The sequence below is a fragment of the Phragmites australis genome, chromosome 8 (genome assembly GCF_958298935.1).
Source record: "Phragmites australis chromosome 8, lpPhrAust1.1, whole genome shotgun sequence".
In the NCBI taxonomy this organism is placed as follows: domain Eukaryota; kingdom Viridiplantae; phylum Streptophyta; class Magnoliopsida; order Poales; family Poaceae; genus Phragmites; species Phragmites australis.
Window position 1 is genome coordinate 18363050 of NC_084928.1, and position 72089 is coordinate 18435138.

Consider the following 72089-nt stretch of genomic DNA (forward strand, 5'->3'; position numbering starts at 1 on the left):
ATCTTCATGGAACGGTGGCAATTCCAACTCTTCACCGCCAGCATCTCCACCTTCCGAATCTTCTCGAAACAGCGGCAATTCCAATTCCTCCCCACTGGCTGGAAGGTCATCGTCGCCTCCGCAACGGTCGGAAGGCTCCCCGCTTTCTCCTGTACCTCCACCGTCCCCATCCTCCACTCAGGCCCCTCCCACAGCGTCAGGTGGGTCATTATCGTCATCGAGAGCATCTCCTCCTCACTCATCTCCATCACCTCCACCGCCGTCTTCTGCTCCATCACCTCCACCGCCGACGAACCAATCTGTGGTCTTAATTCCTGTCGCTGTCTCGTCCAATAGTCCGCCGGGAGCACTGCCACCGCCTGGTTTAATGGCCATCTCACCTGGTGCCGCCATTGGTACCATGACGTCTACTACCTTTCCTGGTTTTACACCGTCAGTCAATACTGCCACTGGCGGCAGCCAGGTGCCTGGTTCGTCGGGCACATCCAACGGTGGTGGTGGGACGTCTTCATCAATAAACACCGGCACTTCATCGCAGTCATCTTTAGCCTCATCAACAGCAGGCATTAGCCATGTAGCTGCGGCCATTGGTGGCGCAGCCATCATGGGTTTGATGTTTGCTATGCTAGCCGTTTTCTTCATCATGTCGAAGAGGAAGAAGAAGAGGTCGACGGACGGTCTGGTTTATCACAACGGTAAACTTAACTCAGTAATCACATCGTATGCCACAATTCATGACTACGTGTTCATTATTCATTAAAAGTGCACCACTAACTCAAGACATGCCATGCCGGCTGCAGATGGCAACTACTACATGAACTCGGCTCAATTCGGTGGCTCCAACCCATCGGGCACCCTCTATCCTCAACCACCAGGAGCATCAGTTGGCTGCTCCTACGGTCCCCCACCGACATCGGGCGCGGACAATGCTGGGGGAGGGTACTACCAGTCGGGTAGCATGGAGCCGCCGGGTTCCAAGTCGTTCTTCAGCTACGAGGAGCTGACGAGCATCACGAGCAGCTTCTCCCGGGACAACGTGATCGGCGAGGGCGGGTTCGGGTGCGTCTTCAAGGGGTGGCTTGCCGACGGCAAGTGCGTGGCCGTGAAGCAGCTCAAGGCCGGCAGCGGGCAGGGTGAGCGCGAGTTCCAGGCGGAGGTGGAGATCATCAGCCGCGTGCACCACCGCCACCTCGTCTCGCTCGTCGGATACTGCATCGCGCAACACCACAGGATGCTCATATACGAGTTCGTCCCTAACGGCACCCTGGAGCATCATCTCCACGGTAGTAGACAAAATCCAGTATATATATGTTGCGAAAATGCATGAACTCTTGTAGATATCTTGCTGCAAATCCAAGGGGCCGGGTTTAATGTCTTCCCATGGAAATGAATGGAACCTTTGCTTGTTGTAGCTCACAGCATGCCGGTGATGGACTGGCCGACGAGGCTCAGGATCGCCATTGGCGCGGCAAAGGGATTGGCGTATCTCCATGAAGATTGTATGTTCGTTCCAGGAGCTTAATTATGACCAATACTGATGGTTTACCTTGTGTTTCCACTAATGTGCATTTGCACATGGGACACTCATGTTTTCTCTTTTTCTGACGCTGTACTTTCCAGGTCACCCAAGGATCATCCACAGGGACATCAAGTCGGCCAACATTCTGCTGGATTACTCGTTTGAAGCACAGGCAAGATTCGACGGATTCAACATCTTTTATTCCAAACTTTTTATCTGACCGTGTCACGCATGCCGTTCAGGTTGCAGATTTCGGGCTCGCCAAGCTCTCCAACGACACGCGCTCCCATGTTTCCACTCGCATCATGGGGACATTTGGGTATGTTGACGCGTTCATTCAGTTTCATTTCTTTTTCCCTCTCTATATATGGAATTAAGCTGCTCCGTTTGAGCTCTATCCTTTTTCTCATGCCCAACGTACGTAGGTACCTTGCTCCGGAGTACGCGTCGAGTGGGAAGCTGACGGACCGGTCTGACGTGTTCTCCTTCGGCGTCGTGCTGCTGGAGCTCATCACGGGGCGGAAGCCTGTCGACCAGAAGCGGCCGCTGGGGCAGGAGAGCCTCGTCGAATGGGTGGGTACACGACAGACAAAAGAGCGTAACGGCTCGCAACTCCCAAAGAACCTCGTAGCCCACTGACGCTTGCTTGCCAATGCCAGGCACGGCCGGTCCTCGTGGACGCCGTCGAGACGGGCGACCTCGACGCGCTGGTCGACGCCCGGCTCGATGGTGCTTACAACAGGGCGGAAATGATCGTGATGGTGGAGGCCGCGGCGGCGTGCGTCCGCCACTCGGCTCCCAAGCGGCCCCGCATGGTGCAGGTGATGAGGGCGCTGGACGACGAGGCAGGGGGCATGTCAGACCTAAGCAACGGGGTGAAGGTGGGGCAGAGCCGGGTGTACAGCTCCGGGAAGCACGCGGCAGCCATCCAGCAGCTCCGCCTCACGGCCTTCGCCTCTGAGGAGTACACCGGGGAGTTTGAGCAGTCCAGAGAGCACGGCAAGGGCACCGACTCCGAGACGCAGCCGATAAACCCGAAAGCGGGGTGACACGACGACAGTCCTGCCACGCAGGTTGTTTCTGTTTTCGGGGAGGCGAACGGTCAGTTATTTCGAGCAGGAATTAACTCTTTAATCACCCTGTCTTACAGTTTTAGAAGGGCGTAGCAGCATTGTTGTAGGTCACAGGACGAAGTAGGGGTCAACTGAATAACGAACGAAAAGAAAATTAACTAGGGCCTCTGTGGATACAAGGGATAAGCCAAATCTGGAGGCCCCTAGCATTAAATTTTATTGAGAAGAGAAGGCAGACTACAAAATTTGATGTATTTGGCAAAAATTCAGTCTCTCCACCGGGAAAAATCGATGAACCCGCATTTTCTCGTGGCAAGGCTGACCAATGGTCACCAATAGTTCGGTTCTCCTTGTGCACCACTGATGCCGTTGACATAGCTAACCAAAGGTCAACAATGATTCGGTTCCTTCATGTTATGTGTCGAATATTATGTACAGTTACGTTAGGACTTAGAGTTGTAATTGATGTATGGGTAGAGTTCGTGTTGGACTCTTGTAATCTGGCCTCCTATATGAGAGAACCACTGCTGTATCTAGTATGACGATATAGCGACAGGCTCGTATAGGGGCAGTGGTGGTTCTATCAGAACCCCGTAACGGCAGTTGTTGCAACCACGGGGAGGAGTACCCGTAGTCATATCTAGTGATGTAAGCTTTAACTAAACCTCGTAGTAAACATCGTGCCTCTACTGTCGTTTATGCTTTCGCATGTATCGTCTCGGTATATCAATCTATCACTTCGACAGGTTAAATTTTCTAACAAGTGGTACCAGAGCTATAGTTGGATTAGATCTAGATATGGTGGGTGGAAGATCACGTAAAGACGTGAGGATTATGAATCTACAAGGTGTCGTGCAACACACATGCAGCGTAGTGTGGACATGGTGCAAGTGGATCATGGTGGTGGCCTTTGCACATAGGTGATGTGCGTGCGGCTATGGCGAGTCGACGCAGGCATACGAATAGCACAAGTTGGATGGGAGCATCAGTGGTGGCTGGGGTTTCTAGCCTGACATCATTGTGGATAGTGGCATGGATGTCGTCCAAGGTGTTGCATTCAAGCTCATGCTTCTTTGTGACATGGGCGGATGGTGATGTCATCTAGGGTGTCACGGTGGAGCTTGTGCATGCATAGGCAGTAGTGGTGTGACTTCGATTGCAGGAGTGGGATGCTATGCGTCTTGTTTCCTTGTGTTAATGTTAATTATTCATTATATGGGTTGGAAACTCACATAACTGAGCAAAGTGGTGAGCCTTCAGAACTCAGGTGTGATCCGAAGGCTTAGTGGAAAACACACACAAGCTGGGGAACTGTGCACCATAATTAATGTCACCCACCTTTTCGATTACAATGTCACCCTATTTATAAGCCGTACCCGGCTGTTCTCTATTACAATTTATAATAATACCCCTCTAACTATCACATTATTAGCATATTTGTGGGTATTTTGGTACTATCCTAAGCACGCCTGTCCTATTTACAATCATGTCCTTCTTGGTCTTTAGTTACCAGTGACGGTCCTCCCTTCGCCTGTGAGGACACCTTCGGTGTTCCTTGGGCCATTCCCCCCCCCCCCCATGTAACCCAACGAAAGCCTTCGATCACCTTCTGAAGGCTAGACACAATCTTCGCCAATCCTAGCACCCGTACATGCTCCGGCGACGCCAAGCGTCTGCAAGGTACCTTCGGCATGTCCAAAAGGGTTCCTATAACATTACAAATCCACGATAGTAGTACACTTTGTCAGTAAGCAGTGCCGCAAAGACCTTCGACCCTACATCTGAACGGCCTATGAGACATCCCTCAATAGCAGCCCCCCACAGGCAAGGCTCTTCTTCGATGGGCCGAACCCGTAAACTAGATGGTACCACCGAACGTCATCCCCTTCGACCCGTTGAAGAACTCACGCCCTACGGTTTACCTTCAGCCAAGGAGCCCCCTTGCACACCCGAAGGGTCTAACTTTTTTGTAACGGTTCAAATCTCGAGGCATCAGTTACGATTCTTGTCTTAACTGCCATAAAGGAGATGGTTTGGATCCCGAATCGATGTCTCTTCAACTGACTTTAAAGTTTTTTTTAGGCAGTTACGACTCTTGTCTTAACTGCCATAAAGGAGACTATTTAAATCTTGAACCAACGTCTCTTCAACTAGCTTTAAAGTTTTTACTGCTATATATATCACCCCATGGGTCATTTTCACCGTAAACTCTCTTGCTTCAAGCTTGTATGCATGGGTTTTAACGCTCCGTCGAAGGCATCCTTAACCCTTCATAGTCTTGACCCTTTGGGACAAAACCCAGGCAACCTAACCTAAAGGCTCCAAAGAGCAAGTCTGGCAAGTCAAAGACATACTGGATTGGGAAGTCGAAGGTTGATGAAGAATTTTTGGCCGGTTTAAAGCGAGAAGTCCTGATAAGTGACGTGTCAAAGGTTAGGCTTCCCGAAGATCAAGAGACTTCGAAGCCAGAAGATGATGAGGCAATTGTCTTCGTAGATTTTTTTCAGAGCTAGACGTCGCCTACCATGCGATGAGATGGTGGAGAAGGTCCTCAAAATTTTTGAGGTTTTTCTCCATCAACTAACACCAAATGCCATCGTTTGGCTCAGTCTCTTTTCCTAGGTAGCGAAGCCGTAAGGAGCGAAGGCAACGGCAAGGGACTTCGTTGCTACTCACTAGGTTCACCATCAACTGAAGCCTATCCTTGTTGACAACGTGCAGTTCAAAGCTCATTAGGGCTACGTGAACTTTACCTATCGATGAGGTCTGGCCATGCCTACTGTAGCTTATAAGAACAAATGGCCGAAGGATTAGATGTAGTGATGGTTCTACCATGGTTCTATCACAAAGAAGATAACAAGGACCTCCTTGTGTCAAAGTGTCAGGTGCTCAAGGTAAACCGCACCTCGAATGTGGTGATTAAAGGTGCCCAGAGGGAGGCCTTCGAAGCCTTCACAAGGTGTTCAAAGCTGTAGCATCTAGACCCCTAGGTAAGTGGTAAATATTTTGATAGTTAATGCTAACTATACCATTATAACTATGATTGGGTATTCTTGGTTCCTAAGACGATTATATGGACGATCAAAAGATATACGCATCAAGATCAGGGATCTTCTAGTAGTATAAGTTATATTTTCTTAGTCTTTTGATTGTACTATAAAGAGAGGCTAATAGTACTAGCTTGACCTAGGTTAGTCTAGACTTAGTTGTATGCACACTTGTAAAATTCTAGCACTAGGTAGCTTAGTGAAGCCCATGGATGACTTGTCAAGAAAATTATAACTCAATGATGATTGAATTGGACGAGTTCAAAAAAATTGCATACGCTGGATAGTCTAGCGCCCACCAGTTTGAACTCAATGGAGTGTTTTGATTCAGAAGCGAAATCTCAAGTCAACACGCCGGATGGTCCGGCGTTAAGGATAAATACGCTGGAGTGTTCTTAGAAGATGTGAATTTTCTAAAGAAGATGAAGTACAATGCGACGGATGGTCTGCTATTCTTTTAAAGACTTCGTTGGAGCATATCTTGCAGAGAAGGTGTCGAAGCAAGAGATCGTCTTGCTCTAACAAGTACGGCGAGAGTTTCTTCTAAGGAGGAGACTTAAGCTTAGAGACGAGGTTTGAGAGGAAAGGATATAAAAATGTATTGATAGTAGAAAAGATTGGTCCTTAGCCTGATAGCCATGGCCCTGTATTTATAGGGCTACCCCTGGCGTAGCATACAAGTTATCACTAAAAACAAAGATCTAGGACCGGCTGAATTACATGTTGTAGGTCCAGCTAAAACTACTTTTTACCTTAGTCAGGAGATAATATCTACCATGGCAAATACAGGGGTTGAACCAACCTCGGTGTCGGTGCAGGACCGGTAGCCAAATGCAGCCCAGCGTCGCGCTGTCCCCTGTGTTAGGCGTCCTCCACTTGCGTCATCATGTCAGGATGGCATCCACTAGCCTTGGTATGGAATGCCGATCACATCCTTGCAAGGGAAGGATGACTGGCATTCCCTCTCTGGTAGATCTTTCTTGAGACCTGATGACTCACCCCGTAACCTTCAGGAAGTGTGCCTAAGCTCCGGAGGCTGGAGCTCCGGGAGGCATGACTTCAGGACGCTGAGGCTTCCCTGAAGCCCGGAGGTACGAAAGTGACCTTCAGGGGCTTAGGTCCATAGGCATAGGCTAGCTAAGCCAAGGGGCCATCAGGGGTCCTTAACAACAACCCCTAACAATGGCCCCTCGTGAGGGCGGCCAGCAGAGCAGTTGGGCCCATGGTTCTTTCAGAGCAGGGCCTCCAGCGCTCCCTTACTTTGTTGCTGATGGCTTATGGCCTATAGTATTGCTTGGCTTGCCTTGGAAGATTCAGCCCGCTTGATTGAATCGACCGTTGGGTAACGCTGGTGACAAGGGGCATTGAATGTGCCCTGTGAAAAAGGCATGATTACACCTTGTCAGGCGGACGTGGGACACATGGCATCTTGTCGTTGGGGGTCATGGGGGTGGTTCTACTCCCCCATGACCATAGCATGGCAGGCGAAGGGACAGGGCGTGCGCTCATTTTCTTAGGGGAAGTAATCTCTCCCTTATCTTTATAAGGAGAGGGATTATTCCGAGCGGTGATCTCACTTTGTGCCTCGTTCTAATCTGCCTTTTTTTCCAGTCGTTCTTGCCATTGCCCATGCGTTCATCGATCGCTGTTATTCCTTCTTTCTTGTCATCCAGCGCCTTTCACCGCCTTCCTGCGATCCGCATGGCTAGCTCAAGTGCCCCAGGTGGAGTCGGAACTCAAGCGGTGAGTGAAGCCGCCGATACAGCTGTGGCGGTGGGCCTTCAGATGGCGCCGATTCCTCTGCCATCGGTGGGGCCGCCACCACGCCAATAGGACGCATCCCCAACAGACCATCATGCTAGGTGTATCTGCCATTGACGATGAGGAGCTCGACCAGAGGTTAGGGAGGGGAAGATTCCCAAGCCATCGCCTGGTCTCCGCTGGAAGAGGAGGTCTCGGAGCCTCTAGCCCATAAGGTCACAGTGTTCGAGGCCTTCTTTGAAGCAGGCTTGGGCCTCCCGTTGGTGATGTTGCTCGAGGAGGTGCTATGCCACTTCTATGTGGAGCTTTCGCAACTCCATGTCAATGCCATCGCCCACCTAGCCACTTTCGAGTGGGCCATGTGAGCAAAGGGGTGCGAAGAGAGGGCTGATTTCTTCGTAGCCCTCCACTTCGCCAGCTGCCGGCTGAAGATGTTCAAGGAGGACAGGGTGAAAAAGGCCCTCAGTTTTGGCAGTGTTAATTTTCAGATACAACCACAGTACCGTGATGCCTTTCTGGCGAAGGCCATTAACAGCCGGTGGTACACCGACTAGTCGCAGCAATGGTTTTACTATAACATCGGCCTCAGATCCCCCCTTCACTCCACAAATCAGGATATCGTGTATGTCCAGGAGCTGGAACCAGACATCACATACGACCAGTTTACTTCGTGGCTGGCCCTCCTCTAGAAGGTGGCTAGAAAGATGAGCATGTATGATCTCGTGGAGGAGTTCATCATGTTGTGCATTTGGCCCCTTCAAGTGGGCTGGGACTGTATCTTCGAGCAAGGTGCGAAAGGGTGGCCAAAGGTGTACTCTGGGCCCCCCATCAGCTTTGGTGAGTCCTTTTTGTTGTCTAGTTTTGGATCCGCAGATGCAAGCCGTCTTTTCCTTTTAGAGAGCTGCCTTCCGCAGGAACGAGCGGCTGAGATTGTGGAGGTGATCCTAGGCCCGCCTACTGACATGAAGCGGAAGCAGTGGGTGGCCTTGATAGGGAGCTGGGAGCGTACAACCGCGTCTACTATCATCTTGGAGTGGTGGATCTGGCGTGGCGGGATCCGCCAGAGCCTAAGGTCATTGGGAAATGAGCGTGCGTGGCTCCTACGATCCATGCAAAACCACTCCAGGCTCGGCGGCCTTCTATCTTCTAAAGCTCGCATATCGGTTCAACAGTCGAGTCGTACGAGGTGCCAATGCTCCGCGGGAAGCACCAGAGTCGAAAGCGCATGCGGCCTGTCTGAAGGTGAGGGTCAGCTCGGAGGTGGTGACCAGGGGAAGGGCCTGGCCCCTCCGAATATTGCCGACCACAGCCAGAGCTAAAGAGGAGGTGTGGCCTCCGTGCAATATGACTTTGGGTTTGCTGGTTCGGATGTCGATGACATCACATGACCTTCTGTGAGAGGGGTTGAGGGACTTAGTGAGACATTGTTACTTCGTTAGTTATATCTTGTTTTAGTCACGCACCAGGATCTTGATTTGTGCTTCTTGGGATCTTCCAGTGACCACCGAGGTGGATGTGTCCTCGACCCCTCCTCTAGACATTTTGGATCCCCGGCAGGGGTCAAGGACCCCTCCGGAGGTGTCCTTGAAGGCTGCTTTGGGGAAAGTGGCTTCACCGCTGCGGAGCACCGAACCGGTTTATGACTTGACCCTGGCGGCCTGTGCTGGGGGCACTGGACCCTCCGCAGGGGCTCCCTTCGCCACGGCTGAGGGGGACCCTTCACATTGCACCCGAAGGCGTTAAGGGCTTTCGTCGCGGCCTCATCTCTCCTCCAGAGTGGATAGGTCGAGCGATCAATGGCTCGGCATCCTCTGGAGGAAGTGGAGGCACGCCTGGCAGTGGCGGCCCTGCAGGTCGGTATTTAGCCATGATCTACCAGATCCGACATCTGATTCTAAGTGGTTTATCTTGTTTTTTTCTTTTTGTGATGTGCTTCGTAGCAAGTGATTTTGATGATGGCACTGGGAGATAGGGCCCCAGGCCCTCACCGCGGCCCACGACAAGGTGGCAGGCTTTCGTCAGGCCTTTGAGGAGGCTCGGAAGCAGGTGGAGTTTGCGGAGGGTCGTCTACAGGAGGAGATGATGCTCCGCGAGCGTGAGAAGGGTTTTCGGTGGGAGGAGGTATCGAAATGGGAGCGCGCGGAGGCTGAAGCATGAAAGGCTGCCGAACATCTCCGGGAGGCGAGGGAGTTCACTGACACGACAAATGCAGCTCGTGTGTCGACCGAAGGTGAAATTAAGACCCTTCAAACTGCGGTGGTTGAGGCACAGTGAGAGCTGGAGGAGACTCACGCATCGGAAGGGGCACTACATTCGGAGTGCCAGGAGCTAGCTACACGTGCGTCGGAGGTGGCCCGAATCACCTTTGATTCTATGAGCAAGCTTGGAGCTAGGTGTCCGCTACTACCCTCCGACTTAGAGGCGTCGATTATGCCGTGCTTTTAGCTTCAGTCTGCAGCGATGGTGATGGTTAAAACTACGGAGACCTACGCAAGGTCCAGCGCACGTGTGGCCGCAGTGCTCCAGCTGACCCTATTGTACCAAGAGGGGGTTGGGCCATTTGAAGTATTGGAGCAGCAAGTGCCAGACTCCGTGATTGTTGGATTCCAGCTAGAAGCACCTCCGGTGGAGATTCACATGGCTCTGGAGAACTTCTGCCATAATTTGTGGGTGAGGCATGGCCGGAACGTGACGATGCGCTACATGGCTGGTCAAGTGACTCCAGACGCCACGGTGGGTCTTCGACCAAGTTTGTAGGATCGAATATTCATAAAATACCCAGTCAGAGAGGGGGTGAATGATTGCGAAAACCAAATTCAAAGATTAACTCACCCAAATCAAAACTCGATTAAACTCGGTATCCCACTCGAAATAGAATGCACAAGCTCTAGTAAAAATAATATAGAGAAAGATCTTGTGGTCAGATTGCTCTTAAATTTGGTTAGCAAAAACTAGATTCAAATACACAAGTAACACAACAAGTATCGAGTAAATAGGATATGTGGATCAAAAGTTATTCAAAACTTGATTTTCATTGCATAAATAAGTTTACAAGATGCCTCTCCAAAGTATCTAACAGGAATTTCTATGAAATCCCAAAACAGCTCTCTGTCGAGTTTCTTTACCTCTCGGTTGCGTTGTTGTACACCCCTTTACTACCCAATACAACAGATGATGAGCTCATAGCTCCCTCGGATACACACAAGGTGAATTTGTTCCTTATTGTTCATATTTTCTTCATAGAGAATAAAATACTACTAAGTTTTATATTGTTTTCATCACTTGGGAATATGGGAGAAGCAACACAACCTTACACGGATGTCACCCCTCGAAGGCCAAGTTTACTCGTCGAGGCTGAGCTCTAATCGTGGTCGAAATCGTGGTCGTGGTCGAGTCCCAGAACAATACGTCAGTAAAACGGGCATAATTCTCTCATTCGAAATCCGTTTTAGGCAATCATGGACATTCTGGAAAGCTTACAATGAGGCCTTTCCAATGGATAAGTGCTAGACCAAAATTATTTATATTTTTTTATCATTTCATGTGAATAGAGCATTACAAAGGAACTCACTTTTTCACCATATAGCCTAGGGGTAGAAATAATTTTAGAAATTGGTCCATCACATAAGATGAATATTGGTGAATTTTTCCAGATTTTTAGAAATTTATTTTAACCCTAAAAATTGTTAAAATTTATAAAAGTAGTCTTTTTTCAGAATTTTACTTTAAATTCTACACATGTTTTTTTAGTGAATCCAATTAAAATATGTTGCACATGAATTATGAAACACGTACAAAACATTTTAGGACTTTTGGAGAAACAAAAGACCATACTTTTATATAAAGAAGATCAGAGGGAAAAATATTACTGTGAATAGTGATTTCGACGAAACACTGCCGCGCAGCGCATCGGACTTCTTACGATAAGGCCCTAACCGCCCTATTCAAACACGGTAGACGTCTCTTTCCATTAAGGGTCTATTTATTTAAATATTAATGTTAAAACATATAAAAATAAAAAAACTCCAAAACTGCCCCCACCCCTTGCTGCCAGTGCAGCCCACCGCGGTCAAGAATCACCAATCACTATGGACAACCGAAGCGACCTGGCCTAGTGCCAGTTGGGCCGGTTGAGGAGCTGTGTTGGGCTAGGATGTATAATAGCACATGTGTATATATTATTGTACACCTATTTTCTTGTTTTGAAAATGAGATTTTCCGATTATAGGCTGATTTAATGAGATTGGGTTGACTGGTATATATATATATAATTTTTACGACTATTGTGCAACCAGCTGAATTGTTGGTTTCGCGAACCTGCAAAGATACTGAATAGCATCACTGAATACTACTGAATCAAGAATGTCGCTTTCAATATTAAATATTTTAGTATTATTGTTACTATTCAAAATAGTATTTTAATATTATTAAATTAAGTTTTATGGTTCACACGATGTGCAAACAGTACTAAATAGTATCTGAATAATACCAAATTGTATCTAAATAGTAATCTTTGAATATAAAATTGCATGCAGGAAGTGGACGAGTTGTTAAAGTATATTATAATATTATATCCTTACACCGTCGCACGCTAACAATAAATATTGTTAGTCATTCTGTTAATATTGAATAGTAACTCAAATTTAAATAGTAAAATTTATATATTTATATCTGGACAAGGTTATGCTTTGAGAGAATAATATTAGATAAGGTTATGGACAAGGTTCTGAATAATATTAGCAAAATTTGGGCATAGAAGACCCATGCAGAAGAAAAAGACAGAAAATCTGCATACTCACATGTTCAGAATATTGTATGCTCACATGCTCTAAAAAGGCCAAAGTACGCGTTCTATCATCAAAAGAAGGCAATCAGCAAATGGTTTCACATGGCTTCATGTTCCGTCGATAGAGAATATATTATGTACCTTGAGATACCAAACTACTATCCAAGTACCTAGACCAGATGAAATAAAGGAGAAAAGGAGCTCCTCTCGCGGATATAAAAGGAGGCTTCAGGTAGCAGAAGGGAAGGCACCACCAGACACTAGCCACCAGCCATCGAGCAGCATCTAGAGAAGAGCGAGAGCGTCCTTAGCACTCCCTATCTCACTCCTAGTATTAAATCCACCTTGTAAAATAGTTATATTGAAGGAACGATTTACGCTACTACCGCTGTAAGGTAATCATCCGTGTGTATAAGTATTTGAGGTTTCCGAAAGAGAAAACCATTTGTAAGCTATGCTTGTGGAAATGAAATAGTATGGTCTTTGAAAATCCCTTGATCTTCTAGTTTTTCTATATAAGACGAGTTTTTAAGCTATGTATCCTATAGGAGAAACCTCTTCAATAGTTCTCAGGTAATCCCTGCATCTGGTATAATCAGAATAGGGTAAGAAGAACTTTGTGTCCGTAAAGAAGTGTTTCCTTTGGGTGGAACTGCCTAGTATCATGATAAAAACTTATCACATACGTTCATGACTAGCGATATCCAGGAAAACCTTTGCTACTACTGAAATAAGCTAGCGATAAGAATGGTGAGTACCAAATAGGATTTTTACGACTATTGGGCAACCGTCTAAATTGTTGGTTTCGCCAACCTATAAAGATCCTGAATAGCAACACTAAATACTACTGAATAAAAAAAAAGGTCGTTTTCAATATTGAATATTTTAGTATTGTTGTTACTATTTAAAATAGTATTTTGATAATATTAAATTAAGTTTTTACTATTTACACGGTGTGCAAATAGTACTAAATAGTATCTGGATAATACCAAATAGTATTCAAATAGTAATTCTTGAATATAAAATTACACGCATGAAGTGGACGAGTTTTTGCATGCACGAAGTGTGTGTCCGTAGAGAAGTGTTCCATTTGAGTGGAATTGTCTATTTTTTAGTGTTACGTTCCACCACGTTTTCGTACTTCTGAGATATATGAGATATTATCTTGATATAAAATAAATGTAATTCCTTGTTCATGTATAATTGTGGTTTGTAAAGAATATTCTGAAAACCTTAATCTAATTATCATGTCATCGTTTATCATAGATAGGTCTCGTATTATAATTTTATCTATTATGTATTTTGTGTCTTTTATTAATACCTCAATATTGTATGCTAACTGGCTATGGATCTTACTTATTCTGACATATCAGTGGATGTCTCTGTTTTATTATCATCTATCGTATGTACTATTTCATAACATTTTATAAAGTATTTATCATAAATAATATTTTTTTGCATCATGTATCTACTAATATCAATATTTTATAGGTAATACTTGGTCTTAGTTTTAACTTTACTAGAATTCTTATTCATAATATTTGTTTAAATGGTAACTTATTTTTAAAGTTTATTATAGCATCTTTTAACTGGATTATCTTATCACCTCTACTATCTTTTAATGTTATAGTTTGATCCTAACATTCAATATTTCCTATAAATTCATTTTCTTTCAAATCTGTATTATCAATTTTTGTTTTCAGGTCCTCTAATTCTTTCATCTAGTGAGTCTATAAAATCACTATATTATTCCGATGCATCATAAGTGTTATTTTCTATATATATTTTATTAACTACTTTATCTTCCTCTTCGTAACTTTCTAGTAATAAATTATCATTTATATCCCACTGCTCATCTTCACTTGTAATTTTACTATCAATTATTTGTTTATCTTTATCATCGGCATATTCTATTTTCTCTTCAGTAGGTTTATTTATCAGGAATTACGATTTAGATACTATTTGGTATTATTCAAATATTATTTAGTATTGTTCGCACGTAATAACAATCTCACTTAGGTGGTCAGGTGAATTGCACATGAAATATTTACATCTGTTATCATAATTTTTCTGAGCATAATAACATCTTACATTCCTCTTATGAAGAATAAGAAAAAATATTAATAATAGATAGTATAAATAAAAATATATTAGTTTACGATAAAAAAATCAAAAACGATGAGTCAATATATTCAATCATAAAAACTGATTTGATTAAAAACAATAAAGCTGACTACTAGTGTGTATATATATATGTGTGTGTGTTGGCATTGTTGTAGGAAAACTGGGTCGTTTATTAGGACAACCTGACATTAGAACAAACACTTCCAAGCATAAAGTAGTCAGTGAAAGTGCTTGGCCATGGAGCAATACAGATAATTGCTTATATATAATTTATTATGTGTACACAACTGCAAGCATAATGTCAAGTATACAATATTTGCATCACAATCACCTGTAGGACCTGCAAGCAATACATATTCAGTAGGACCTGAAGCTGGCTGGATTTCAGGAAAATGATCATTATCAACAGAGTATTAGAACTACGGATTCCTGAATAATTTGGATTGGCCACAGTCGATTGGATCTAATCAATTTGAAGTCAACAGTTCTCCAGTGGCAAATAATCATAGTTCTCCGTGAGCAAATAACAAATATCAACAGTTATTCAGGAAAGTTCTTAATTCATGCTTGCTAACTGGGAGAACACATACAGTAGCAAACCGAAAAGACAATTCAAGAGAAATATCCAGATTTGACATGCCTCAATACATGGAGAAAGTGGATCGTATTTATAGATATACAGTATTCCATTCTAGATCTAGTTAAGAAAACTAAATCATATACTTCTATAGATGCAGGAGGAAATACCTCAATCCTTTCGGCCAGTGATAGTCATCTTTGCGCTGCTCTCGACTCAATCAGAGTGATAGCCTGATAGGCCTCCTTCGCCGTCATGACGATGGCATCGTCATCGTCACCGGAGGATTAAGAGAGCAACCGGGAATGATGGCGCAGCCAAATCTCCGATGCGCCGCTTCTCCGATGTGACACGGCGAGTGTGCTTAACCGATGAGCTCTGGGGAAAGGAACCGAATCTCTGCCGCCGGGGGGATTGGGCTGAGGCGACTTGGACGGGACCGTCGTGAAAGGAACCGGATGGCGAGAAATCCGGGGGGAGTGGTGGGGGGGGGGGGGGGGTTGTCGGAAGCTACGATTTGAGCTGACGCATGCGCCATCGCGTTAAATCCCCAGGGGGCTGAGCCAGGAGATAGGTTAATTGAGTCAGAAGGCCTGCCTATACAATATGCTATTCTATAGTTATACATACATGTATACATAAATACATGCATATATACACATATTATATATATATATAGGGTGTGACTTTTACACATGCAGAATAAAAAAGCAAGCCCAAACAGTGTCCTAAATAATGGCAAGATTTCAGTGCCACAAGTAAAAACTGATGGCCACTGGCGACGGCGAATGATCCAAAACACATAAAATTGATCTCGCTACATGGCGTCGACCTTTGGGTGGATTATTGGCATCACACGGCGTGAGGTGTCTCTAGATGGTAAGGTAACTCTGGTTACGTTTGCGCCAGTGACCTGGGGCCACGCACTGCTCTCTTTGACCGACGCAGCGCATGTGGTCTCCGATTGAAGCTGATCAGAAACCTACTCAAGCACGTGTTTAGTAGAGTTATTTTTATCTAAATTTTTTATTGTTAAAGAAATAATTTTATGGTTAAAAGTGATTCTCTATTGATTATTTAAGATAAATTTTATGAAGAAAATAATTCTATAAGGGAGGTGAATCAAGAGAGTTAGTTTTTTAGCTTCTAGCAACTAGTTTATTTTAAAAAAAGAACAAATCTATTTTACTCTTCTGAACTATATCAGTGGTCTAGATAAGTCTCTAAACTTTAAAACCGTTCATTTACCCCCTCCCTCGAAATTTCAATACCGGATCACATAACTCCTAAGCCGATTTCAATGGTAGTTCTCGCCACCGTAGCTGCCACATCACCAAATTTTTGCCACTATGGCTGCCATGTCAGCTTCTTTGTCCTCTAACCATCCCTTCACCTCTCTCCTTCCCACACCACACCCCTCCGCTGGCCACCAACATGGCCCACCGCTGGCCGCCATCGACAGTGCTCTAACCATCTGTCCCCCCTCCCCCCGTCATTCCCGACCCAAGCTCCACTACCACCGCCGTGAAATCCATCGCGATTGAGCCCTCTCCACCACAGCCGAGCTAAGGGGAGCTCGAAGGAGCTTCTCCTCCACCTCCTCCTATGATTCCACAGCCAAGCCCATCGCTCAACTGCTGGAATCCATCTCATCGCGTCGTCTTCCCCACCTCCGACCATCGCCTTTGCGCCTCACCGACACCACGACACGCTGCCGCCCCTCCAAGCTAACGAGCACCATGGTCGAGCCCGTCGTCCTCCTCCCCCGCTACATCGAGCTCCACCAATGCCCTCGCCCTCTCCCTGTGCACTCCCCCTCTCTGTGCGGTACTCTGCCGCCTCTGGTCGCCGCTAGCCGCCGCTTGAGCCACCACCGCGCCTCGCAAAGGGCACCATTAGCTCTGTCGTGCTCTGCTCGCCCTTGCCATCGCCTCCTCAAAGCCAAGCACTGCCGGAGCTCTCTCTCTCTCTCTCTCTCTCTCTCTCTCTCTCTCTCTCTCTCTCTCTCTCTCTCTCTCTGTGAGAGCGCGGTTAGGTAACCTAACCGACCCTTGAGAGGGCGGTAGGCCTAACCGCCCCGTGAGAGGACGGCAAGGGGGAGGAAGGGGGCGGTTAGGGCCTTTTTTCCCTTAAAATGTAATTTTTTTTTGTAATTCAAGAAATAAAAAGGGCTTTAAGAAAATTTGAAATTTAAATTTGGAGTAGGTTATGTAATAGTCGAAGAATAAAAAATCAGTAATTAGCACTCGCAGCATTTTACGTGAGTATGGGGTGCGAACGACAATAAACATAGTATTAAACATATGATGAAAACAGTATAATACACTGTAACCGCGATGACACGATGAGGAAACAAAGATGGCATGTACGGTTCGCACTAAGACCTATTTATTAGTGCGCTGATCCTAATCATAACATGCCTTTGGGAGGGAAAGTATGTCGGGTTACATTAGATACTCTCTACTGAGTCCATCTAGGATACTTTCCCTTTCGGAGGGCATCGGGACTTGCCGCCTTAGCACGGCAGGCTCTCTCCCGCTTTCTTTCCCTCTCAGCCTCCCGAGCCTGAGCTACGGGTACGGTCGTGCGCCGCCTTCCTCATGCGCTCTTCTTCCTCCCACTTGAGGCGAAGTTCCTCTTGCTGTTGCTCGTACTCCCGATGTGCGTACGCTTCCCTTCTCCACCTCATGTTCATGTCGACCCACTGCTTCTGTGCATCATTTTGCTCATTATCGAGCCATTGAATAAAATCACAGATCGATGGAGGAGACTGAATAAATGGTTAAAGCTGGATAGTTGTGTCATTGATCATGGTCAGAGATTCCACATTTATTGTTTGGAAAAGCTGGATAGTGTTGTCACTTCTTATTTAAAGCCTGCACAAGGAGGCATGTGTTGGCAAGTCATGGTTAAAGTTCAGTAGTATGGTCACTTCTTCATTAAAGTAACACTCCCAACAGAGGAAGCGAGGTTTTTGTAAGATATAATGACGACGACATAATGTAGCTTGTGATCGTGTCGGATTAAGAAATGCAACTAGGATGCCATCGTTTTGGAATACGAAATGCAGTTACGACATGCTAAGTGGACCATAAAGAGTAAACGTGTCTGAATACGTAGGAGTACATCACGAAGTGAATATGCATATGTAAGTTACATAAAATCTAAAATTCTACGGTTGCCTCCTTCGTTGCTGTCGCCCGTGTGCCCCATCGTGGTCCCGATGCCGCTGGTTAACCCTCACGTGACCCCTGGAGTAGGTGAGGGGGTCGGGTGGACTGACGTGTCTGGTAGGCCTAGTAGAGAGCACTAGTGTAGAGGCATCGTCCTGCGTGGACTGTGTCCGAAGGGGAGCACTGAGTACCTGGGACCGCTGGAGGACGTCGTAGTCAGGTGTGCCCCCGAAGAAGTCATGAACGAGGTCGTATGCGGCGTCCAGGCCAGCCTCATCCTCCTGACTAGGGTAGGACGACTGTGAAGGCTCTGCTGGCGTCCATGTGTACTGACTGGAGGGGCCTACAAACAAATAATTATGTTAGATACGAACAATGTGGTATTGGAAGTAGTAGTAAAAATTATATAATTGTACCTACGTGGTATGCCGGTGCAGCAGAAGAAGGCTAGGCTGTCTTGCCGTAGTATGGCTCGAACGTTGCGGGTGGGGTCGGGTGTGGGGCCGCCAAAGACGGACCGGTCTTGTCACCAAAGTAACCTGACCACAAGATTAACTTAATTTGTTGAAAGTATTAAAAACTGGGATGAAGGGTGCCGCCAGTACCTGAGGGTGGATGCATATGGCTCGATCTACGAGGCTGCGTCGAGGCTTGTGTAGGTGCACCTAATGAAAGTTTAATAATCAATGCAGTAGTAAGTAACGAATATTGTTGAATGTCGTTCAAAATTAAAATTCGTACCAAGTTGCTTCAAGCCTCCATGACGTGGTAAAAGGGGTCGTGTGGGTGCCGACACGGATGAACGACGGTGTACATCTGACCGCCGAGACGACTCGGCGTGGACACCACTGGACCACCACTGTCATACAACAGAGCCCATTTTTCATTTGGCTCATTACGTATCCACTGTGAGAAGCTCCGAATAGATGAGCCTGATCTCCTTACAATCTACGGAGTATCGGTTGGAAGAGGTCCGAGAGCTATTGGTTCATCACCGTTAGGTGCAGCCTCCACAGTTTATTTTAGAGTCAGTTCATCAAGTCTTGCCTATAGTGCATTGAACTTCTGTTGCTGGTTTTGACTGCACAACTTTTTGAAAAGCTTCATCAACTCTTTATTTTTAAACTGTCTGTAGAAGTTCGCACCCATATGGCGCATGCACCACCTGCTTTTGAGGTCGGGCCACTGTGCTGCTACACCTCATCGAACGCTACCATGTTGCATATCCAACAAAGCCTGCAACAATCCTGCATGTCTATTATGAATGAGACACACATCTGGTCGGTCAAGAACAATTACATGTTTGACTCACTCTAAGAACCAATACCAGCTGTCCCCATTCTCACTCTCCATGAAATCAAACCCTAGTAGCAGGACTTGGTTGTTACCATCGACCCCAATTGCAGACAATATCTGCCATTTGTACTGCCCAATCAGGAATGTTCCATCTAGGCATATGATGGGTCAGCAATATCGAAATGCTTTGAAAGTTGCGACGAATGCAAAGAAAGCACGCTGCAACACTCTTTTCCCGCTGTACTCCACATCAGTAGAGGGGTAATACTTGATATCATAGTAGCTGCCTGAGTTCCTTCCACAAATTGTGGCTAATTGACGAGGTAGATTGTGATATGAATCTTTATATGTTCCGAACCTCATCTCAATAACCTTTTGTTTCGCCCTCCATGCCTTCACATAGTTTATTGTGTACTGGAACATTTGCTCAATAGCACAGATTATTGATCATGGCTCATACCTTAGGTTGTCCATAATCTCCCCGTACATAACATTTGCAATGAAGGCAGATGACAGGTTCCGGTGGGTGAATTCTATTTCCTCAATGTGACAATTATGTTCCTTAACTATTGAACACTGCCAGTAGTATACCCATTTCCCTCTGAATGCGTGCACCCGCCAAGGACACTGCGGCACCAAACACTTCACATCGTACACCCTTTTTACTGGATTTAACAACCTTGAATTGCCTCCGAAGAGATAACGACCAGAATTTCACTGCATCAATAACTGCCTCCTTTGTAGGGTACATAGCACCATGTGACACCTCGTTCTCATGGTACTGCCACGGTGTCCGGTCAGCCTCGCTAACCACCAGCTTCGAAAATTCATGATCCCTCCACTCTGCAGGAATTGGAGCATTACCCTCCTCGTCAGATGAATCCCCATCGGCAAGGCCTTCCTCCAACTCTTCATCCTCCAAATCCATATATTCAATGATGCTAGGGATGTGCTCCCCTTCATCAGCTACACCCATCGGTTGCAGCTCTGGAATATCACCAACATCCTCCCTGGACCCGACATTAGCCGCCTCTAATTCATCTTCCACTGCCTCACTTGATCCTGCTACTGTTTCCGCAGAGTTCACCTCAGTTTGATCTTTCAGGTACGCCTCAGCTAACAAAACCAGTGGCAGGACACGTTCACAACATATATCTATATACTGCCTCTAAGTTGATGTGGCTTCGATGGGAACAAGCTCACCAAAGTATCCATGACTAGCACGGCTGAGGACAGCTTTCAACTTCAGCTCATGTTGCTACGGATCCAGTTGGAAAAACCGCATGAGCCATTTGCACACACCCACAATGGTCCTCTCATTAGCTTTACTAAGACCCTTCATGACATGACGAAATCCAGACAGATCTACACCGTTAGGACCGTACCTAATTTCACTCTCACCATAATATATCTGAAAAATTAATTTATCTACCATACCTGAAAACACCCGCAAATATAATCAATGTTAAGACCAATAAACTATATTTCTAATTATTGGATAAAATAATTTCTAAATGCTACATCCTAGGTTCGCAAATTATCATATATTACAACCTCCTATGTCGCACATTACAACCCTAATATAGGAAAAATAATATACTAAAAATAATATTCTATATTTCACTGCTATTGTACAATTTTTTAAGTAAATTTAACTATTTTCTAAACCCAAGGTCATACATGTCTAAAACCTATGTCATATAATACTACTGCACTAATTAACAACAATAAAAGAAAAAAAGACTTACCCGAAAATAATCTTCAAATCCGCGGCTCAAAGGCAGCAGGGCTTCGCCGGGCTCTCTTCCTCCCCTCTCCTCTCCTCTCTTCTCCTCCCTCTTCTCAACATTTTCTTTTTTCTGAATAAAATGACATTTTAGGCTAATTTTAGCCCATTTTATAGAAGAGGCCGGGTGGGGGGGCAGCCGAGCGGCGCAGGCGGGAATGCCCCTTACCACCCCTGAGAGAGCAGTAAGGACCCCTACCCGTCCCCTCAGGGGGTGGTAAGGGAGGCGGCTCGGGCGGGCAGGCCGTACCCGCCCTCTGAGGGGCGGTTAGGCCTCCCGCTCTCTCAGGGAGCGGTTAGGTGGCCTAACCGCCCTCTCAGATGTTGGAAGGAATCCTACGTCGAAATTGTATCTGCATTTAGCGTGTTTTCCGTTCTTCGTTGTTTGCATGAGCATGTCTGCATGTCGCGGCATGCGCGTCGAGCTCTGGTGTTTCCGGAGCGAGTCAGTAGGAGTAGAACGCGCGGCAAGCTTGGACGTGGGGGATGGCGCACGTCGCACGGAGCTCTGGCGCACGATTAAGTTGTAAGCTTTCCTATTTAAGCGGAGATGAAACAAGAAAATGTCGCAAGATTCACCGCGGCACAAAAACTCTCTCGTGTTTATCTCTGGAGTGATCGGGTAGCAGCTGACATTTGGTACCAGAGCTTCATGTCGGCCCCGCGTCCCGTTCTTCCGTGACCCCACGCCGACACGGTCGACATTATTCACCGTCGCCACCACGGTAGCGCGGGCGATAGATGGTCGTCTAGAAGGTCATCAAGGAAAGGGGCGTCGTCACCTACCCCACACTTTGCTGGGATTTTTCAGACAGTGACTTTGTCGGAGACGTAGATGATCGGAAGAGCACCTTTGGGATTGTGTTCTTCCTCGGATCAAGTCCAATCGCCTGGCAAACCCAGAAACAAAGGGTGGTTTCGCTTTCTTCCTGTGAAGCAGAATACATCGCTGCCACTAGCGCGCCATGTCTGGGTGTTTGGCTAGCACGGTTGCTGGCCGAAGTCCAGGGAAATGATCCAAGTGTGACCGTACTCAAGGTCGACAACAAATCAGCGATCTCTCTATGCAAGAACCCGGTGTTTCATGATCAAAGCAAACATATAGACACCAAATTTCACTACATCAGGCAATGCATAGAAGAGAGATAGATTGAAGTGGAGTTCATCCCTTCGGACGAACAGGTTGCAGACATCTTGATGAAGCCACTAGGGCGTGTGAAGTTTTGTGACTTTCGCAGCAAAGCAGGCGTAGTTGAGATCATTGGTCGATGACAGGATTAGGGGGAGATTGTTGGAAGGAATCCTGCGTCGAAATTGTATTTTCATTTAGCGTGTTTTTTGTTCTTCGTTGTTTGCATGAGCATGTCTGCAAGTCGTGGCATGCGCGTCGAGCTCTGGTGTTTTCGGAGCGAGTCAGTAGGAGTAGAACGCGTGACAAGCTTTGACGTGGGGGATGACGCACATCGCACGGAGCTCTGGCGCACGATTAAGTTGTAAGCTTTCCTATTTAAGCGGAGATGAAACAAGAAAACGTCGCAAGATTCACCGCGGCACAAAAACTCTCTCGCGTTTATCTCTGGAGTGATCGGGTAGCAGCTAACATTTGGTATCAGAGCTTCATGTCGGCCCCCGCGTCCCGTTCTTCCGCGACCCCACGCCGACATGGTCAGTGGCATTCACCTTTGCCACCATGGCAGCGCGAGCGGCAGATGGTCGTCCAGAAGGTCATCAAGGAAGGGGGCGTCGTCACCTACCCCACGCTCACCCGCTCAAATTATTCCGATTGGGCGGTGTTGATGCGCGTGAACCTGCAGGCCCAGGGTCTATGGGATGCCGTCGACACCGGTGATATGCCGTTCCACAAGGACCGGCAGGCCCTCTCGGCCATTTTGAGAGCCGTCCGGCCGGAGATGCTTCGGCCACTCGCCGAGAAGGACAATGCCAAGGATGCATGGGATGCCCTCAAGTCCATGCGAGTGGGAGCTGATCGCGTGCGGGAATCGCGAGCACAGAAGCTTCGCCAAACATTCGAGTCCATGCAATTCAAGAACGGCGAGCTCGTAGAGGATTTCAGCCTCCGCCTTCAAGGGGTGGTGAGCGATCTCCACCTCCTAGGTGAGGAAATTTTCGAGGAAAAGGTTGTTAGCAAACTTCTTCGCGTAGTCCCTCGTAGGTACCGTCAAATTGCAATGTCAATTGAAACACTCGTCGACCTCCGCACCCTCTCGATCGAAGACCTCACCGATCGGCTGCACACTGTCGAGGACCGAGGGGATTCGGATGATGAGGATGGCGGCCAAGCCCTACTCATGGAGAAGGTGTGGACGATCAGGTCCAGCAAACACAATGTAGACTCTTCCTCGCGCGGCGCCGCGGCCAGAGTCAACACGACGCACTCCCGCTCACGCGGTCGTCGCGATCGCGGGGAAGACAGAGGAGGAAGCGGTGTGAGGAATGTGCCATCACAGGCCACGGGCCGTGATGTCACCAGAGACAAATGCTGCTATTGTGGCAAACTGGGCCACTGGGCAAAAGACTGCCGGAAGGCCAAGCGCGATTGCGAGAAGCTGGCCCAAGCAAACTTGCTCGTGGCCGAACCACAACAGGCCGACGGCTATGACGAGCCCACCTTGCTGATGGCCCAGGTCTGTCAACTGGACCCCTCTGTCGAGCTTATGGCCTCCAACGGTCCTCTCCATCTCAACAAAGAACTAGCACTCACCACGCTCCGAGAGAACGACGACGAGCCGACCGATCCAGAATGGATCCTGGACACAGGGGCGTCAAATCACATGACCGGAGCTCGCGGTGTCTTCTCCGAGCTCGACACCTCCATCCATGGCACCGTCAAGTTCGGCAATGCGTCGCGCGTTCGCATTGAGGGCCACGGGACAGTGCTGCTTGCGTGCCAGAACGGCGACCATTGCGCACTCACCGGCGTCTACTACATCTCGAAGCTATGAAGCAATATGGTGAGCCTCAGTCAACTCGACGAGGCACATTGTAAGATGGAAATCGAGGACGGGGTCCTTACCCTGCGCGACCCCCAGCGGCATCTCCTCTGTCGAGTCCGTCGGGGGGCTGGGCATCTGTATGTGCTGAACGTCGACATTGCACAACCTGTCTTCCTCGCCGCGCACGGCTCTGAGGAAGCCTGGACCTGGCACGCCAGGTTTGGGCATCTCAATTTCGACTCACTCCGCGCGCTGGTCCGTCGTGGCATGGTACGCGGGATGCCGGAGTTGGAAGGCGTGAATCAAGTGTGCGACAGCTGCCTCATCGGGAAACAGAGGAGGTCGCTGTTCCCTGCAGCTGCAAGCTTCCGAGCCTCGGGGCGCCTCGATTTGGTTCACGGGGATATCTGCGGCCCCATTTCTCCGGCTACCCACGGCGGTAAAAAATATTTTCTGCTGCTAATTGACGATCTGACTCGCTACATGTGGCTATACTTGCTGGTGGCAAAAGGTGAGGCACCGGCGGTGATCAAGCGGTTCAAGGCGAGCGTTGAAGTAGAGACCAGCAGCAAGCTTCGCGTCCTCCGCACAGATCACGGTGGGGAATTCAATTCTGTGGATTTTGGTCTGTACTGTGCGGACGAGGGCGTCGCTCGGCAACTGACTGCGTCGTATTCACCACATCAGAACGGTGTCGTTGAGCGTCGAAATCAAACTGTGGTGGCAATGGCGCGGTGCATGATGAAGGCCAAGGACATGTCGGGAGAGTTCTGGGGAGAGGCAGTGACCACCGCTGTGTATATCCTCAATCGCTCACCGACGAAGTGTCCGGGACAAGACTCCCTACGAGGCGTGGCACGGTCGGACACCTGCCGTGCATCATTTCCGCACATTCGGCTGTGTCGTCTACGTCAAGGAGGTCAAGCCACACCTGAAGAAGCTTGACGACCGCAGCAGGGCGATGGTATTCCTTGGCTACGAACAGGGCTCCAAGGCCTATCGCACATATGACCCCATATCCAAGCGGGTGTGTGTCACACGCGACACGATGTTTGACGAAGCGGTGGCGTGGAATTGGGGGGAGTCCGGGGAACCCGTAGCAACTTGTCCATCAGGCTCGTTCAGCGTGCATTATGAGGTGACTGAAGCTGCCGCCCGCTCTAGTGTGGTTCCGGGCGCTCCGGCATCGCCACTACTGGGAGCGACGTCGCCAATCACCGCACCAACACCAGACCCCTTGACCGAGTTCGCAACGCCGCCTACTACCTCACTAGATGTTGACGATGACAATGGCGCACCTCGGATATTCAGGACCATCGCAAACATCCTCGACACCACGATGCCAGTGGAGCTCGAGTCGGACGAGCTGCACTTAGCCGCTACAGAGGAGCCAAACACCCTGGCCAAAGCGGAGCAGGACGAAAACTGGCGCAAGGCAATGGAGGAAGAATTAATCGCAATCAGGAAAACAACACCTGGAGCTACGCCGATCTCCCCTCTGGCAAGCGCCCGATTGGTTTGAAATGGGTCTACAAGCTGAAGAAAGACGAGACCGGCGCCGTGGTCCGACACAAAGCACGACTGGTGGCAAAGGGGTACATTCAGTGTCATGGGATTGATTTTGATGAAGTTTTCGCTCCAGTTGCAAGGATGGAGTCAGTACGACTTCTGCTCGCTGTCGCTGCTCACGCGGGCTGGGCAGTCCATCATATGGATGTGAAAACGACATTCCTAAACGGCGAACTGGAAGAGGAGGTGTTCGTCTCCCAACCGCCGGGATTCGTCGACACCGAACAACCCAACAAAGTACTCCGTCTACACCACGCGCTCTACGGTCTACGTCAAGCTCCTCGCGCTTGGAACGCCAAGCTAGACGTGAGCCTACGCGAGCTGGGATTCACACAGAGTGCCACAGAGCACGCTGTGTACACGCGTGGCGACGGCGATGCACGTCTGATCCTCGGCGTCTACGTCGACGATCTCATCATCACCAGCACTTGAGCGGAGGAGACCCAGAGATTCAAGGGTGAAATGCATACCCTATTTCGCATGAGTGACCTCGGGTTACTTAGCTACTATCTCGGCATCGAGGTCCATCAAAGAGCCGATGGCATCACCATTACCTAATCAGCCTACGCATTGAAGTTGCTCAAGATCGGTGGGCTAGAAGGATGCAATCCAGCTTGCGTCCCCATGGAACCTGGGCTGAAGCTGTCGAAGAACTCAGACAGGCCGGAGGTCGACGCTACCCTGTACTGCAGCCTGGTGGACAGTTTGCGGTACCTCGTGCACACACGTCCAGACCTCGCATTCGCCATTAGCTATGTCAGCCGTTTTATGGAATCCCCGCAAGATGATCACTACGCAGCAGTGAAGCACATTTTGCGCTACATCACGGGTACGTTGCATTTTGGTTGTCATTTCAAGAATTTAGGGGAGAAGGAATCGCCTCTGCTGGGATTTTGGGACAGTGAATTTGTCGGAGACGTAGATGATCGGAAGAGCACCTCTGGGATTCTGTTCTTCCTCGGATCAAGTCCAATCGCCTGGCAAACTCAGAAACAAAGGGTGGTTTCGCTTTCTTCCTGTGAAGCAGAATACATCGCTGCCACTAGCGCGGCATGTCTGGGTGTTTGGCTGGCACGGTTGCTGCCGAAGTCCAGGGAAATGATCCAAGGGTGACCATACTCAAGGTCGACAACAAATCAACGATCTCTCTGTGCAAGAACCCGGTGTTTCATGATCGAAGCAAACATATAGATACCAAATTTCACTATATCAGGCAATGCATAGAAGAGAGACAGATTGAAGTGGAGTTCATCCCTTCGGACGAACAGGTTGCAGACATCTTGACGAAGCCGCTGGGGCGTGTGAAGTTTTGTGACTTTTGCAGCAAAGCAGGCGTAGTTGAAATCATTGGTCGACGATAGGATTAGACGCTTAGTTTTACAATTTTTCCTACGAGGAATCTATTTATTTAATTTTTTAATAAAAAAATATATAAAAAAAACTCGCGTCATGACTCATGACGGGCCGCCGGGTCACGCACTCCTTCGGTTCCCGCGGCCGGCGAGCTGGGCCGCTCGTTTGCGCTTGGCGCCGCCTGCTCGCGCGCACGGCAGCCATCTGCAGAATTTGCCTGCCGGATCCACTCACCGTCCCGTACGAGGTTCCTAACTCCCAAGCTTCCAAGTTCCTCACTCCTTGCACCGCCGCGCCGGGGCGCTTGGAGGCGGAGGGAGGGACACGGCCACGCGGACTGAATGCGTCGTCCACCTCGCGCCCGCCGCTGCTCGCCCTCACAGGCCGCCCCTTGAGCCCGTCTCGCCGCACGCGGCCTAGCGCCCGCCCATCCGGGAGCGGTGCCTCCGATCTCGCCGCCCTGAGGACGACGTTCTTCCGAGTGCGCTAAGGTCGCCTTCCACCGGTCTACGAGCTCGCCGGCGTCCTTCCATGTCTCTCCACCGCGCCAGCATCTTTGCTTTCCTCCCCTCCCCCTGCATGCCGGACAGATCTGGCCATCTACGTAGGGTTCGAGGAAGACGGATCACCACCGCGGCTTGGCTCCATGCGAACTCAAGATCCGGCGAGGCCATCTTCCGTATCTGTCTCGGTGATGGTTGATGGACCATGGCTGCTTTGCCTGCCTCTGAGTTGTACGAGGAGAGAGATAGACGGAGTAGGTGGCAAGGGAAATAGATACTAGTAGATTAGAAGCGATCACGTGAGTGGGTCCCGGGAGCGTCTTGGAGAAGGTGTTGCGACTTGCGACCGGCCCTCTCACATGAGAGTTGTGTCAGGGAATTAAAAGAATAACCTACAAGAAAATTTAAACCATGGTGCTACTTCAAAATTAAAGGGTGAAGGAGAGAGGCATCATTAACCACTTGGAAGTAACATGAACGTTGTCGAAAGATGCAGGGAGGGCGCAGGTAAAGAGATTCAGTGGCGCACGTGACCCCCCCCCCGGCCCGGCATCCCTTCATCCCGCCCCCCGCTGAGGCAGTGCATGCCAACGGAGAAGAAGAAGACAGGTAGCTAGTGTAGTACAGTATTATTTTATGATCCACATGGCCGGCCAGGGACGGGAGCAGATCCAAAAACTTAAATTAGGCTGGCCAACGCCAACGGAATGGGATCGCTTGATTTCATCATTGGATGAAGTCAGTTGATTTTAAATTACTGTACACCGTTAGGCAGTAAATAGACGGATCATATCTTAGTGCTACAGTATATATCGCGAGCAATAAAATTAATTGCGATGCTACAGTACCGTTGCTACAGTGATTGTGGTATTGTTTGGTCTTTGGGTACTGTTTACCCTAACATATACTTACTATCCATTTGTGACTTTACACCCCCACACTAACGCATAAAACAAACACATATGAGTAGGGACAGGGAGATGCCACGCTCATTTTTACCCTAGCTAGCTAGCTCTCATTGCTGTAAGCTTAAGAAATTGAGCGTCGTATGCCAACGAGAGCGATGGGATCGCTAGCTAGCTAGTTGTGTTAATTAGGAGGCTCGGGACAATATAAAGCATGATGGTAGTTGACCTAGATCGATCTAGGATGGTAGACCATGAAGACCTACACATGCTCCTTGAACCAAAATAAGTGATATACAATTCCATCGGTTACGGTTCGCAACCCCGATGCGGGATGTTTTTTTAAACTGTCCATGGAAAAGAGTCAGATTGTATAGACGGGTTTTGAATTGTCTGTACAGAAGATTTATACACAGAGCTCATAAATAAAATTGTTCGTACTAAGGAAAATCACAGACGGCTCCAAACTTCGGGTCATCTGTGAACTAAGAATAGTACAAATGAATCGAAGTTTAGAACCGTCTGTACTAATATAAAAATACGAAAAAATAAAATTGTGCCCTACCGCATAGAGCTGCAGGTTCAGCGCCCATCGTGGCTGCTTGCTGCGCTTCTTTCGCATTAACAATCGCATGCTTAATAGTAAGAAGTAAAAACATATCAAGTAGCATAGAGCAGACATCAAATCTTGCAAGAAAAAACACAAGCAAAGCATTACAAGATAGCACTGCAAGCAATGATTCTCCCACGAGAACACCAACAAGCCTATGAGCATATCCATTCAGATCTGTGAAAATGTGAGAGAGATCCAGCAAATCTATCCCTTGAAATTGACAAAAACTTCTACCCCTTCGTAAACCATCTCATTGATCGCATCAATAGAGGCCTGGAGGTGAGCCAGGTAGAGATCTAGCCCGGAGTTCCTGGCGATGTCATTGAGCTCAGTGTTGAGCATCCGGATGATCTCCAAGCTCTCGTTGTTCACCATGGTCTTGAGATGCTTGTCCCACAGGACAAACAGTGAGATTGGCAACAAGATCTGATCAGCCTAATTATTGTAGCGGAAATGTAAAGAGGGGCTTCAGAGTTCAGACTCACAGGAATACTTGGCTTCCCAACATAATTTGTGCTGGCGATTTCGTAGAGCTCCCTGATGCTCTTGGCGTCGTCAGATGGTCATCAGTCTCCTTGGTCCTCTAAAAGATGGGCTTCATCGACTGTGATTCATACACACAGAGAACAGGCAATCGAATAAGAAATTGAAATCAATCGATGGCTGAACCCATGAAACGAGACATGAGAGGGCTTCTGATACTGTGAGTTACCATGACACCAATGACGTTGTCTAGCCCCTTGAGCTTCAGGAAGGTGAGGCATAGGGATGCCCAAGGGCACACGTAGGAGATGTAGAGGTGGTACCTCCCCGGCACAGCAGGGAACTGGGCGGAGGTGAGCTCCGGAAGGTGGACGGCGATCGATTGAAGGCACCAGTGTCGGTGACCTCATCCTTGGTCCATCGCGGTGGTTGGGGGTGACGGGGGAGGACGGGGTATGTCCTTGGCGACGAGGCCCCACTCCCTCTTGATAGCGAGGCCACCGGAGATGGGGAGGGAGGGGGTCGGATCTGAGGGGGGTGGAGAGGTGGTGGGGCGCTCAAACCTGAGTTTACAACGGTTTGGAGAAGGTTCTGGGTCTATATAGTTAAGACGTGGGTGTTGCATCGGGCGTTGCGGTGTGGGACACTACAGTTAAAGACGCATCTATACTTGTTGCGTGGGGTGTTGCAGTGCGGGACACTCCAATTAAGACGCGTCTGTACTACGTTATTAGTTCAGACGGTTCTCATTTAGAACGGTTTCTAAATGAGAACCGTTTGAACTAAAGTGTCCTATCGTGCGGAAATTACTCTCATTATTTTTTTAGACGATTCTAGTTTGAAATCGTCTGTGCTACCATTTTCACAGACAACTCCGAATAGACGTCTGTACAGAGGTATCCTACTAAATCATTTCTGTAGTAGTATTCGGTGATGAGAAATTTAATTTGCTTCAAGTATGTTTTCGAAAGAAAGAAAAAAAGAAATGCTTCAAGTATCATGACTCGTCTGTACTTCTATTATCTAAAAGTAAGGGATGCTTTTTTCACATACCTAATTTTTTTTATTTTTTTAGGTGATGACAATGAGCCGTTGGATGAGCATCTAATGGCTCACAGCCGTCTTCAACCTCATATCGCCTGCGCTCGCCTATGTCCCTCCTCTGACTGTCTCCGCCCTCCGCTCACTGCCTCGCCTCCACCCTCCTCTGATCGTCTCCGGCGGTAGCCCTGTCGCCTGATCTGAGGCCACTTTCCCTCCCTCGTTAACCTCTTGTTTCCGCTCGTCCCCACCCACTGGTCGTGCTCCGTCACCCGCGGCTGGTAGCAGGACATGCTGCCCCGCCCCGCCTCCTCCGTTAGGCTAGCCTGCTTCTCCTAGAGCTTCCTCTAAACCTGTCGCCGTTGGAAACCTGAATCCTAACCCCGTCACCGCTAATCTGTCATCTGAAACACATGCAAATTTTAGGCATTTGAAATTTAAGAATTGTGCTAAAAATATCATTACCCCACCACAACCTGCAGGCAAATATAGTCCAATTATGTAGAGCTTACTGCATATTAATTTGATCTTCTTTTATATTTCAGTACTTATCATTCTAGAATTGTTATGTTAATTTTACTAACTTTTAACACAATTAAATACATATGAAAACTATACTGACGATTTTTTATCAAAATTTCCACGATTTCAATATATTTCAAATAAGTTTCTTATAATGGCCAAAGGCTTTCATCGGAGCCCGCACAGGGTGGTGTCTTGACAAACTCTAGTACTCCTACCTTCCAAACCGAGGACTCTAGGAAGTTGCTGCGTCATCTTTTTGTACCACTGCAGCTCCTACTGAATTGCCTTTTCACAAGTAGCACAGACGAATTAATGACCCATGGAAATGTTCTTCATTGCACGGCAATCCATAGAAACTGCTCTCGGCAATGTTCAGTGTATGTGCTAGCTTATCGGATACCAATCAAATAGTCTATTTTTATGTAACTATCTATATTTTAATATAAATATGAATATAAATTTGAATCTCATCGAACGTGAATTCGAATTGGATTGTTCGAATACGAATCTGCATTCAGATATCTACTCAATCGGGTAGTATGCAAATATCCTACACTTTAACGATAAGAACTTTTTATTTTGTACGCAAAAAATTTGTTCACATTTAGAATTAATGAAAATTTAGAAATTTTATTCAAAATTCATGTCAGAAATTTATTTATTTTCTCAAATTTGATTAAAATTTGATCAAATTTGACTAAAATTTAACAAAATTTTGTTCCAATTTGATTGGGACAGAATTTATAAACTTTGTTCGTCTCTGAAATTTCTAAAACTTTAGCAAAATTTGATTTCTTGTCTGACGGATACGGATATTATCCGTTTCCACATCCAAATTCAAAGCAATTCAGATATCCACATTTGAATCCGAATCTCGAAAACAAATTCAGATACATTTATTTTAGTATCAATTTCATGAACAAATACAGATACATATATTTAAATTCGTATTTTAATAGATACGAATATCGAATAATTCTGTGATACCTGGTATCCATTTGTCATCCCTAGGCTAGCTCCCGCCATAACAGCAACGCAATTACTTTCTCATGTCATAGACAAGTGTCAAACTTGTTTCAGCCAACGCAATTACTTTCTCATTTTTATTATCTTTAGAGACGTTGGCACTATACTCTGAAGATGGTGTAATCAGTGGCAACGCTATTACACAATGTTTCTACAAGCCAACCTCTTTAGATGCAAATTAATGGTCATGCCGTGTGCCTAATATTTAATGGATTGATCAGCAGGCACTAATATCGAGTAGTGGTGGCGTACTGGTTACTGGTGTTGAAGCCCAGATCGCATTTTCATCAGGTTCTGATTAACAATGCATACACAATCTAAACCTAGGATGATCCCACACTACTATAAAATGTACTTCACTATTAATTTAAAATAGACATTACTGTTAGTTTGTAGAACCAGTAATAAATTTGTGATAGTGATAATCACTATCAGCTCTGAAATCAGTAGTGATAGTAAGTATCATTATCTGTTCAAGTTTTAAACTGACAGTAATAATCTATCCACATATGTAAAAATACTCTACCATGAACTCTTATATATGAGAATTTGTCTAGTTTGATCTCAAATTTGAGATAGAGACCCATACCAAAATGTTCATGGTAGAGTATTTTATATTTAAATCTAAATTTGCAGCAGAATCTCAATCAGTATTAGGATCGGTATGCTATATGGTGCAAGATTGCTCAGAGCTCCTAGCTCCTGGTAGAGCGGTTTTGCACTACAAGGCACACTGATCCCTATGCTCAAGCTTGATCCTAATTTAAAATTATATTATTTTTGAAACCACATTGACAAATAGGAATGAATGCTGCAAAACTGTTATACCAGGAGCTCTCAGACTTGAGATCTAATATTGCAGTTGTCGGAGGATTAACTCCTGTCGCAGGGATCCCGAGAGACCCCTTTTTAAAGATTCGGCCGGAGGATGATCCTGAATAAGTTCGTTGGAGAAATAAATGGAAGTGGAAGTAAATGCAACGGCCGGTGGTGGGAGATGATCGACCTAGTGCAAAGGGAAGTAAATGCACCGGAGTTTTGACAGGTTCGAGCCGCACGGGGGCGTAATACCCTATTCCTGTATGGATGCACTAACTTACCCTGAGGGGGATCCCTCAGGGATATATCTGGTTACAAGAATATAGTGTCTAACTAAGAGCTTGAGGCTCCTTGTTCTTCGGTAGGAGCTCTGTTCAGTCTTGCTTGCGATGTTTTCATTTGAGTGTGGCACGATCGACTGCTTGGGCTTGTCTTTTTTCCAATTGTTCTATCTTTTCCATCTCTCAATCTCTTCTTCTCTCTGTATGCCGATCCTTTTATGCACTCGCTGGCCGCGACATACCCCGAACGGGAAGGAAGGGGCACAAGTTCCAAGACGCCATGACTGAGAAAGGCGTCATCATTTCCTCTGGGCGAAGTGACAGGGGCGGTGGAAAAATGTGGCGCGCGTCCAGTCACTCGTCACTGTGGACGCCCTGGCGACGGGCGCCGTTGAGAGGGCCCACCGGGCAGCCACAGAGGCACCTGGCGTGCCCGCCCTGTCTTGTTCCTCTGCCACGGCAGGGCGGCAGGCGGAACGCCTTGATCCTGGCAACGTTATCCCGAGATACGCCGGATGATACGGGATGAGACCCGTGCAATTAATGGCCCCAAGCCTCTCTGCCAAAGCATGGCAGGGACTGACACTGCGGCGGGAACAGTTGGGGATGTCAGGCCGCGCACGCCCATTAAATGCGGCCTCGGACCTCTGACTGGTTGACACCTCATCGGTGGGCCCCTCGGGGGCCCTTCTGGGTCGTCGGGGCACCGAGTGCTCGGGGGTACTGTTCACCTCCCCGAGCACTCTCTCCCCCGAGCACTCTCACGCGAACCTTCGGGGAACCGAGTGCTCGGGGGCTGCCACGTGCAACCCCGAGCACTCTCTTCCGAGCACTTTTGCACTGACCCTCGGGGAACCGGGTGCTCGGGGGCTGCCGCACGCAGCCCCCCGAGCGCTCTCTCCCGGAACTTAGCTCTTCTGATCGTTAGGGGACTAGGGTGCTCGGGGGCGACCGGGCACCTCCCCGAGCACTTTCTTTCCGGTACTTGGACTCTGCGGGTCATCGGGGAACTGGGGTGCTCGGGGACCAGAGGCTGTGGCCCCGAGCACCTTCTCCCGGAACTTAGATTTTCCTCATCCCGCAGGAGGGACCTCGCGGGATGGTGACATGTGGCGGACGACTGGCCTGGCCTCGGGACTCAGGGACCCCCGGTTCCTGATACACCGACAGCAGTATTGCACCATATATCGAAGAGCTCATGATAGAACAATATTGCACCATTCATTTTACATCTTATGCTATCTGAATGATAATAGTAAATCTAAACGAATAGCGAAAACACAATCATCTTGAAGCGATTGTATTTTCTAACAATCGTTTAGATCTACCTATTACCACAATCTTCAACACTTAACTTGCCACTCGTTTAGTTGGGAAAACAGAGACGAGGAGATGGGGAGACGAGCTTGGGTGTAGGGGAGACGACTCGGACGAAGGGGAGATGGCTCGAGAGGTGAGGCAGCATGACCACACCAAGCGTGGCCACACGGTTAGGGATGGGCTGGGAGATGGGGAAGATAGCTCGGGCTCAAAAGAAACAAGGCGGCAAGGCCATGAGGTCGGCAACGGGCTCGGGAGATGAGGAAGATAGGCACGAGGGGTAGAGACGGTTGAAGTGGCGACGGTGACCATCACAACACTTCGACCACCACTACCCCTTGGGTTCAATTTCTGGAGATAGGGGAGCAGAGTGAGATAGGGAGCTGGGTGAGTGAGATGGGCCCAAGATTTATAGAATCCTTATCACTATAGGTTCAGAATACGAACTGACAATTATACTTTGCTGCTCAAACCGGTGGCGAAGTATCACTGTTAGTTTGTGCCGAGGGTAAATCCCTGACAGTGATTCCAGGGTGTGTCGGTGGGTGCGTAAACGGTATTTCAGGGAGAGAATGTGTCTATTCGTGTAAATGAAGGATTTTGGGACATCGGGGGTTATACAGATTCGGGTCTCCCGGAGGATAACAACCCTACATCCTTTTTTTTGTTATAGTAGATCTCACTTGGTTACAATAGTGTTCTAAAGGATGGCCAGATCTGATCTGCCATTCCCTTACAATGGGGTCTTAATCCATTTATATAGTAGGAAGAGAGAGAACTAACATACCGATTCTACACAGATGGCCTCTACTCATTCTAATATCTATCTTAGATCATCATTACGGAGTACCGGGCACGCAACTTTGCTCTGACAGCATTGTACATCGTCCTGCCGCGCGCCGTCCATGTCCACTTGCCTCTGCGCCCCGTCTTCACCCACTTGCCTCTGCGCGCCGTTCTCACCCACTTGCCTCTGCGCACCGTATTCGTCCACTTGCCTTTGTGCGCCGTTCTTGCCCACTTGCCTCTGCTAAATGGCTGATAACATCCCATCTGTCTTGCGGTGCTATGTCGACCTGTAGAGTCTCACACAGTAGCCTTTAATGCTACAGGACGGGACACACCCACCTGCAACGCCCACGACCTTATCCATTGGGCTGGTGCCTTGTGAAGAGAATTGCTCTAGCAAGTGTCCAATCAGGTCCCACGACCAGGGGGGCTGGTCGTGGGTTTGTGTGAAGATGCAATGAGATTGGTCGCTGGAGGCTTTGCACCAGTCAGGGTAGCTCATCGACCGACTAGATTTTTTAGGAGATGTTCCCCTGGCCGTTTGCGCCCTACCTGGGTCCCGTTTAGCCGGGGTACCCCTTTCCTTGGTACACCGACAGTAGCCCCCAAGCCCCCCCCCCCCCCCCCCGTGATCGCGGTTCGGCCTGATCCTACCACCTAGGTCCCAGGGTAAACACAGTTTGCCCCAGGAGTGGTTATTGTCGCCGTTTGTCCTCATAGTTTTAACCTTTGAGCTCTGCATCATGGGGGGAGGTTTCAAATGACCTGAGGGACTATTGGCTTTTTTATGTGCCTCTTCGGGTTTTGAGCGGTTTGAAGGTTTGTTGTAGTCTTTTTTGAAGGACGGGTGTTTGAGGGTCCTCCGAGTCCTTCTTCTACATTCTTTCCTTATTTTGAGCACTCGCGCTTAGAGTCCAGTTTCTTCATCCCGTCTCACGCTCAGCTCCGTAGAGTAGACGGACCCAGAGGTCATGGCGTTCCCTTCCCACTGGAGAGTTTGACGATTTTGGATGAATCGATGGAGGGGATTTTACTTCACTCCCCGGATCTGCCTGCCGTGGTGCTTCTAGGTGAATCTTTTGTCACGGTCGTGATTGTGAGATCAGGGAAGATACCCATTCGAACGGCACCCGCGACCGGCAAGCCTATGCTGTTCCTCAGAAAGCCACCCTCTGTAGGGTCGTCTCGCTCTCCTGCCTGGGCGGACCCCTTAGCCAATGTCATCGATATTTCAGATGACGAGTGGGGGATTGTTTGGAACCTTCTGGAGAAGAAGATCGATGACGAGGAAGAGTTGGAGAAATGGAAGCGAGGTCTTCGGGGTGTGCTGGGGCTGGTCAACAGTCTTAGCAGGGCTTTTGCGTCGGTCACGCATCCTAGCCTCTATGCTGGTCACCGTTTGACCCCTGGAGCAGCGAGCTGCCATCCCGGGGAGGAGTATAACTGGTTCCTTGACTTGTTCGGGGGCAGATAGAGGTAAGTGTATGGCGGGTTTTACACGTTAACCTCGCGTTGGTCTCCAGTTAGGTAGTGGCCGTCAAGCGCGATCGGACGCTATGGTCGGAGGTCCTACAAAACAAGGAGTCTAGTTTTTAAGTTGAGGACTTACAGGTCTTATTTCACGCTCGTCCGGAAGGTCCTACAAAAATAGAGAAAACAGACCCGTTTCCGAGCGACCCTATACATAGAACTTACGCAACAGGGCAATGTTCTAGGAGTTGTATAACTCACGACCATCCTCCATGGCTAACTTGACCACGCCAGGTCGGGTGACATTGACCACCTTGTAGGGTCCCTCCCATTTGGGGGAGAGTTTATTCCGATTAGCCTTATTCTGAATTTGCCTAAGGACGAGGTCGCCTACGACCAGTGTTCATTATCGTACCCTTTGGTCGTGGTAGCGTCTGAGGCTCTGCTGATACCGGGCGGCTTGAATCAGAGCGTGATCGCGGAACTCTTCGATCAGGTTTATGTCGTCCTCTCGTTGTGCCACTTGGTCGTTGTCCGAGTAGTTGCTGACTCGATGTGATTGGAGGGCGATTTCGGAGGGGAGCATGGCTTCCGCGCCAAAGACCAAGAAAAAAGGGGTTTCAGCCGTGGCCTCGCTGGGGGTCGTCCGTAGTGACCAGAGTACCATGGGGAGTTCGTCCACCCAATGTTTTGAATAGCTTTTAAGCCGATCAAAAACCCGAGTTTTGATCCCTTGTAGTATCATCCCATTTGCCCTCTCGACTTGTCTGTTGCTTTGGGGGTGAGCCACAGATGCGTAGCAAACCTTGGTCCCGATTTTCTCACAGTAGTCTTGGAAAGCACTACTGGCAAATTGAGTTCCGTTGTCCGTGATTATGCGGTTTAGACTGCCAAACCGCACTACGAGCCCCTGTATGAACTTAATCGTTGCTGCAGCGGTGATCTTCGTGATGGGCTCAGCCTCGATCCACTTAGTGAATTTGTTGATTGCCACGAACAGGAACTTAAAACCGCCTGGGGCTTTTAGGAAAGGTCCCACGATATCGAGCCCTCAGACAGGAAAAGGCCAAGAGAGTGGTATAGTTTTGCAGTACCTGGGCTGGTAGGTTGGTATTTCAGCCGTGGTACTGGCACGACTCGCACCGTTTCACCAGCTCGCCGGTATCCTGGAGGGCAGTGGGCCAATAAAATCCTTATCGGAATGCCTTTCCGACCAAAGTACGGTATGAAGCGTGGCTACCACATATGCCTCCATGGATATCAAAGAGCATTGTGCTCCCCTCTTCCTGAGTGATGCATTTCAGTAAGAGGCCGTTGCTCCGTCGACGGTAGAGGCATCCCTTTACCAGGGAGTATCTGCGAGCTTGCCGCGAGACCTTTTTTTGATAACGCATCATCGTTAGGGATTGCTTGGTTTTGAAGGTATTCCAAGATCTGATCCATCCAGGTCGTACCCGAACCGAGCAAGGTGACCTGGTCACCCGAGGTCGACGGCACCGAAGGAGGTGTTGCCTCCAAAGGTGTTGCCTCGGGTGCTCCATTTTTGAGTGGAGCATCCCCGTCACCTTGGCCCGAGGCCGTGGTGGATGGTTGTGAGAGTCTTTCTTCAAAGACTCCGACTGAGACAGATTCTCGAGAAGAAGCTAGACGAGCCAGCTCATCAGCTAGGAAGTAGTCCTTGCGAGGGACATGTCTGACCTCAAAGTCGATGAAGCGTCGCTCTAGTTTTCTCACTTCGGCGAGGTATGCCGCCATCGTCGTGTCAGAGCACTGAAACTCCTTTTACACTTGATTTACAACTAGTAGCAAGTCCCCTATCGCTAATAATTAATCCCAAATGTGGAGACTGCTCGCATTCCGGACAAGAGGCCCTCATATTCAGCATTGTTATTAGTGGCTCGAAAATACAATTGAACGACGTACCTGAGGATGTGGGTGAGGTCAGAACCACCCCAGCTCCAGCTCCCTTCAGCGTGAATGACCCGTCAAAATGCAAGGTCCGGTGCTTGTCTGCCTCCGGTCACTGCACCTTCTCAGGCTCAGAGGACGACCACTCGGCTACAAAATCGGCCAGCGCCTGGGACTTGATAGAAGTTTTGGGGATGAACTAAAGGTCGAATCCCCCACTCTACTGCCCATTTTGCTGTTCTCCCTGTTGCATCTCTGTTATGGAGAATTTCTCTAATTGGGTATGAGAAGATCACCTTGATTTTGTGAGTCTGAAAGTAGTATCTAAGCTTGTGAGAGGCTATCATGATGGCATACAGCAGTTTCTGAGCCTGTGGGTATCGAGCCTTGGCGTCATGTAAGACCTCGCTGATGTAGTATACCGGTCGCTGGAGGCCCTCTCGCTCGGTGATCAGGACCGTACTTGCGACCTGTGGTGTCGCGGCAACATAGAGCAAGAGCTTCTCGTTGGGCTGAGGCGCGGTTAGTACGGGAGGGTTGGAGAGGTACCTTTTGAGTTCTTGGAATGTCGTTTCCGCCTCTGGTGTCTACAGGAAGTGGTTATTTTTCTTCAAGAGTCTGAAGAGTGGTAGTCCCCTTTCCCCTAGCCTTGAGATGAACCTGCTCAGGGCAGCAATGCATCCTGTTAGTTTCTGGACTTCCTTTAACCTGGTCAGCGGTCGTATCTGGTCGATGGCTCTGATCTTGTCGAGGTTTGCCTCAATCCCCCGATGAGATACGAGGAACCCCAATAGCTTTTTGGACAGAACCCCAAACGTACACTTCTCTGGGTTCAGCTTCATATGGTACTTCTGGAGATTATCAAATGTTTCTTAGAGGTCGGCGACTAGGTCTTTCTTGATTTGACTCTTGACGACCACATCGTCCACGTATGCCTCAACGTTTCTACCGAGTTGTGGCCGGAGAATGAGTTGAATGCACCGTTGGTAAGTGGCGCAGACGCTGTTAGACCAAAAGGCATTTTTTTATATAACATAAGACCCCGAAGGGCGTGATAAAAGTTGTTTTCTCTTCATCCCCTCTACACATGCTAATTTGATGGTACCCCGACCGGGCATCCAAGAAGCATAACAAGTCACTACCGGCAGTTGAGTCAACTAGCTGGTCGATTCGGGGAAGGGGAAAAAGATCTTTCGGGCATGTTTTGTTTAGGTCGATGAAGTCTACGCACATCCTCCATTTACCATTGTGCTTCCGGACCATGACTGGGTTAGCCACCCATTCCGGGTACTGTACCTCCCTGATGAAGCCTGCCTTGAGGAGCTTGTCGATCTCCTTTGAAGTGCTTCCTTCCGGTTTGCCACGAACTGGCACACCTTCTGCCTGACGGGTCGTGCGTCTAGCCGTACAGATAGCTTGTGCTCGATCACATCCCTGGGGACTCCGAGTATATCAGACAGACCCCATGAAAAGACGTTCGTGTTTTCCTGGAGGAAGGTGACGAGTGCGAGTTCCTATTTGGGGTCCAGTGAGGCCCCAATTTGGACGGTCCTAGTTGGGTCGGTGCCATCCAGGCTTACTACTTTGAGTCGATCGTTTGGGCTGGTGATGACCTGGACTTTTACCGACCGTCTGCTGGGCTCGACAGTCTCGGGCTGTGACCCAGGAGTTAGCTCGACCATGTCAAGGCTCCTATTGTCGTAGTGTAGGGCAGTCTTGGCGTTGCCAGCAATGGTGATGGCCCTTGTTGGCCCAGGGATCTTGATCGCCTAGTACGTGTAGTGAGTGATGGCCATGAACTGGGCCATTACCGGTCTCCTAAGGATTGCGTTATACGTAGTCCCAAAGTTGGCCACATCAAAGAGGATCCTTTCGGTCCTGAAGTTGTCCGGCAAGCCGTAGGTGACCGGTAGCTCAATTCGTCCTAGCGGTTTGGCCAAGGAGCCCGGGGTGATTCCGAACAAAGGTGGGGAGGGCTTTAAAGAGCTTCTCGGAATTTGCAGGGCGTCCAGTGCCTTGGTGAAGAGAAGGTTGATCAAGCTTCCACCATCGATGAGCACACGACCTAGCCAGATGTTTTGTACCGTGGGTTCAACCACAATGGGGTAGCGACTAGGGCGCCTGACATATGCTGGATGGTCAGCCTGGCTGAAGGTGAGCGGGACCTCTGACCACTTGAGGCGCAGGCTCGGGTCTGATGTGATTGCCCATACTTCCCAGACCACCGATTTGTACTCCCTATTAGAGGAATACGTCACGGCACCACCGAAGATGTGATGGGCCATGTGGTTGGTCTGTTGGTATCCCAGTGTTGACTGGTCGGGGGTAGCCTAGTCTTCATCATTGTCGTCGCGTTTGTGCTTGCGCTCTCCGAGCTCCTGGTCGAAGATGCCTCGTACAACCTTGCATTCGATTAGGTCGTGGGCATCCGTGCGATGGATTGGGTAGTAGCCCCTGACCTTTTCTCCCGTCCTTCTTTTCAAAGCGTTAGCGTGTATGGCCGGCTTGTTTGACTGCTAAGACTTCGGGGGATCCAGCTTTTCACTTGCTCTTCTTATTCTTCCGGTTGACTCCTTTGGAAGAGGAGGGCCGGTCGGTCTCTGTCGGTGTATCAAGAACCGGGGGTCCCTGAGTCCCGAGACCAGGCCAGCCGTCCGCCACGTGTCACCATCCCGCGAGGTCCCTCTTGTAGGATGAGGAAAATCTAAGTTTCGGGAGAAGGTGCTTGGGGCCACAGCCTCTGGTCCCCGAGCACCCCAGTTCCCCGATGACCCGCAGAGTCCAAGTACCGGGAAGAAAGTGCTCGGGGAAGTGCCCGCTCGCCCCCGAGTACCCTAGTCCCCCGATGGGCAGAAGAGCTAAGTGCTTGGGAGAGAGTGCTCGGGGCTGCACGTGGCAGCCCCCGAGTGCTCGGTTCCCCGAAGGTTCTACCGAAGTGCTCGGGAGAGAGTGCTCGGGGCTGCACGTGGCAGCCCCCGAGTACTCGGTTCCCCGAAGGTTCTACCGAGGTGCTCGGGAGAGAGTGCTCGGGGCTGCACGTGGCAGCCCCCGAGTACTCGGTTCCCCGAAGGTTCTACCGAGGTGCAAAGGGAGAGAGTGCTCGGGGCTGCACGTGGCAGCCCCCAAGTACTCGGTTCCCCGAAGGTTCGCGCGAGGGTACCCGAAGCCCCGACAACCCAGAGGGGCCCACCGACGAGGCGTCAACCAGTCAGAGGTCCAAGGCCGTATTTAATGGGCATGCGCGGCCTGACATCCTGACATCCCCAATTGCTCCCGCCGCAGTGTTAGTCCCTGCCATGCTTTGGCAGAGGGGCGTGGGTCCATTAATTGCACGGGTCCCGTCCCGTATCATCCGGTGTATCTCGGGATAATCTTGCCAGGATCAAAGCGTTTCGCCTGCCACCCTGCCCTGGCAGAGGGACAAGACAGGGTGGGCGCGCCAGGTGCCTCTGCGGCTGCCCGGTGGGCCCTCTCGACGGCGCCCGGCGCCAGGGTGTCCACAGCGACGGGTGGTCGGACGCGCGCCGCGTTTTTCCGCCGCCCCTGTCACTTCGCCCAAAGGGAATGATAACGCCTTTCTCAGTCGTGGCGTCTTGGAACATGTGCCCCTTCTTTCCCATTTGGGGTATGTCGTGGCCGGCGAGTGCATAAAAGGGGGACGGAAGGTAAACCAAAAAAAGAAGAAGAAGAAGACAGACGAAGACAACCGAACACACGAGAAAACATCCGAAGGACACCGCAAGCGAGCTTGAGCAGAGATAGAACAAGGGAGCCTCAAGCTCTCAGGTAGACAATACATTCTTGTAACCAGATATATCCCCGAGGGATCCCCTTCGGGGAAGATTATTGCATCCACACAGGAGTAGGGTGTTACGCCCCCGTGCGGCCCGAACCTGTCTAAACTCCGGTGCATTTATTTCTCTTTGCACTAGGTCGATCATCCCCTACCACCGGCCATTGCATTTATTTCCGGCTCCATTTATTTCTCCGACAAACTCATTCAGGATCATCCCCCCGGTCAAATCTCTAAAAAGGGGTCTCTCGGGATCCCTACGACAGGAGTTCATCCTCCGACAGCTGGCGCGCCAGGTAGGGGGGAACATCCCTGAATCTGTTCGTTTGTTTTCTTCCACAGGAAAAGATGGCCGGTGGGCACCGTCTCCAGCGTTCCGGCTCCACTTCCAGTGACGGAGTGCTGCCCGACGCCCAGGAGGCCCCAGTCGCTGCTGCGTTCCAGCAGCAGGCACTATCTGCGCGCGCGGTTTTTCCCTCCCAAGGGGATCAAAGCGCTAGGCCCAGCAGGGCCGCCGCCGCTGCCGCCGATGCACCCTTCGACCCCCAGCAGGTGGTCAAAGTCCCGGCCGCCAGGTCCGCCTCTGGGCAGCACCGGGTGCCACTTCGGCGCAGAATCGCCTTTAGCGAGGCCAGCCCGGGGAGCACGCTGCTTGCGGCGCATGCTCTCCTTAGGCATCCTCCCGTCCAGGCAATGCCGAACACTCCGGAAGGCCGGTGGATCCAAGATGTCGTCGCCCTGGTCGGCACTGCTCGCCGCCAGGTACTGGCCGGGAGTTCTCGCACCACCACCCAGCGTGGCGCTGCCAAAACTAGCTCATCAACGGGCAACGTCCACACGGGCTGGGGGGCCTCCAGGCGGAGTGCTGTCCCCCTGGCCGTGTCTGAAGCCCAGGACCTCCGCTTGCATCTCAACGAGCGGAGGGGCCACGAGGATGCCCACGTCACTCTCGAGCGCCAGCGGGAAACCCGGCAGGAGGCCGATGCAGAGGATCAGGCTTCCTCTTTCCCGGCCCACGGTCACCGGGAATCCCCGGCTCGTCGGCATTCACCACTAAGGGCTCCCGCCTGCACCGCGGGGTACGGCACCGGCTGCCGTGCCTTTACTACTGACCTCCGTCGGTTCAAGTGGCCCTCCAAGTTCCGCCCTGAGCTGCCGGAGAAGTACGACCGGTCCATCGACCCTGTCGAGTTCCTCCAGATCTACACTACGGCCGTTCAAGCGACCGAAGGCAGCGAAAAGGTGATGGCAAATTATTTTCATGTTGCCTTGAGGGGCTCTGCCCGTTCTTGGCTCATGAACTTACCCCCAGGGTCTATTAGCTCCTGGGATGATCTCTGCCACCAGTTTGTGGCCAACTTTCAGGGCACATTCACGCGCCCCGGCTTGGAGTGCGACCTCCATGCCGTCAAGCAACACGAGGAGCAGACGCTGTGGCGCTTTATTCAGCGCTTCAGCCAGGTCTGCAACACCATCCCGCGGGTGGCCCCCCACGCTGTTATCGTCGCTTTTCGGCAGGGCGTCTACGACGAGCGGATGCTCAAAAAGCTAGGTACGCACGAGATCAAAACCACTGCAGAGCTCTTCACACTGGCTGATAAGTGCGCCAAGGCTGCAGAGGCCCGGGCGTGGCATGCTCCCCGCCCCACTGCCAACCAGCCAAGTTCTTCCCGTTCCGATAAGCGGGAAAAGAAGAAGAGAAGGAAGCGCGAGGCCGCTCCTGTCGAGCCGGCCCAGGGCCCCGCCCATAGGCCGGCCCAAGAGCTTGACCGCCGGCAAGAGCGCCAGGCGGCCACCGACAGACGGCCCGCGCCCGCAAGGTCCCCTCCTCGGGCCCCAGCGCCCGCAAAGGCCCCGGCACCAGCTAGGGCACCGGCTCCAGCAAGAGCCCCGGCCCCCGGCCGGGCTCTTGCTCCAGCGAGGGTGCCCCATACACCAGACCAGATGGCACGAGCCAGGCAAATGGTGCCCCATACACCAGACCAGATGGCACGATCTCACGGAGTGTCGTACGGTCAAAAGCCTCGTCGAGCAGCGCCAGAGGGAGCGCGACGAGTCCCGCGGGGCAGGCGACGCTGAGGCCGCCCCCGACAACGCCGAGCTCAGCTTTCAGGAGCCCGAGCATGCCGTCGCCTTCATCGACGGAGGCGCCTACACGCCTTCCTCGCGCCGTGGCATCAAGGTCATGCGGCGCGAGGTGTGCTCGGCAACCCCGAGCGAGGAGGCCGCTAGGCCCCTGAGGTGGTCGGACGCCCCGATCACGTTCAGCATGGCCGATCACCCCGCGAGTACTGCAGCCATGGGGCGATTACCCCTGGTGGTATCCCCCACCGTCTGCAATGTCAAGGTTGGCAGAGTGCTGATCGACGGCGGTGCAGGCCTCAACCTCCTCTCCAAGGAGGCTTTTGAGAAGCTACAGGTGTCCTCCAGGCACCTAAGGCTGTCGCTCCCCTTCTGCGGAGTGACCCTCGGGCACTCCCTACCCCTCGGGCAGGTCGAGCTACCCGTGACCTTTGGGAGTCAGGATAACTTCCGCACGGAGAGCGTCCTCTTCGACGTTGCGGAGCTCCCCCTCCCTTACAACGCCATCCTCGGGCGTCCGGCGCTCACCAAGTTCATGATGGCCGTGCATTATGCGTATCTCACGGTTAAGATGCCGGGGCCAGCGGGCCCCATCTCCGTGATCGCCGACTCCGGCGGCACCGTCTCCTGCGCGGAGCAGTCGTACATAGCTCTGGTTTCAGCGCGGGCCGAGGTCGAAGGCTGCACAGGGGGCCCGGGACCCTCTTCATCCAAACCTCGACTCGCCGCCGACGCCTCTATTCCAACGAAGGAGGTCGTGGTGGGCGAAGGCGCTACCCAGGTCGTCCGGATCGGCGGTAACCTGGGCAGCAAATAGGAAAGCGCGCTCGTCGCCTTCCTCCGGGCTAACGCAGACGTGTTTGCCTGGCAACCGTCAGACATGCTCGGGATCCCTAGGGAGGTGATCGAGCATCACTTGGCGGTGCGCCCGGACGCCCACCCGGTGAAGCAGAAGGTCCGGCGACAGGCGCCTGAACGCCAGGAGTTTATCCGGGAGCAGGTCAGCAAGCTCCTTGACGCCGGATTTATCCGAGAGGTCCTCCACCCCGACTGGCTGGCAAATCCAGTCATCGTCCCGAAGGCCAACGGCAAGCTCCGTATGTGTGTGGACGACACCGACCTAAATAAGGCTTGCCCTAAAGATCCCTTTCCCTTACCTTGCATTGATCAAATTGTAGATGCAACTGCGGGATGCGATCTTTTATGCTTTTTAGATGCCAACTCTGGGTATCACCAGATCCGCATGGCCGTAGGGGATGAGGAAAAAACTGCTTTTACCACTCCGGTGGGGACTTACTGTTATATGTCAATGCCTTTTGGTTTGCGCAACGCTGGATCCTCTTTCCAGCGCGCCATTCGCATTACCCTTGATTCACAGGTTAGCCGCAACGTCGAAGCTTACATCGACGATCTCGTGGTCAAAACCCGAGACCGCGCCACCCTGCTCGAGGACCTTGCCGAGACTTTCAACAGTCTCCGCACCACCCGCCTCAAGCTTAACCCTGAGAAGTGCGTCTTCGGAGTACCGGCGGGCAAGCTCCTTGGTTTCTTGGTTTCTGGCCAAGGAATCGAGGCCAATCCAGAGAAGATCCGGGCCATCGAGCAGATGCGACCCCCGCCTCGACTCAAAGAGGTCCAGCGTCTCGCCGGCTGCATGGCGGCCCTCGGGCGTTTCATCTCCAAGCTCGGGGAGCGAGGGCTCCCTCTCTTCAAACTTCTGAAGAAGACCGGTCGTTTCGACTGGACGCCGGAGGCCGAGCAGGCCTTCAGCGATTTGAAGAAGCACCTCACCTCGCCACCCGTGCTGGTGGCTCCCTCCGAAGGTGAGCCCTTACTGCTCTACGTTTCGGCCACTCCTCAGGTCGTGAACATGGTGTTGGTGGTGGAACGTGATGAGTGCGCGGGGCCAGGTGCTGGGTCCCAGCTCCCAGTGGCCCCCGAGCACTCACCCGTCCTCGTGGCTCCCCCCGAGAAAGGGGTCGAGCCCGAGCACTCTGCTCCTCCCGACCAGGGAGTCGAGCCCGAACACCCGGCCGGCCCCGACCATGCCGCCGAGCCTGGGGGCTGCAGTAGCCCCCCGGGTAAAGCCGCCGTCCGGGCCCTCCGGGTACAGCGACCGGTGTACTTCGTCAGTGAAGTCCTCCGAGAGGCCAAAACAAGGTATCCCCAGGCTCAGAAACTGCTCTACGTCATGCTCATCGCTTCCCGGAAGCTGCGCCACTACTTCCAAGCGCACAAGGTCTCCGTGGTTACCACGTATCCACTGGGACCCATTCTCTGGAACCGGGAAGGCACCGGGCGTGTTGTCAAGTGGGCAGTGGAGCTGGCAGAATTCGACCTGCACTTTGTCAGTCGCCAGGCTATCAAAAGCCAGGCGCTCTCCGACTTCGTGGCAGAGTGGACACCTGTCCCTGAGATCGTCCCAGAAGAGATCTCTGCTTATCCCGGGCATGACGCGCCTGGGTACTGGGTCATGCACTTTGACGGCTCCCTCTCGCTGAAAGGTGCAGGGGCCGGAGTGGTTCTCACCTCCCCAACGGGTGAAGAGCTCCGGTACGTCGTGCAGTTGCAGTTCCGCGCATCCAACAACATGGCGGAATATGAAGGTCTCATCTCCGGCCTCCGGGCTGCGGTGGGGCTCGGGATTCGTCGCCTCCTGGTCAAAGGAGACTCCCAACTGGTGGTCAACCAGGTATCCAAGGAGTACCAGTGCACGGATCCTCAAATGGCGGCGTACGTGGCAGCGGTCAGGAAGCTGGAGAGGCGTTTCGATGGCCTGGAGTTGCGGCACATCCCTCACCGTGACAACACTCTGGCCGACGAGCTCTCCCGCTTGGCCTCCTCCCATGCGCACGTCCCTGCCGGAGTCTTTGAAGAAAGACTCGCACGGCCTTCCGTCCTGCCTGCCGAACAGGACGAAGGGGAAACCTCGAACTCAATTCAGGGGACCTTGGTGGTGCCCTCAGTGGGAAGCCCCGTCAGGGTGCCGCCGTTCGGCGAGTGCGCTGCACTCGCTGAATGTTCTCAAGATGCCTCGTGGATGTCTGACATCCGAGGGTACTTGAAGGAAAAGTTCCTCCCCGGGGATGAGGCGTCTGCCGAAAGAGTTGCTCGGCAGTCCAGACGCTATGCCATAGTAGATGGGGATCTCTACCGGCGTAGCGCAGGAGGTGTCCTCCTGAAATGCATCTCCCGGGCAGAAGGCGGCGATCTTCTCGCTGAGATCCACGAGGGCGAGTGCGGTGGCCATTCATCGTTCCGCACGCTGGTTGGGAAGGCCTTCCGGCAAGGTTTATACTGGCCTACAGCTCTCCAGGATGCTTCCGAGCTGGTTCGGCGCTGCAGGGCGTGCCAGTTCCACGCAAAGCAGATTCACCAGCCAGCTCAGGTTCTTCACACCATCCCCCTGTCATGGCCTTTCGCGGTCTGGGGGTTGGACATTCTGGGTCCATTCCCCTGAGCAATCGGGGGCTATGCATACCTATACGTCGCCATCGACAAGTTCACCAAGTGGCCGGAGACGGTCCCAGTCCTCAAGGTGACCAAAAACACGGTGCTCCAGTTTATCCGCGGCATCACCAGTCGCTTTGGTGTCCCGAACCGGATCATCACCGACAACGGCACCCAGTTCACGAGCGCCCTGTTCGGGGACTACTACGAAGACCTCGGCATTAAGCTCTGCTTCGCCTCCGTCGCTCATCCTCAGAGTAACGGGCAAGTCAAGCGCGCCAACGTGGAGATACTGAAGGGCCTCAAAACCCGGACCTATAACGTGCTCGCCAAGCACGGGAAGGGATGGGTGGACGAGCTGCCCGCCGTGCTATGGGCTAATCGGACCACGCCAAGTCGCGCCACCGGGGAGACTCCATTCTTCCTCGTCTACGGCGCTGAGGCGGTCCTCCCCTCCGAGCTCACTTTAGGCTCCCCTCGGGTGCATGCATATTCTGAGGGTGAGCAGGAGCAGCAAAGGCGCGATGACGTTGACTACCTGGAAGAGCGCCGACGGCGTGCTGCTGTCCGGGCGGCTCAGTACCAGCAGAGTCTCCGGCGATACCATCTGCGCCATGTCCGGGCCCGATCTCTCGAGGTGGGGGATCTAGTTCTCCGACGCGTCTAGTCGCGCGAAGGGAAGAATAAGCTGTCCCCCATGTGGGAAGGTCCCTTCACCGTGATCGGGGTCCCGCGAGAAGGTTCTTTCAGGCTGGCGGCAGAGGATGGGCAGCCGCTCCCAAACCCGTGGAACATCAAGCACCTGCGCAGGTTCTACCCGTAGCTGGTCGTGCTCGCGCTGCAGGTCAACCAGGCCGGGGGCTTCCCCCCCGCCCAAGTTGACCGGGGGCTACCACCCATTGGGTAAGTCACCCAAACTTGTAAAATTTGTAAATTCAATATCTCAATATTCAGTCGTATGTCAATTTCTTTTTCCTGGATTCCGTATGCTTAACCTGTCTGGTGAGATGCTCGATTGTGCGAGAAAAAGTTCGCTCCCTCAGTTTCCCCGTTGATAAAAGAATTCCAATCGGTATGCATGCGGGCAGTTACCGCTGACTTACGTCCTACATGGTAGGCTGTGGTGTTCGGTGTCGTGGCAAACTCCCGGGCACTACCGAGTTCCGGGGTGCTCTGGGTAATCCTATCGCTCGAGCTGCTCGAGTAGTCCGGAGCCCAGGCCAACGGGGACGGGCTGTCGGTGCTCGGTCTGGTCTGTCATACCCGGGCGCCACCGAACCATAGGACCTCTGGGTTATGCCTCTGTCTGCTCTCGTCCGCCGGTTTGGGTATTCGAGAGGTCTCGGGTCGAAAACGAGAGCAGTCTATAACAAGTACCGCACAGACAGAGCGCACTAGGCAAAGAAATTCCCTATTCTCTCTTAAGTCACAGGCCGACAATCAAGAGTAGCTCGACCACGAGGGCCTCGATGCCCCAGTCGCTGATCGGCCCCAAGGGTCCTCGGGTGGTCCTACTGCTTAGGCATAAGTGGTCGAGATCACCCGACCCCGGGATCCTCATGTGCCCCTTGACGCTCGGGCACTCCGGCTGAAGGAACTAAGTCCCCGGGCACCCCGAGCTCGGAAGCGCACGCTCCTCCTGGATTGGTTGGTCGGAAGGTCGACAGCTGTCCGATGAGTGGTTAAATTCAAACAAATTTGCGTTCAATAATATTATGTTCCCGAGTCATCCTCGGGGCCCTCGCATTTTAATCTGCTCGGCGAGATGATCTCCTCGCGCACAAAACCCTACCGTGCGTCTACTTTTTCCTGGAGCGACAGAGCGGTTCGTAGAAAGGTGTACCGCGCGTACGGTAATGTCCGTCCGAAGCCCTTCGTGGTGGTCGTGGTGTTCGGCCTGCTTTTAAGGACCCCGAGCACTACCGAGTCCTTGGGTGTCCTGGGTAATCCTATCACTCGAGCTGCTCGAGTAGTCCGGAGCCTAGGCCTCAGGGGCGGGCTATCAGTGCTCGGTTCGGTCCATCTTAAGCCCGGGCACCACCGAACCACGGGGACTCTTGGTCACATTTCCGCCCGTGCGCGTCTCCAGTCTACTGGCTGAGTGGTCGCGAGGTGAAAAAGAATTCACCGGTCATGGCATGTTCTGTGCTGGATCGATCCATCTCCCGAGCAAGGAAGTTCGTGTCTTTGTCTTTTAACTTAGACGATGCGGACTCGCGAGGGCTTGGGGGCTGAACGCGCCAAGAACGACGATCAGGACAACTTCGTTCTCGGGGATGGAAAGGTCGGGAACGGTCTGACTGAGTACTTCCCGAGGCTTCAAGGCAAAACATCGGAAGTAACACTAAGTACTCAAGAACACTGGAGTTGCGAGCCCAAAGAAAAGCTGCCATTGTATTCACAAGAAAGATACAAGCATTTCTGAGGGATCACTCCCATATTTACATCCATCCAAGACAACAACAAAAGAAAAAGAAACTACTGCAAAAAGCCTAATCGGCGGCAGAATCAGCATCCGAGACGTCTGGGTCATCCCCGGGGGCTGGCGGCGATGGCACTTCCCGCCTAAAGCCGGCCGCCACTTCGGCAGCGGTACTCCGAACAGCTCCACGGGCGGCCTCTCCCTCGGCTTCAACCACTCCTTCCCGCGCCGGCTCCAACGGGAAGTTCGGGTCTCTGCTTCAGTAGCAGGCCAGGACGTGCTCGGCCACCGCGTGGGCCAAGCCGCGTCCTTCCCGGGCGGCGAGTTCCTGGACGGCCCAAGGCAGCACCTCGAGGCACTCGCAGACCTGCTGAAGCCTTAGGACTTGTCGTGCGGGGCTATCACTCTTCTTGTCCTCGACGAGGCGCCCGAGACCGGCCTTCTCCAAGGCCCGCCGCATCCGCCGGAGTATGTCCTCCAACATTTGCTGCAGGTTGACCCGCGAGACGAAGGCAGTCTCGAGCTTCTCCTTTGCAGCCCCAGCTGCGCCTCGAGTCCCTGGCCCCTGGCCGGGTCAGAAGAACCACCGTCGGTTGCGGAGCCGGCGGCTTGCTTTGTCTGCACCACCAGTTCGGACAAGGCGCGCTCACGGGCGGTTAGCTCCGCCTTGTGTTTTGCGTTCTCCTCCTCCCTGACGGCGACGGCCGCTACCGCCGCGGCAGCCTCCCCCTCTCGGCGGGCTAGCTCCCCCTCCCGACGGGCCAGCACGTCCTCTTGGTGGGCCAGCGAGTCCTCCCGGGCACCCAAATCCGCCGCCATGATCTCATTATCCACCTCCCGGAGGGAGATGTCCTCCTCCCACCGGCGGATATCTTCTCTGATCTTCCGAAGGTCGTCTTCCCAACGCTGAAGGTCGGCGCGCGTCTGTTCGGCCTCGCCCTCCCGACGGGCCAGTTCGGCCCGGAGCTCCTCCGCCGCCTTCTCGCGGACTGCGACCGCTGCCTCCCTCTCCTGCACCTGCACCGCCCTGGCAAAGGCCTCGGCAGCCTGCTGCCGCGACTCCTCAAACAGGCGGGCGGCGTCTTCTCGCTCCCGCGCGGCTTCGGCGCGGGTGACCTTCAAAATCTCCCATTCCCGCACGACCTCCGCGCGGGTATCTTCCAGGAGTTTCTGCTCCCGCGCGGGCCTCTTCCTGGGCACTCGCAAGCTGCGCCCTCTCCAGGATCAGCCGGGCGCGCTCTGCCTCGAGCTGCCCCTCCTTCGCGTCCACCGTCGCACCCAGCCACCCGACCGCCACTTGGACGCCCTCGATCGCGGCCAGGAAGGGGTCGGCAGGCCGGCCGGGCGCCGGTGGAGCGCCGGCCTCCCCGCGATTCGCCTCCGGGGGGTCCGAGGTCCCCATAGGACGCCACACAACCATCCGCCCCGAGCTCTGCCTGCCCGGGGTAGGTTCCACTGGTGCCGAAGACTCGGGCGGCGGCAGCATTCCCGCCTCGGCCGCCGCATCCGTCGGCCTCGGCAAGGCCGCTGTCTCCGCCACCATCCGCCCCAGGCTCTGCATGCCCGGGGTAGGTTCCACCGGCACCGAGGGCTCGGGCAACTGCTCCGTCCTCCCCTCGGCCGCCGCTTCCGCCGTCCTACCCTTGGCCGTCGCGTTCGCTGGCGCCCCCGCCGTCGATGCGTCTGCCTGCCTCGGTGTGGCCGGCGGGCTTGGCTCTGGCCCGGGCACCCGCGCTCCTTCAGTCACGGTGGCGCCTGCGGGCGGCCTGCGGGAGATAGGCGAAGATTAGAATCAAAGCTCAGTGCGGGCAAAGAGTGCCCAAGAAAGAGCGAAGAATGGAAATTACCCGATCGTCGTCCCCCGGTACTGCCATTTGGCCGCCGGGAGCCTAAAGTCTGGATCCGGCGGCACCGGCCCGGAATCCTCCTATCTCCTCTTCTGCTGGGGGCTCGACGGGGCCGCCGCGTGGCTCTCAGGCGTCGGGCCAGGCCCCATCCTCACAAGTCGCGGCTCCAGGACCGAGAACGCCGCCGCTGCTGACGGCGACGGCAGGGAATCCGGCACTGGGATGTATACTCAAGGGTGTTTCCCCCGATCCCCCGACGCCGTCACCTCTACAATGTCGGCGGTGCCCTCTTCTCTGGTGCGGCGGCTGCTGCCCGCAGTGGCCCCACCACCAGCCCGCGCAGGGCTGTTCGTGGCCTCCTCGCTGATCAGCTCGTCCAACCCAGGGAGCTCGGAGACCTCGGGGCTCCGGCTCCTCGGCCGGTCCACGAGCCCCTGGGCATCGAACTCCGGCAGCTGCACCATGATCGCCACACGATCGGGATTGGCGCAGAGTGCCATCTCCGGCCAAGGGAGCTCCGCCCGGCTCATGTCTTCCACTCCGGTTATCACTCGGGTCATGCCTTTCAGCTCCGCTGGGCCCAGGTCCCAGCTTGCACCGATTTGGGTCCGAGTGATGTCCTCAGGCCCGGTGTAGAACCAGTCGGTGCATAGGTTACCTGGATGTTGGCAACGAACTAGTCGCACAAGTCTTCCCAGGAGTGAACCGACCCACAGGGGAGATTCATCAACCAAGACCGGGCGAAATCGGTCAAGGTGGTAGGGAAGTAGTTGGTCATAACTTTCCCATGTCCTCCGGCGGCTTGCACCATGGTGGTGTAGATCTGCAGGAACTCCTCCGGGTTGGTCGAACCGTCATACTTTTCGGCTAGGACCGGCCGAAATTTGTCCGGCCAGCTCACTTCTCGTAGCCTGGCGGACAGGGCGTTATGCCCCGTCCCGTAACGGGGTGCTGCCCGTTGTTGGACAGCGGCGTATGTCCCGGGGGAGAGATGGCAGTCTCTGGGCCCTAGTGATGGGGTGGAGCCATCCGATGCTTCTCTGCAGAGGGAAGGCGTACGGTAGGGCTGTTTACCCTTTTCTAACACCCGTTGGGCCCTGTTCTCCTCCTCTCTAGTGGCCACCTGGCTCTGGATTACGCCATGAAGGTCACACTGGTGTAGGGAGTCACGTAGGTCGGAGGGTTAGACACCCTAACTGGGTGGTGGCCCACGGGTACTTCCTGTTGTTGGGGGAGCACATGACCTATTCCGCCGCGGGCCTGGCTGTGACCCATGGCGACCACGACTCTCACTGAACTTTGTGATAGGCGCGGTGCACGCCGACGTAGTCTGGCAACAAGCGGTTTCCTCTAGGAGGGTGAGATCGCGTAGCCAAGGTGCCGCCAGCGAGCCTTCTGGTACGGGCACCGGTGGGTGGCTGAGGAGAACCCATAGGGTTTGGAGGTTCTATGCTGGTGTCATGGTCTCATAGTTGAGACGCTGGGTGTGGAGTAGTGATAGGTCGCGAGGTGGGGAGCCCCTAGGGTTGGGGCGGTGCGATGGCCTGGGTGAAGATGCCACCATAGAAAATGTCGTGTGCAAGGGCTCCTCGAGATGGTGTTGGGAATGCTGGGGCTGTCTTGAAGCTCCTACCTGCCCAGCACCAGGCTAGTTTCCCTCTAGGCGCAAAGCCGGGGGTTCACCACCGGCGTTTGAGGCGTGGGGCCCTCCAATGCCCTCTGCGGAATGGGCCGCCATGCAGACCTCGCGTTGGGTCTCGAAGCTCCCTGATTCCGGCTCAATGTCCCATGCTAGGAGTACACCTGGTTCGTTCGGGTGCTATTCCATGACGAATACATCACGGCGGCTGGGGTCCTCGGAACGGGACGCAGCTGTTGCCGTGGATTCGGCCATGGGTAGCCTGATCAAGTTTTCTCAAACTTACTGAAACAACGAAAGCACGCCTCCCTACCTGGCGCGCCAAATGTCGAGGGTAAATCCCTGACAGTGATTTCGGGGTGTGTCGGTGGGTGCGTGAATAACATTTCAGGGAGAGAATGTGTCTATTCATGTAAACGAAGGATTTTGGGACACGGGGGTTATACAGATTCGGGTCTCCCGGAGGATAACAACCCTACATCTTATTTTTTGTTATAGTAGATCTCACTTGGTTACAATAGTGTTCTAAAGGATGACCAGATCTGATCTGCCGTTCCCTTACAACGGGGTCAATCCCTTTATATAGTAGGAAGAGGGAGAACTAACATGTCGGTTCTACATAGATGGCCTCTGCTTATTCTAATATCTATCTCAGATCATCATTACGCAGTACGGAGCATGCAACTTTGCTCTGACAGCATTGTACATCGTGCTGCTGCGCGTCGTCCTCGTCCACTTGCCTCTGCGCGTCGTCTTCGCCCACTTGCCTCTACGCGCCGTTCTCGCCCACTTGCCTCCGCGCGCCGTCTTTGTCCACTTGCCTTTGCACGCCGTTCTCGCCCACTTGCCTCTGTTGAATGGCTGATAACATCCCATCTGTCGTGCGGCGCTACGCCGGCCTGTAGAATCTCACACTGTAGCAATTAATGCTACGGGACATGACACGCCCCCCTGCACCGCCCATGACCTTATCCATCTGGGTCGGTGCCTGGTGAAGATAATTGCTCTGGCAAGTATCCAATCAGGTCCCGCGATCAGGGGGCTGGTCGTGGGTTTGTGTGAAGATGCGGCGAGATTGGTCGCTGGAGGCTTTGCACTGGTCGGGGTAGCTCATCGACTGACTAGATTTTTTAGAAAATATTCCCTAGCCGTTTGCACCCTACGTGAGTCCCGTTTAGCCGGGGTACCCCTTTACTTGGTACACCGACAGTTTGGAATACAAATCGACAGTGATAAGGAAAATCATTGTCGGATCATATTGACTTAATTATTGCTCTATCGGTAAGCTAATGAACCGGTGGTGATAAGGATAATCAATGTCGGATCATATTGTCTCAATTATTACTCTGTCGGTGAACTTATGAACCGACAGTGATTTCAACTATAACTATCAGTTCTTAACGGCTCAAGGTTAAATCTGTCAGTTTGGTTTATGAACCGATAATAATACCTTATCACTATATATTATTTTTGAATTGACAATGAAAAGAGTCAAGAATGACCCTTTTTAAGTAATGCCAATAACTTATCCTTTGTATCGTATCACAGTTGCTAAAGCTGTCATGTCACATAAAATTAAGGAAGATACAATTCACTATAATGCATACATAGTCTCTTAGGTTGTTTTTTCGGTTCGTCTACGAGGCAATTAATTGTTGTATATGTTTGTGACTATTAATTGTAGGGCCACCTTTTGGTGAAAATTCTCCTCCATCCCAATACGGTATTGTCCAGTTTCCAATAAGTTGGATTTTGTGTCAAGATTGTATCTTGCATTAGCTGAGTATTTCTGTGGGCAGAGTGAGGAGGCTGTTTCCTGGGAGAAATTTACGTGAAAGAATTGGTTGGCCAACGCTGCAGCGTGCAATGTCAACATTTGTAACTATCTGCTGTCACACAATTAATGAAAAATGAGGTATCTTTGGTACTCATGACGTGCACAAGTAGTTCTGTCGTTTAAGAGAATGGGTTATTTCTGGTCCATTCTATGAGTCATAAGAGTAATATTTATATTATGACTGAATCATTAGATTTTCTGAAGAAAGACTATGCGGTATTGGTGACCCATGTGATCTAGACGTGCCACTGGATGCCTAAACATTTTAGAAGCACGAAGATATAATTTCATTTACACCATCGATCACTGAGTAGGTCGGCTACACTTTCAAGTACATTATTTCGAGCGAATTTAATTAGGTGCAAGCAAATTTCAAGGAAAAGAAAAATCATATTAGGATGAGGTGCAGCGATCCTAAGCCTCCACCTGTGCTTTTTTTTTTACAGTTCAACACTTGATTTTTCATATATTCTGCCAGAACTGAACTGTTTCATGTGAAACTCTTTATTTCAAACGCAAGAATTGTACATGAATCCTACAATTCGAAAACGGAGCCTTGGGGCCCTTTTGGTTGTAGCATTTTCTTAGGATTGGTGATTTTTTCGGTCCTTAGAGTAACTCCGAAAAGAGTTGTCTGGAACATCGTAACAAAGTTGTCATTTTTTATGGAAGCACTCGTATGTACCATGAACATAAGTTAAAAGTAATTTATCTAAGTGTCCCTTATCCATACTAAGACCAAAATGGGTTTAAATTAAGATATGTTAACATTCTAAGATCAAAAGTCTAGTTTAGATTAAATGCCTGAAGTTCACCACCAGCAGTATAGCTAATCCTACCCTCTTTCTACCACACTTTAGATTCCGTTACTTGAAAGGAAATGGAATGCTTCTTCGGCTTCAAATAAGGTTAATAGGTTCTATTATGTCCCTGTTTTTTTGACAGGTTCTATTATGTCCTTTTATTTTATTTTATTTAAAAAAACTATAACGTAGAGGGCTTCACCACTCAGTGAGTGAAAGCATATGTGCCCTTTGTAAAAGATGATATTTGGATTAGAACCATGATGAGTTGGAATTTGGATGTAAGTTATATTTTTCCAATCGACCTAAAACCCACTCCGCACGCCTAGAAATGCACATCCACCTAATTGTTAGTTGATTTGGAATGCCAAATGAACTAGCTAGAGTGGTAACCCAACTGTTCATTGGTTGACCCACCTACATCCCTAGTTGGAATGATATTCGCAGCATTCCGACTAGCTACTAAGAGTTCGTTCTCCGATGATTCGAAATTACATTTGAATACAATTCCACCGATACAGGTGACAGATTCAGTTAGTTTTTTTTTCTTTTTTGCTGGATCAATTCAATGAACCTAGAAAATATTTGGTCGGGATGGCAATGATTGCTTTCGCGGAGTGAAGGTCCAGTATTAGGATCTCTGACCAATTCCGGTTGAAGTAGACAGGTTACATAGATATGCATGGCACAGGCGAAGCAAAAATTCCAAGGGATGAAGCGCGCTGCTTACACGCATCCACAACACAATCAATTCGCTCATGGCCCTGTTTGGCGCCGCTTCTAGGCTGCTTCTCGCGAAAAAATAAAGTGGTCGGACCTCCCAAACATTCAACTTCTCTACCGATTCTATGGCCAGCGCTTCTCTCAACGACGCCCTCTAGCACGTAAAAGCGAAAAGCGGGTGCGTAGCCGCTTCTCGGACCAGCGGTGGATTTTGAGACCGGAAAAAATGAGTGTCCCTTTAGTTTGAGATTATCTGTAACTGTCACTGATATACCCTTTCCGTTGCCCTCCTTCCCGATCTATCTACCTGCACCCCATGCACTCACCTCCTGGCTACTTCGAAGCGACTGTAGCAGTGATTAGGGTTCCTATGGTGAAGAAAATCGGTGACGTCCTAAGAGAGATGATGAATTAGAATATCTAAAATTAATCGGTTTTAAAAATTTTATAATATAAATCTATATCAATTTCTATATAAAAATAATCTAAATTTATATAGTGTGTCTACTCTAACGCTCAAAAGAGTTTGCAACATATAGCCAATCTTAACGAACTACTCTATAAAGATAAACACACAAAGATAACTTGCAGATATATAAATACGGAAATATAAAAAAGTAGAGAAAGCAAACTCAGCCCAAAGAATTTTTATCATATGGTATCGATGGTATAAACACCACCTCTAATTCACGTTGGAGAAGCCACCTAGGATATTGCTTCTGGTCGCCACTCGATCACAACCCTTGAGCCACCTATGCCTCAACTAGGTTGAGCCATCAAGATATAAAGCCAAGGCCCATCACAAGCCTCTCTTTCGGTCACTTATCAAAATTTTCACTTCGGAGCTTGAGCCATCAAGACAAGAGTCTTCGCGTCCCCGTACAAGCTTTTTGCCGCTGCTCCACACAAAGCCAAAAAGTCAACAAGCTTAAGACACCAAGGCTCATGGTGCTGATGAGTCACAAGACTCTAAGGCACTGGCATACCACTTGGTACAAGATAGGATTACTTCTCGACCCCCTCTCTAGGTAGCAATAACTAGCAAGAACTCTATCTAGGTCTAATAGCACTAATCACTCTTTAATCTTGTCCTAATTGCTTTGAATGATCACTTTTAGCATTTGGATGGCTTGGATGTCTCCTTAAGTATATGTGAGCTTCTCTGAACTTTAACTAATTGACCGAATAGGAGAGGTATATATAGCCTCAACCCTGCGAACTAGCCGTTGCTCCAACGATCATATTTTTCATGAACGCTGGAAGATCCAGAGTGATGTTCTTTTTGAATGTCGGAACATCATATGTGCATACGATATCGAGCCATTTTGCAGCACATCTGGAAAAATAGTCCGACGAGAATTTCTTGTGAATGCCAGAGCTTCTGGCGTATTCATTTTTGTGAATGCCAGATTATCCTATGAAATAATAGTTGTGTACGTCAGATTATTCGGCGTGTTCATTTTCAGCAGACTATTACTTCGTATTTTGGGCATAATTTTTTGCTTTAAACTCTAATTTTGATGATCTTAAACTATATAGAAAGCTTGTGAAGACTCTACATGATTGTAAAAAATTCATCATATTTGATCACATCAAAAATTCATAGGACAAATCCAATTTATTACTCTCTTTGTCCCGACTTCAGTGACTTCTTTCTTATTACATCCATGAGACCTACTAAAATATATACTTGACAAATATGTTAGTCTCATTGTCTATGTTGTCATTAATCACCAAAATCACATACATGCTCTACAAGGATCATGTTCGCTATAATCTCTATTTTTTGTGATTGATGACAACACAAACAAAACAAGTGACAAATAATAAATTATATCAATTGAATATTACAAGGTCTTTACCTCTTTGCTTGGATGCACAGTAAGAACAAACAATGACACTAATTGTAAGGGAAATATCTTATCTGTGTTATACCTTGTTCTTACCTTTACTTTATCCCTCTTTTATTTTGACTGCCATGAAGACAATTTTTTCTTTGTCACTATCTCACTTAATCGACCCATGCAAGAGCTACTTGCTTTGTACGCTTCTTGCTTTGATGTCACTTGTAATCCTTCCACATGTGCTTCTTACATCATATTTCTCCCTTTGTCAACAATCTTGTATCTTGTTTTGGTCATCAAAATTCTCCCCCTTTGTCAACAATCTTAAAGAGATTACAAACACATATTAAACTTAAGGAAAAACGTTAGAGCTCTAGGGATAGAATTACATAAATCATGATTCATTTGAATAGTACCACTTGTGATGTGAAAGGGTAATGTGTATACCATTTGAAATAAAAAACAAAGATCATAATTTATGAAACTCGCATGATATGACCTAAATTCTTCTTATATGTGTGCATACATATGATGAGACCTATTTATGACTACCGCTTGTAGGTGTGTAATATATACACAACTAGACAATATGTTAAGATAGAAAGTTTAAGTCATATTATATATGGAGATATCTTAAAAGCTCAAATGAATAGGCAAAAATACCACTTCAAAAACATGTTAATCTTAAAATCACAACCCATAGAATATGCTCTCAAATATGTGCATACAAGTATCGAATACTTGTGAGAGACATATACTTGTCATTGATAACAATAGGAAAAGTTACCATATAGGTTAAATTCATGATACATAAAGGATACCGCTTGTAGAAATGTGGCATAAAAATACCTATAAGTAATAAACTATATAGGTTGCTCATGGGTTAGAGAGAAACATAAGCAATTTACTATATGAATAAACTATACTAGGTATTGCAAGAAAATGAAATATATAATGGCAATCCTAAACAAGACAAAGGTACTAATACAAAACAAAAGGCATGAATAAAAAATCTCACTACCACTACCTCTTTTATCTTTGTATAAGAGATTTGGGTCTATGATGATCAAGATTTTTACCAATACGTCTAATTTTGTACACTTGGTTTTTTTGCTTGAACCTTCACTTAATCTTGTGCGTTAAGTCTCCAAATCCCCCGAGCCGACCTGTGGACTTCAAGTTTTCTTTAGGACCCAAACTAATTATGGCCCATTTATGTTGATGATAATTTCTTTAGGCACCCAAATGGGTTGGTTTCACTTTCAATTCCTTTCTTCGTCACTTTTGAGGTGTTTTGCTCATATTTTTTTTTTATCACTCTCTTCATCTTCATGAGCATCATCTTCTCTTGAGCTTGACTCTTGCTCTTGCCTCCTCATCTTTTCTTGCATGCGTAGGTAATGAGCTTGCTTGGTTGTGAGGGCAAGGTTCTTGGTGCCAGATGAGGAGGAAACTTCAACCCTATGTTCATGATCATCTCATATACGGTGATCTTGCCGAGTACTTAACTTGAAGTTATCTTGCCGAGTATTTAGCTTGAAGTCATCTTGCTAATGTTGTTATTATCGTAGATGATGGAGACAATCAACTTGTACTTTGAAAGAAGAGTTTGAAATATCATTCTCGCTACTTGATCGTATCCAATTGGGGTCAAAACTAATCAATTGATCTTATTGATAAGAATATTCAAATATGAGTACATATCATTAGTACTTTCATAGCCAAGTTGTTTAATATTATTGAGCTCATAGACTAGCACATAATTTTTTTTATTGCGCATATCCTTTGCACATTCATGTATTTTAGTGAGGTTAGTCTAAATATTATGTGCATTGGTGAGAGAATATATTTGATTGAATGCATCGATGGATAGAGAAGATAAAAGGATACTCTTCGCTAAAGCATTGAATTACCTCTCCTTGTTTGTGTGATGTTCTTTAATCTTCTCTTCGGCGACTCTCCAAACACCTAAACCTTTAGCTTGCAGAAAACAAGTTATTAGAATATTCCACCGGGGAAGTAAGTGCTGTCAAAATGTAAAGCACTACCGATATCCATCCTTACCTCAGACATCATAACCCACTAGGCAGTGAAGGCTAACCAATCAAAAAGAGACAATGACTTAAATACCACTTAGATTGGTGTATCCTTGTGAAAGGTGTGAGCTCTGACTCTAATACCAATTAAAAGTGATCAGTGACGTCCTAAGAGGGAGGGTGAATTAGAAAAAAAAAACTGATCAGCTCCAAAAACTTTATAAGATAAATCTATATCAATTTCTATCTAAAAATACTCTAAATTTATATAGTATGTCTACTCTACCGCTAAAAAGGATTTGCAACCTATAATCAATCCTAGCAAACTACTATATAAAGGTAAACATGTAAAGTTAACTTGCAAGTGTGTAAATGCGGAAATGTAAAGAAGGTAGAGAGAGTAAACTCAGCATCAAAGATTTTTATCCCGTAGTATTGATGACATAAAAACCACATATAGTCCACGTTTGTCGGTGGATGAACACCGCAAGCGGGGATCCTGAGGGACCCCCTTTGAGATTTGGCCGGGGGGCTGATTCTGGATCTACCTCGTACGTGGGGTTAATGCGAATGTATGGGATCTAGGTGGAACGGATGATCGTCGGCTAGTAGGAATAAATGCACAAGGGATTTAGACAGGTTCGGGCTGCATGGAGGCGTAATACCCTACTCCTGTGTGTCTTGTGTGTTATTAATACTCTTGGAATGCCTTTCTCTGGATCTCTGTGTTACAAGGTTTTTTGTTCTATCTATCAAGTCTTGAGCTTTGGTCTTCAAGTGCCGGTCTCTATGGACTTGTTGAACTTCCTTAACTTCGCCTCCATCAGCCTACGAAGTGCTCCCCCTTTTATCCTACTGGAGGGAGGCTCGGTGTGCCCAGAACGGGGGCACAAGTTCTCGTAAGCCATAAATGGAAAACAATAGAAAACAACCATTATGGGTCTATAGTTTGATGTTACAGGGGTTGAAAATACGTCCTTGGACTGTCCCGTTGGTCTTTACGCCCCAACTTTAGCAGGTGCAGGAGGGCCCACCGGTCAGCCACTGAGTATCCCCGCATGCTCGTCTGGTCAGAGCGGGTCTGACACGGTTTGATACGACAGGGCGACAGGCGATACGCCTCAAGCCCATCGACGATATCTTCAAACCGTCTTCCTTTATGGGCCCTGCAGGGTGACGTGTAATGGGACCCGTCGCATTAATTGTCCCCATGCCTTCCTGCCAGGTGGTGGCAGGGACTGACGTACTCAGTACGATAGGCTTGGGGGGGAGTGGTTGGATGTGACCGGCCACGCTCCCCTTTAAATGCAGCATCGGGCTTCCCACCGATTGACACCTCATCGTGGAGCCCTTGCGGAGTTCACCGGCAAGGGGCTTCTCAGGTCCTCGGGGAACTTTAGGTACTCGGGGACCAACTGTTCTTGGCCCCGAGCACCCCCTCCTGGGCCTGGTTCTTCTCGGGTCCTCGGGGAACTCTGGGTACTCGGGGACCAACTGTTCTTGGCCCCGAGCACCCCCTCCCAGACCTGGTTCTTCTCGGGTCCTCGGAGGGATGGTCCCCGAGGGATGGTGCCACGTGGCACTGTGCTGTCCTGGTCTCGGGACTTGAAAACCCCCGATTCCCATATCACCGATAACGTTGGAGCAGCCACCTAGGCTATTACTCTCGATCGGCACCCGGTCACGACCCTTGAGTCACCTAGGTCTCAAGTAGATTGAGTCACCAAGCCACAAAGGCAAGCCCCATCACATGTCTCTCTTCCGATCACTTGTCGTTATCTTCACTTCGGAGCTTGAACCACCAAAGCAAGGGTCTTCACATCCCCGTACAAACTTCTTATCGTCACTTCACACTAAGCCAAAGGGTTGACAAGCTTGAGCCATTAAGGCTCACGACGACGGTGAGTCGCCAAGACTTTAAGACACATGCGTACCACTTGGTATAAGATAAGATCACTTCTTGACTCCCTCTCTAGCCAGCAATACTTAGCAAGAACTCTCTAGGCTTCATAGCACTAATCACTTTTCAATCTTTTGCTAATTGTCTTGGATGATCACTTTTAGCATTTCGGTATGTTGGATGTCTACTCAAGTGTCTGTGAGCTTTTCTTTACTCTAGCTAACTTAAATGACCGAGTTGGAGAGGTATATGCTTAACCCCGTGAACTAGCCATTGCTCCAACGGTCATATTTTTCATGAAAGCTAGAAGGTCTAGAGTGATGTTTTCTTTAAACGCCGGAACATCCTACGTGCATATGATGCTAACCGAGCTATTTTACAGACTCTCTAAAAAAATGGTCCAATGAGAACTTCTTGTGAACGTCGGAGCTTCTGGCGTGTTCATTTTTATAAACGTCGAATTATCCTATATAACAATCCTAGTATACATCGAATTATTTAGCATGTTTATTTTTAGCATTTTGTCACGTCATATTTGGGCATAACTTTTTGCTTTGAATCTTAATTTTGATAATCTTAAACTCTATAAAAAGTTTGTAAAGAGTTATACATGATTGTATAGAAATCTATCCTATCTGATTATATAAAAAATATATAGGATAAATTTAATTTATTTTTTCTCTTTGTACTGGCTTTAATGACTTCTTTTTTATTGTATCTATAAGACATATTAAAATATATATTTAATAAATATATTAATTCTATTAACTATATTATGATTAATCAATTGTGTTCGCGCATTTCTCGGTAACCACTCCGTTTTCTCGATTTATCGAGCGGTTTTCTTGATTTTCAGTGAAGTTCAACAAAAAACCTAAAAATTATCTCAATCTTGTAAAATCAATAACTAATTCATCTGAGCTTCAAATCAAGTGAAACAAATTTTGTTGGTTTCCTTGTAACATGATATACATGATAAAAGTATTTATACTCATAAAAAAGTTCAAAATTTTCTGTGAGAAATTGTATTTGTTAAACCAAGTTAAATGCATAGTTTACTCTTTGCTAATCCAAAAATCATGAAACTAATTGGTTTAGTCTTCTTACATGATCCTATGTCTTTTAAAAATACATAAACTCATGAATTAGTTATTGTAACATGCATGATTGTGTAAATGTGTTGCTACTAGATTAATTCATAACTGACCCATCACACCTAAAAATTAGTGAAACTACTTTCATTAGCTTATTTATACTATTATTTACGTAGAAAAAATAATAGTAGACATGAAAAAGTTAATTACAGTGATATTTCTTAACATATTCACTTTATGCTAGTGAACTTTGTAAAAATCATAGAGAAATTAATAAAACTCTAAATAAAGTGAAATCAATTTTAAAGATTCTTTTAAAATACGTTTTACACAAGAAAAATATGTGTTTGTATGTTACACTTTTCCTTAATATGAGTTAATAATTGAGCTGTACGTTTCAATTTTTTTCATTTTTTTCAAACTTCCCCCTATAGAATACGATACAAACGACATTATTTTTGAAAAAGTTTTTCACAAAAGGTCTTAGAATAGTGTCTAGTTTTTTTAGATTTTCTTTTATTGTTTTAGATTTTTTTTTTTCGAATTTTTTAAATTCAAATTCAGTTACCGTTCTGCTTTTAATACCGGACCGAATCGAGAAGATCGGTAACCGCGATTTTTAGACGGTTATCGACGCATTTGTGAACCGTGCGCGGGCGACGACGAGGAAGATCACGTAGTAGCTCCCGCTCGCTTCAAAGCTCCAGCACCCAGCACCATCCATCTCCACCACCCGGTGCCGCCCATCTCCACCGACCGGTGTCCCTTCTCCATTGCCCAGCGCCACCACCCACCTCGCGCACGTGCCCACCAGTCAGTTTACCGCTTCCTGCTTGCCGCAACGGGCGAGTCCACAGCGAGCCTCGCCGGCTTCATCCGCCACGTTGCCATCTCCTCTGGCCGGGGAGCTCGTCTCGATCGGAGAAGCCCAGATCTCCGCAGCTCTGGACCTGCATCGAGCCCACGCGCAGCGGCGAGAAGCAACTGTGCATCACTCGGCGGTGAGCAGATTGGTCCTTGGATTTTCTCGATTTCTTGATTCTCCTTGGATTGTCATCAGATCTGCTTTGCCTGGTTTCTAATAACTTACTCAGGGCCATTAGCTTGCTTATTTAGTGAATCTGCATGCTACAAGAGTTGGACATGAACTGGCGCAATCGAGAAATTAATCCTCGATTAGCTCGTAATACTAGACTAGACAGTGAAACATAGATGCTGATTTCATTCCATTTGGTGTATCATTTGATTTTGGAATGATTCAATATCAAGATGCATCATTGTATCGATTTGACAGAGATTTGGATTACATCACTGATGAACTGAACGTCAGATGCTACTGGAATTGTAGAATGTCCTTGTCTGCACGACTAGATTCATTTCAATCGTGGCACTGTACTTTCTTTTGAAGATAGCAACTGAGTTGGAAGCTTCTTAAATGAAATCATACATGCTCATTGTACTTAATATATGTAACCATGAGTTGGGAATGCTAAAACATGACAAGAGGTAATGCCTTCTCTGAAGCAGGCACATGGAAAGACAAAGAACCAGAGCAAAGCACTGAGAAGGGACGCACCGGCTTAGGGAAGAAAATTTTGTGAGGCCGGGTCTTTCACGTAGACCCCCGCCGCGCCGCGACACGTGCCCGTGCGCACGTAGGCCCGCATGCGCGCGCCGTGCGATCGAGCGTGCACGGCGCGGATGGGGTCTCGCCGGGTCCTTCGCGCGCGGGCCTCATAGAAGTTTCTTCCCCGGCTTAGTGCTTCGCACTGAAATTAATATGTTGAATAATTATTAGCTCTCAGCAGATATCTGAATGTTTTTGTTCTGGTCAGAAAAGTATCATCAGCTGAGGTAAATTTTTTAAATCACTTCGTAGTTTGACCAACGTCAGAAGCAGATGGTCCTTCCGACAAGTGATTGAACTTTCTCATCACAGAACCCGGAGATGGACTTCTAGGGGGCGAAAATAGCCTGAGGTTGTTGGATCGAAGGTAGTCAACTGGTAGAAGGCGTTGGATGGAGAAACTGTGCTTCGACCGTAGTAGTCAATATTGGTGTCATGTGAAGTGTTCATATATCATGGATGATGGGTTGTTTAGCATGGGGACACTTTAACAAGTTTTTGCAGTGCTAATGTTTTTTCAAAGTTTAGAGTGTATTTCAAAGTATTGTATATAGGTTTTTCATAGTGTCTTTCAGATATTTGTATATTTGTGTACATATGTTTTTCACATAGTGTCAATGTACAGTTGAGTGTATTTCAGAAACATGAACCAAGCCTTTGACTGATTGATGATGTACAATGAATTAACAAATCATGTATTTGGTAACTCATTTATTTTTCATGCACATACCATTTGCATAATGTGAGATGTGTGATAATTATTTGTGCCAACATAGAATGTAGAATTTCTTCTCAAATTTCCTTACTAATATTGTCATTAAAGTTGTCTTTAAAAAAATGTCAAAAAGTAACGACATATCAATGCCTCTACTAAACCAGCAACAAATAAGCCACTGTACTTCTTAGGGGTATTCTAGTCTTTTCACACTTAAAACAGACAATAAGTCATGAAAAAGCAGGACTACCAAATGATTTGCTTCTCCAACTAACAGATTCTCATGGTAGCCAACTTCTAAAAAAACGTTGTGCCAAACAGGACCATCTAATCTAACCGTCTATCCACTTGCAGTAGCAGCAACAGCCCCGGGACACATTGCCTGCTCTTGGAACACACAATTCGAGTAGGACTTCACTGTTATAGCTCCAAATAGATATACTTTTAACTTAAAAAAAACTCGAACAAAAGGTTTACTAATTTGATTGTGAACTAGGTGACAACACATATCAATAAGAAAGCACATGAATTCAAGCTGACCAAGGCCCCTTTTGGAACAGAGGATTCTTAAATAATTTTGTAGGATTTACTAATTTCTAAAGATTTTTTCCCATTGAGTCATTTGAATGTAGGAAAGAAAAGGAAAGGAAAAATTCGAATGAATTGCTTTCCTATAGTCTAATTCTAAAGGAAAATAAGCAAGAGGTTGGACATTAGGAAACTTCAATTTGTCTTTATATCTCTTCAAATTCCTATGTTTATTCTATATCGTATCCAAACGTTTTACTAAAAACATTCATGTATTTTAAATTCCTAGGGAATTATAAATACCAGACAACTCTAATCCTGTATTTTTTCTATTCCTACATTTTCAAAAGCTTACTGTCAAAAAAAACCCAGACTCCAATCCGGTAGACTCGCACATCCCATTAACTGAGCTAATCGAAGCTCCGCACCTCCTAACTAGCCTTATGACTAATTGGTGCATTCAAATCTAAGGGTACAAGGATGGTTTTTCAAAGAGTTGTGCGACGAGAATAGTACTCCTACTAAGTAAGCACGTGACAGTAGCACAGTTTAGAAGATCTAGAAATTCGATGCAACAGACAAATCACGAATAGTGTACGTAGTTTATCTCCTAGAGAATTCATATCTCAAAGACGTACTATCCTGTATTGCGTCGCAGTTGCGCCGATCCATCTGTTGTTCGCGGTGTGGCCGTGCACGCTAAGTGTGGCCGTGCACGCTAAACAAATGAAATCAGCCCAGCCCCAGGGCTAGCGATTAAACTAGTCGCAAACAATCACCACTCGAGCGTCACCCATCAATCTATCCATCCGTGTGCATCCACCGCTCGCTCCCCTCGGCCTCCGCTCGTTACTGCTTCCCACCACCCAACAACTAGTCGCTCGCCCTCCGCCACCTCTCCCACTCACTACGACTACGGCTTCATCGCTCCCTCCTCTTCTCTTCCTCTGTAGGCCTCTCAACAGGTCCCCACTCCTCACTCGAACGGATCCCATCAAATCTTTTTCCAGGAGGCCCTCGCCTCGCCGCTTCCCATCTTCCGGCCGAGAGGTGACCGCTCTGCTCTGCTCTCCTCCCCTGCTCTGCTTGCTCGCTCTCCCTCTACTTGATTTTCTGTTTGTTCCTTTTCGTTTATCCTCTTCGAACTTTCTTTTGGCCTTTTGGATTTAGGCGTTTCGCATGCTTAATTTCTTGGCTTTGGTCACTTGACTCACTTCGGTGTGGTTCTTGGAGCAAGAGAATCCTTTTCTTGCTCACAAGGATCCACCTTTTGGTGTACTTTCCGCTGCAATTGAGTACGCTTTCCAGGCTGCAGGACCAGACAAAGACAAGCCCCCTCTTCTTTGTGAGAGAAAGTGAGACGAATTTCATATGCTCGTGCTGTGATTTCCAAAATCCAAGTTTTTTTCTCGAACACGCTCGAGAGCTACGTTATTGCATTATTAATAGGTATTAGGTTCATCTGGGTCCAATTCTTGCAGTAATTGACAGTTGCAGCAAAAAAAAAAAAGGATAATATGGTGAATGAGTATGCATATGTCCAAATGAACTGAATTTTTTTCTTTAGGAGGGAGAATTCAACGTCGTACTTTGCTTTTGGACTAATTCGTGGTGCAGGGTAGAAGAAAAGATAAAGAGGGAAACAAGAAAGCAGTTTGAAAACCTGTTCTCGAGAAAGAGCATTTGGGAGAAGATAAGAGGATAAACCTTGGTGGAATGTTAGGTGTTACTGCACATACTATTACCTCTATAAACAAAGGCAACACATTTGGCCCTGGCTAATGCTCTGATAGTCACAACAGTCCCGGTCAATGGTCACCAGGGGGCATACTTTTGCTCTGAAAGTCGTGCTCACTTTGCTGTTAGTCAAAAGGAGCTGATGCCAATACTCTATAATCTATTGTTTTGACGCTTTTTGGTGGGAATTTGGTTGCAGACGCCCTGATCAATACCTTCATTCTGATTGCTTTAGGGAAATGGCCCTTTTTCCTTATTTGAGTTGTTAATTGTTGTTCATTGGCAATTTGCCATTACTCATTCTTTGTATATGTTTTTTAAGGCAGTCTGTCTGGGACTAATCTGAACTGTCAAATGTTCGTAGAGGAGGTCAAGAAGCCAATAGAAAGCTTGATCAGCCGCTCCCACTTAAGGTAGCATACCGAGTTCTCTTTCCAGCCTTTCTTGTGAATAATTTTATATATGATCATATCCTTTTTGTCGTCTCTTTAAGATGTTTGATCGAAAGTCAAAAGTGTCTCATTCTGAATGTCATGTCCAGGAGTTTACCTCTTTTTTTGCGCTCAAGTTATAGTACTCAAGAGTTGACTAGTTCACACTGAAAGTCTTGAAGAAAATGTAAATTAATTCCTTTTTGCTTGAACGAAAGAACTGACTAGTTCCAATAATCCAATAGTCACTTTGTGATACATTTGCCATCTGCATGATAATTCGTGTTCTTGGAATTTTGTTTAATTCGTAATCAGCCTGCATCGTACGACTGCTCTGCATAAGAAAAATAAAGCATCTACCTTGCAATACATTCTGATTATCCTATACACAGCAATTATGAGCAAGTTGTTTGAGTTCCCTTAGGATTTGGCATGCTAACTTCTGAATTTACTTGCACGTTAGTGAGATAAACTGTCGAAATAATGGCGCAACATGCATCCTACAAATCTGTATGATTCAGTGTAGTAGTCTAAGACTCCAACATTTCCATTCCCAACTGAGATTCTAATTGTTCGCATTCTAAACACTTCAGATGACAGTAATGAGTGGAGGGTCGTGGAAGATTGCTAACTGGAAGGGCTTGTCGTTTGTACACATGGAAGCTTGCGGCAATCATAACAACCATCCAAAATGCACCATTATGCTATGGATGCTAGCGATAGTCAATCTCTGGATAATGTGCAGCAGCAGTACCCAAAAGCAAGTTCTCCTGCCTGGTTTCCATGGCTCGGAAATGGATTACATTGATAACAATGGGATCTTTCTTCTCTCCAATGGCTCCACCTTTGGCTTTGGTTTTGTGACCAGCATTGTGTCAGACAGCACATCCTACCTGCTTGCGGTCGTCCACCTGGCCACCACTTCTATTGTCTGGTCTGCTAATGCTAACTCTCCAGTTTCCCATTCAGACAACTTTGTGTTTGACAAGGATGGGAATGCCTACCTGCAATCTGGAGGCTCCACTGTTTGGACTGCCAATATCTCCGGCAATGCGGCCACCTCTATGCAGCTACTGGACTCTGGCAATCTTTTAGTGCTTGGAAAGGAAAGCTCTTCTCCTCTGTGGCAGAGTTTCAGCTATCCAACGGATACACTTCTGTCTGGCCAGAGCTTCATCGACGGGATGAAACTGGCGAGCCATTCCAATACACAAAACATGACCTATACACTACAGATCAAATCGGGCGACATGATATTGTATGCGGGCTTACAGACACCCCAGTCATACTGGTCTGCGCTGCAGGATAACAGGACGATCTTCAACAAGAATGGCAATAACATGTACTCTGCAAACCTCAGTTCACGTTCCTGGTCGTTCTATGATCAATCGGGGCTACTTCTATCACAGCTTGTCATTGCACAGCAGGGCGATGCTAACACCACACTGGCTGCTGTCCTCGGTAATGATGGGTTAATTGTCTTCTATATGCTGCAGAGTGGGAATGGCAGGAGTACTCTCCTCATCACAATTCCACAGGACTCATGTGACATGCCTGCCCACTGCAAGCCATACTCCATTTGCAACAGTGGGACGGGGTGCCAGTGCCCTTCATCCCTTAGCTCCTATGCGAACTGCAACCCTGGTGTCATATCACCGTGCAACTCGAAGGACAAGTTTCAGCTAGCTCAACTGGAAAGTGGTGTTGGGTATGTCGGCACTAGCTTCACCTCGCCTGTGGCCAAGACAAACCTCACAGGATGCCAGATTGCTTGCATGGGTAACTGCTCATGCGTTGCAGTTTTCTTTGACCAAACTTCAGGCAGTTGCTTCCTTTTCAACCAGATAGGTAGCTTGCAACAGAAAGATGGAGGTACGAGTGGTTTTGCATCTTTCATCAAGGTATCAAGCAGTTACCGTGGCTCAGGTCAAGGTGGGAGTGACAGTGGCAGTGGTAGGCTCACCATCATTATTGTTGTCATCGTAGTTGGAACTTTGGCCATCATAGGGGTCCTTGTGTATGTTGGTTTCTGCATTTACCGAAGGAGGAGATGCCATCCACCCTCGCAAGGTTCATCAGAAGATGATGGCTTCCTACAAACGATACCAGGAGCGCCGATGCGGCTCACTTACAGGGATCTCCAGGATGCAACAAATAACTTCTCAAGCAAGCTTGGCCAGGGAGGGTTTGGATCCGTGTATCTTGGTAAGCTGCCAGATGGCAGTCGCATTGCTGTAAAGAAGCTGGAGGGCATAGGTCAAGGGAAGAAAGAATTCCGTTCTGAGGTGACCATCATTGGCAGCATCCACCACATCCATCTTGTCAAACTCCGATGCTTTTGTGCTGAGGGCACACACAGGCTTCTTGCATACGAGTACATGGCAAAAGGATCGCTGGATAGGTGGATTTTCAAAAATAATGAGAATTCGTCCCTGCTGGACTGGGACACAAGGTTTAACATTGCACTTGGAATGGCAAAGGGATTGGCATACCTCCATCAGGACTGTGAGTCAAAGATCATTCACTGTGATATCAAGCCCGAGAATGTTCTACTTGATGAGAACTTCCATGCAAAGGTGTCTGACTTTGGCCTTGCCAAGTTGATGACCAGGGAGCAGAGCCATGTTTTCACGACCCTCAGAGGCACGCGGGGCTACCTTGCACCTGAATGGATCACCAACTACGCTATCTCAGAGAAGAGCGATGTGTACAGCTACGGGATGGTTCTGCTTGAGATAATCAGCGGGAGGAAGAACTTTGATCCTGTGGAAACCTCGGAGAAAGCTCACTTCCCCTCGTACGCTTTCAAGAAACTGGAAGAAGGCGATCTTCGGGATATCTATGATGTCAAGCTAAAATACAATGACAAGGATGATCGAG

The 72089-nt window shown here is 49.0% G+C and overlaps 1 protein-coding gene, 1 long non-coding RNA gene and 2 pseudogenes across 5 annotated transcripts in view; 3 read left to right on the forward strand and 1 right to left on the reverse strand.

Moving 5' to 3' along the window:
* Positions 1-2568, forward strand: part of LOC133927638 (proline-rich receptor-like protein kinase PERK12) — a 2858-nt pseudogene extending 290 nt beyond the window's left edge.
* A 26675-nt stretch (positions 2569-29243) lies between these two features.
* LOC133927639 (uncharacterized) lies at positions 29244-51267 on the reverse strand (annotated as a pseudogene).
* Positions 51268-64843: 13576 nt separating this feature from the next.
* Positions 64844-66463, forward strand: LOC133925870 (uncharacterized). 2 transcript variants are annotated; one of them, XR_009911028.1, is made up of 3 exons: positions 64844-65172; positions 65699-66025; positions 66111-66463. It is a non-coding gene; the product is annotated as an uncharacterized LOC133925870 (long non-coding RNA). The 2 variants fall into 2 exon arrangements; XR_009911027.1 differs by having other exon boundaries at positions 65699-66463.
* Positions 66464-67910: 1447 nt separating this feature from the next.
* The window catches only part of LOC133926724 (G-type lectin S-receptor-like serine/threonine-protein kinase SD2-5), a 4632-nt gene continuing 453 nt past the window's right edge, over positions 67911-72089 (forward strand). The window contains exons 1-3 of one of the 3 annotated variants that reach the window (XM_062372772.1): positions 67911-68091; positions 69101-69191; positions 69803-72089. The exon at positions 69803-72089 is cut by the window's right edge and continues 453 nt beyond it. In XM_062372772.1, coding sequence (XP_062228756.1) covers positions 69803-72089 — 2287 coding nt within the window. In that variant the 5' untranslated portion in view covers positions 67911-68091; positions 69101-69191. The remainder of the gene's footprint in view (positions 68092-69100; positions 69192-69802) is intronic. The other 2 variants (XM_062372771.1, XM_062372773.1) reach the window with 2 other exon arrangements.